Consider the following 67,390-nt stretch of genomic DNA (forward strand, 5'->3'; position numbering starts at 1 on the left):
TTATCCTATCCTACCCTACCCTATTTTACCCTATCCAACCTACCCTACCCTATCCTACCCACCCTACCCTACCTTATCCTATCCTATCCTATCCTATCCTATCCTATCCTATCCTATCCTATCCTATCCCATCCCATCCCATCCCATCCCATCCCATCCCATCCCATCCCTTTTAAAGGCCAAGCCCACCATGAAGTCTTCCAGAAATGCTAACCCCCAGTTACCTAGCTCGCCTCTGAGCAAACCACAAAGCATATGGTCCGTTCCATGTGTAATCCGCATTTGTTGATTGATAAATGGCACACTGCTCGCCACGTACAGCTGCACGTAGTGGGTGACCGTGATGTCAAAAGACCTGCACCAAGTTCCTGGTCTGCCGCTCTCGAACTCTGAGCGAGATCTACAACATTATTGCATCTATTCACATAATTAGCATTTCCAGGGCTCCTCATCCCTTTGTATAGATCCAGAGAGTATCGTGCTCCTTCTGCCTGAAGGACTTCCTTCCATATTTCTTACAGTGAAAGTGTGCTGATGATTAATTCTTTCAGCTCTTATATATCAAAAAACTTATCTTCGTTCTTGAAAAATGTGTTTGCTGGCTATAGAATTTGTGTTTCCTCTCAGGATTTAAGGACATCGTTACGTTTTCTTACGGCTTGCATCTATGGGAAATTTGCCACCATCCTCACCTTTGTTCCTCTGAACATAACGTCTGTCTTTTCCTTCTGGCTGCTTTTAGGATTTGCCCTTCGTCACTTTTTTTGACATACCTACATGATCATTGGTGTAATTTTTTTCATGCGTCTGGTGCTTGAGGTTCCTTGAGCCTCTGGATTTGTTGATTCAACAAATCAAACTTGGAAACATTTTTGGTAACTGTTCCTTCAAATATTTTTTCTCTCCCCGTGTCCCCTTCCCTTCCCCTTAAGGATTCCAGTTACATTTATATCAGGTCATTTGAAATTTTCTAACAACTCACTGATTCCCTGCTAATTTCTTTTCCCAGTCATACTGCATTTCATTTTTGGATAGTTTATACCGATGTCTTCAAATTCACGAGTCTTGGGGGGGCCTGAGTGACTCGGGTGGTTAAGCGTCTGTCTCTTGATTTCGGCTCAGGTCATGATCTCAGGGCCGTGAGCCTGAGCCCCGCCTGGGGCTCCCCGCTCAGCCAGGAATCTGCTTCTTCCTTCTCCCTCTCTCTCTGCTCCTCCCCCTGCTTGCACACACCCGCATGCTCTCTCTCTCTCTGTCTCTCAAATAAATAAATTTTCAAATTCACCAATCTTTTCTTCTATAATGTGTAATCTGTTAAGCCCACTCTGTGGCTTTCCATCTCACACATTGTAGTTATACCATCTCTAGAAATTTGATTCGGGTCTTTTACATCTTCCACGTCTGTATTTGATGTGCTCACTCTTTTCATTAGTCTTTTGAATATATGAAATACAGTTCTCATACCTGTTTTTATGTCCTTGACTATTAATTTTAGCATCTGTGTCAAGTTCTGGGTTGATTTCCATTGATTGGTTTTTCTTCTCATTATGGGTCATTTGTTTGTTTCTTTGCATGCCTGGTAATTTTTTATTGAAATCTATACATTGCAAATTTTACCTTGTTGAATGTTGGCAATTACTGTATTTCTACATATAGTCTCAAGTTGATCAGGGATGTGGTTAAATTACTTAGGAACAGTTCAATCTTTTTGGGTATGTCTTTTAAGCTTTGGTAGGCCAGACCAGAGAAGTGCTTAGTCTAAAGCTCATTTTTATCTACTACTGAAGCAAGAGCCAGTATCTTGTGAATTGTGAGGGTTTCTGGTCTGGCTGGTGAGAATAACAGCTGTTTCTGGACCATGTGAGCTCTAGAGATTATTCCTTTAAGAGATTATTTCCCTGCCTTCCAGTAGTTTCTTTACATGCATACAGTGGGCATCTTCAGCTGCAAACTCAAAGAACCTCCTCTACCAGATCTCCAGAACTATCACTGTTTTCAGCTCTCTCCTCTCCACTATTCTCTGTGACACAGCTCCATCTTCTTGTTTCAGGGAGACCAACGTTTCCCCAGAAATCGTTTACCCATTTCTGCCCTGGCCTGGAAACTCTCTCCAGACAGTAAGCTGAGGCAATCATAGGACTTACCTTCTTTGCTTCCTATCTCTCAGCTATCACTGCCTTTTGTTCTAATGTCAGTGTCTTGAAAACCATTGTTTCATGTATTTGTCTTTTGTTTTAGTTGTTTCAGGTAAGGGGTAAACCTGGTCCCCATTACTCTATGGTGGCCACAAGCCGAAGTCCCATGCATCTTCTTTGAGCCTCAATTGCTCATCTTTGAAATGGGTGTTGATAATATCAGTGTGTTCTACCTTACTGAGTCATCACTATTTTATGAACTACACAATTCCTACATAAATATAAGATCTCATTTGGAGACATGAAATGTGCATAAAGATAACTGTGAGAGAAGTAATATTAATATTGTATCAGTCATTTTCACATTAGTGAGAATGATTAATCAGAGATTCCACTCAGATTCAGAGTTGACAGTAGCATTAAAGATAGCAACCCATTTTTGTTCCAGGCCTTCCCAGTCTCTATAACACAAGACAGAAATCAGGGGTTCTATATAGGAGAATAAGTGTAGAGGAGAGTAAATTAGTCAATGAATTATTCCAGATTACCCTAAAATACAAAGTTAAATGTTTCTATCGGAAGTTAAAGAGCTGGACCTGGAGCCTGAGTAGAAAAGAATACTGCCTCTTTGAAGACTTGAGGGCTTGGAGAGAGAGCAATTCTGGCCTGAAAATGTCAGAAGGTGACCTAAGAAGAGAGAAGAGTAATTCCAAGGTTAAGGTTATGAATGGGGAGTTTGCTGTCTGGAAGAGCAATGAAATGGAAGAACAGGAAAAAATAAAGATTAATTCCTACAGTACAGCCAATGCAAACTGAATAAATGGAGACTTTGAATTTGTACCTCATCTCTCCCATATATATTTGTATTCTGAAATCGCCTGGGCACTGTGCTGTAGAAGTAGGGACCCTTGGGCTTGATAGATGTTGAGGAAGCCTGACCTTGGAGCCCATGTTTTCAGGCAGGGGGGTATTACTAAGGTTTTGGGGCATGCTACAGACTGAATGTCTAAAAAATCCATATATTGAAGCCTAACCCCAGAGTGATTGTCTTTGGAGATGGGGGCTTTGAAGGGGGTAATTAGAATTTAATGAGGTCATGGGGACAGAGCCCCCATGTTGGGACTGATATTCTTACCAGGGGATAAAGGGATCAGAGCACGCTCTCTGCCATGTGAGGACCAACAAGAAGTAGCCATTTGTAAACTAGGAAGAGGGCTTTCACCAAGAACTCAGCCATATTGGCACCCCGATCTTGGACTTCTACCTTGCAGAACTGTGAAAAATAAATGTTGTTTCAGCCATGCAGTCTGTAGCATTTTATTATAGTAGCCTGAGTTGACTGAGGCATTTACAGGAAAGTAGCTCTGTCCTCTGATTCATTTTGGTAATGACAGGACATGAAATGGGATGAAACTTTCTGTCTGGTGTCTACTTAGAGATGCCCATTTTGTCTTCAATGCCACTTCCTGCATACATGGCAATCATTAAGGAAGTGACAGTGCCCTCCCCCCCATCCAATCCAGTACCCCACAGGGCTGACTGGCTCAGTTGGTAGAGCATGTGACTCTTGATCTTGAGGTTGTGAGTTCAAGCCCCACACTGCGGTAGAGTTTACTTTAAAAAAAATAGCTATAACATGAAAATCTGTTGTATTGTGTTTTTTTTTTAAGATTTATTTATTTATTTATTTATTTGAGAGAGAGAGAGAGAGTGCAAGCATGGGGGTGGGGAGGAGCAGAGGGAGAGAGAATCTTAAGTAGATGCCATGCTGAGCATAGGGTCCCACGCAGGGCTGGTATCATGACACTGACATCACAACCTGAGCTGAAACCAAGAACCAGACACTTAACCATCTTCACCACCCAGGCACACCTGTATTGTTGTTTCTAAGTTGAGTATACTATTTTAGAGAAAGGACGACTTTTGATTTTATTTTGAAAAGATGTGAGGACAGTGCAATTAGAAGTCTGACTAGAGATTTAAGGAAATGCTATAATAATAACTTTACAACCTATTGTCATGTAACTTTTGGTAAATCATTTTACTGCTCTAAATTGTAAAGCTGGGCTGAATATGTGTCTAAGATTTGTCACTTGTAAAACACAAATAATAGTGGCACCTACACCATAGAGTTGTAAGGGTTTCCTGAGTTACGCTTAGCTAGCACTTTAAAATGATCAATAAATATGTGTATTATCATTATGACTATTTTGCACTTTGTTACCATGCCTAATCCATGTAAATATGAGCTTCTAACAAGAGGTTCATTGGATCCTAGGAGGCCCATGAGTAGGTTGTAAAAGGTGCATGAATTCCCAAAACTGTATGCACTATTTAGAAGGTGAGCGGGTTTGTAGATTTCCTGAGATTCTTATAGAGTTCAGGGACCTAAAGAGTTTTTTTTTTTTTAAGATTTATTTATTTATTTATTTATTTATTTATTTATTAGACAGAGAGAGACAGCCAGCGAGAGAGGGAACACAAGCAGGGGGAGTGGGAGAGGAAGAAGCAGGCTCCTAGTGGAGGAGCCTGATGTGGGGCTCGATCCCGGAACGCTGGGATCACGCCCTGAGCCGAAGGCAGACGCCCAATGACTGCGCCACCCAGGCGCCCCAATGGGACCTAAAGAGGTTTTGAGACATTGTAGTTAAAAGTAAGGAGAGAAGAGCCTAAAATCTCAGAGGGAAGCCGGTGTCAATCAGAAATTCAGAGACTACCACTAGCCTAACTCACAAGAGACAAGAATACAAACCTGAATTCTACAGGGGAGGAAAATTTTTCCTCTACACCTCTAGATTCTTTTGGCTGACTTTATTAGTTAAATTCACATAAAACAGATTAACAGGAGAATAACAAATGTAATTATGTACGTACCAAAGCCCCATTAGAATATGAGACCCAGGGACAAGCCAGGCGATAGATTATATACCCTCCTGACGTAAGGATTAGGATAGAGGCCTGGACTTCAAAGGGGAAGAGGGTAATTCACAGGACTGTAGGAAGAGCAAATGTTCAGTAATTCAATGTTTGTCTTGCCATGTGGATAGGTCTTTCAGATAAAAAGTTGTCTCTGGTAATAGCTTTTTCTTGAGTCTGCTGGGTCTTGATTGCCTTTAGCTCCAAATAATCCACATGTCATAGTGCATATTTTGGGGTCATGTACTTTGCTCCCCCTTACTCGTGTGTTCATGAACAGGGAGATTGTCTATCTAGTGACTGTGCTCAATTCCCTCAACCTTTGTTGCTTGACAACATTCTCCTGTTGCAGGAGCCCTTCAAAACACAGCCTTTTAGCGTCTGTGTGTTTCTCCTTTTGCCACAGGACCTGGCAATGAGATCTGCTGAGAAACAGATCCACTCAGCAACCCTTTACTGAAATCAGGGTTTCTGGAATATACAATAGGCACTCAGAAGAACCGCAAAGGAAAGGAGTTGCAGAATCAGAAGGGATATTTTTATACAGACTAAGATAAAATCTGGTGAATTCTCCCTGTACCACATCGAAGTACACCTTGCTACTAACCACTCCTGTCACATGAAGTCCTCCTCTCTTTCTTCTAGAACAGTGCTGGGTAAAAGCCAAGACTCACCTTGGGTTGTCTTTCTGAACATGCAGACCAGCCTTTCCATTAATATATTCTTCTTGCAGAAAAAATTATAATGCAATTGATTATATTAAGAGGTTTTTTTTCTTTTTAACATTTAGTAGTATTTGGATGAAACAGTATTCTTTTCATTTGATCTGGTCATTCCCAAAACTCCTTTTTCAGACATTTACCTTCTCTCAGGGTGGGTTACTTTCTCAGGTGGTTAACTCCATCCATTATTCATTGATTCTTATTAGTTTCACTGTCAGAGAGTTGCCTTTTCAAGTTCTGACTGTGCCTTCCTGAGTCGTTCCAGGTGCCAAACCAGGGACCCACTTCTCTGCTAATCGTTAACATCATGGTACTCATTGTCATCATCATAATGATAATCAAAACAACACTGCAAAAAGGAGTGTTTTTGGTGTAAAATATAGAATGATCATCTTAAAACTTAGATAATACTTTCCCTCCTTATAACTAAACTGCAATGGTTTCCCATCCTACTTAGAATAAAATCTAAACACCTTAGCATGGTGGAGTGGTCAACTGTTGGTATTGCCAGGCTGTCTTCCAATCCCCACTCCCTTTCCTTTGGCTTAGCACCCTGAAGTTTCCTTTGGGAACCCACTTTCCTCATACTCTTAGCATATATTCCAGATGGAACATTCCTCAGATCTGAAGTGGGTGTTTTCCTCAGGACTGACCAGTCAGTGTATCCATTACCCCTGGCCAGAGGGATAGGTTCAAGGACAGATCCATGACCCCAGTTTACCCATTGAGGATCAGGTATTAAAATACTGTGGAAATTCTTGGAAAATGAGTGCAATCTTCGAGGATTGCAAAAGTGCTTAGAATATACAACTGAATCTTATAGTCTTCACTAACTGGTAACATTCTTGCCACATCTTGCGTTTCTGGAAATGAAGCAAAGCCAGAGAAAACAGAGATGGGGAGAGAGATAGATTGCCAATGACACCAGTCTGAGCTCATTTCTGTCCTCATTTGATCTTCTCAGACACCTCGAGCCAGTTTAAACTGAGTTTTTAATTTGCATCCACTGAAGTCCGGACTATTCACATGGCCTGAGTTGTCTGTCCCCTATTGACCTCTCCACCTCATCTCACACCTCATTTCCCCTTTGGTCTCTATATGACAGGTGCTCTTTCCTACTCAAGTGACTTTATTCTTACTGGCTTCTTTCCCCTGAATATTCTTCCAAATGTTCTCCTTTGGCTCTTCTTCCACCTTCAGATCTCAGCTTAAACGTTGCCCTTCTCAGAGGTTATACTGACTGTCCCATGCAGGCTGCACACCGCACACAGGCTCACATGCTAGACCCCAAGTCCCCGGAGGGCAGGCACTGTGTGTGACTTGTTCAGCATTGTTATCCCAGGGCATGGTGGTGTGTCTGGCACACAGTAAGTGCTACAGGAATATCTGGGACCAAGTTCTTTGAATGTGCCAGACTTGTTCTGCTTTGCCCTCTGCCTAGAATTTTCTTTCCTCTGCTCTTTGCAAATTGACTTCCTATTTTGGTGTCAACCCAAGTATCCTTTTCTTGGAATGCCCCTTCCTGGTTATAAAGTCTAACATAAATACCCCTGCATCCCATCCTCTCTATCACGTCACTCAGTTTTGCGTTCTTCATCATACTTTCACATCCTGAGGTTATCGTTTATTTTCTGGTCCCAAAACAGAACATAAGCTCCATGAGAGAAGGGACTGTGTTTGTCCCCTTCAACGCTTTATTCCCAGCACCCTCAGCAGTGCCTGGCACATGATAAGCTCTCAATAAATATGCGTTGGCTGTCTGAGTGAATGAATGAATGAATGAATGAATGAAAGCTAAGCACTACAGATTGCACTCATTCGAGTGCTTTACGTATTGTCATAGCAATCTTATGGAGTATGCACTATCCTATTAGCCCCATATTACAGAGAAGAAAACGAAGTCTAAGAGAAGCAATGTAATTTCCCCAAGGTCACATTATCAGTAATTGCAGAAGCTGGAATTCAGATTCAGATGTGCCTGTTTTGCAGATGATAATTCATCATCTACTTATCAAAATATGTTTTATTACTCCTAATGTGACTTTGGAGATCACGGCCGGGCTCCAAGTAAAAAAAAACAAGATTCTTACCTCTCCCCCTTCCCTCTCTCCCATGAACCTTATCCTCTATAGGGAGAGCAGCCGGACAGCTGTGGCTCCTGCCCCCTCAGGTACATGGGGTGAGGCCTGCCCTGGCGGGCTCACTATACACAAGAAAGCAGGGGAGGGCACATTATTTGTGGGCTTCAGCTCCAAAAGAGAGAGCTAAGCAGGGGCTGGCCTGGGCTGGCACTAGGACCTTTCCCCTCAACTCACTAACCAGACTCTCTCTTCCCAAGGGGCTGGGGCTCAGGGAGGGGAGGGAGTGAGGGGTCTCTAGAGAATGGCAGAATTATTTTCCTAATACTTCCAAGAAGGCCAAAGTTCCTGTTTTATGGATGGAAGCCATAACATGGGGTGGGGGAAGAATATTTCCTCTGCTTCTAGGCTGACTGTAAAAGAAAAATGCTCAACTTGCAGTTGATGTTGGAGGAAGGGTGGGAATGGGGGTGGGGATAGGGGGGTGGTGCAGAGCGGTATTATCTCCATGAGGAGTGTCAGGGCTCAGTTCAGCTAATGTAAGAGGATCCCATCTAAAAAATCACTCAGCATCTCTGTACTACTTTGGAGCGCAGTTCAAACTCCCCCCCCCCCCAGGCCAAGGCCCCTGCTGGGCAGCCTGGCCCCTCTGCACCTGTCTTTTGCACCCCTAGGCATCTCCTTCAGCTATTCCTCACACCCTGGGCCTTTGTCAATGTCACTTCTTCTCTCCCTGGGTTCTTTCTATTCAGCTCTCAAGATGAGACAATTGACAAGAGCAGCCTGAAGGCAGATAAGGTCTTGCTTATCACCATACCCTCAGGTGTCTCAGGGTGCTTGCCTTCAAGGAGCATTAGAGCATCTTCTGAAAGGCAGCGTTGCTGGAAGCCTTCCTGGCACCCCTAGGTGATGCTGGGTGCTTCTCAAGACCAGATGGCTCACCGCTGGATAAACTGAATTCTCATTCACCTAGGAGCACGACTGACTCTGCTCTGATCCTAGAGGGCCTTAAATAATCCCAAACGGATTTTTCCCCGAATATTTCTGGAAAGCGGGCCATGGGATAGGCACGTTTGTTGTGGGGTTTAAACATAAAAGAGTTAAGAGTTGGGAAGTGCCTCCTTGGTCAACATATAAATTAGACTGACCTCTCACATTCCTTTTGTCTTTTTCATAATCAGAGAGGAAGTGGAGGAAGAAGAGAATGGGGAACTTGAACAAAAATTCTGGCTGCTCTACATGCACCCGGTTCCTGTTCTCCTTCAAATTCCTAATTCTCAGTGCATCATTCTGTTGTAATTAAGCACTGTTTTGTGAGGTCTCAGAAAGTTTCCTATTGCTTTTCACTATGTAACTTCCCGTGTCTGCCTCTGGTACCCTCGGTGTTAGCCCACCAGAGGATGCCCTAGCCCCTTCAGCATCCAGCACGGTGCCCTGCACATATTACCTGCATTCAGTAAATTCTTGTTAAGGAATTATTGAATACGTTCTTTGGAAGAAAGAAGTGAACGTGAAACATTTTTCTAGGGTGAGAACAAATATTTCTATTTGAGATATGAATCAGCCAGTCAGCGCAAATTGTGTTTCTATGCGCTCACCAGGTGTAGGCAAGGGCTTTCGCTGAGATTGAGAAATTCATCGCTGGAGAATAATAAAGTGGGCGGGGAATTGAAGGCTCGAGTTGCGAGGAGGAGGCGGAGTCACCGAGAGTTTGAGTGTTTTTGTCCAATCAGAAGGAGGCGGTAGGAGCAGAAGGGGAAGATAAAAGGGGAGCGGGAGATCAAGAATCCTGCCTAGTTACACCAGCCCGCTCGCCGGAACTACAGCTTCTCGGCTTAGGCGCTTCTGCCCGGCGGGAGCGGCAGATTCCGAGGCTGACTCCAGCAATGGCCTTTGCAAATCTGCGGAAAGTGCTCATCAGTGATAGCCTGGACCCTTGCTGCCGGAAGATCCTGCAAGATGGAGGGCTGCAGGTGGTGGAGAAGCAGAACCTGAGTAAAGAGGAGCTGATAGCCGAGCTGCAGGTAAGGCGAGCGGAAGAGAGACGAGGGTTCCTTGGCATCCCCTGCCGAAACCGGCCGCGCCAGGGCCAGCGCGCCCCACCCCCACTCCCCGTCCCCGGTACCAGTCAATCCTGGGGCCTCCCGAGATTGGGGGCTGGGGGAGGGGAGAACAAACAGCGGCGAGCTGCAGGATGCACACTTTGCGTTCAGTTTGCAACCGCGTGTTTCACGTTGGCTCGCCTCCTGCGAGCATTGCAAAGCGCAGGTTGCTCCAACTGGTCCTGCGGGCTGCGCGCGGGATGCCAGCGCGGTTCCCCAGCGCCTTCGCGCGCAGTGGCCCAGGGGGGAAGGGGCGCCCAAGTGGCTTCCGCGTGGGGAGCCCAGGGACCCGCGATCCTTCCCGGACTAAGTCCTGGCTAGCCCGGCCGAGTCCAGCTTTCCCTGGGGGGGCGCTGGCAGAGCTCCAGCCTGTCTCGTGGCAGCTGGAGAGGCTGCAGGCAAGGCGGCCGGGCTAGGACAGCAAACGCTGTACCCGCCTTTCGTCTGATGCAAGACCGCCGCGAGTTTCCCCGCCCCTCGGCCTCCAGGGAGCCTTCGGAGGAAAGGGGGGCGGGCGGGGGGCGCCCTAGGTCCCTGGGCGGCCCACGCGGCCGTCCGCGCCACCCCACCGGGATCCAGGCTTAGTTCCTGCCCGCCTGCCTCACCGTTGGCCTCAATCGCTGGTCAGGAATGACCAGCCTGGATTAGAATCGGATCCCAAAAGCCCCCAGGAAATTTCTGTTTCTTAGCAAATCTTTCTCAGGCATGTATCAACGCAATCTACTAAAGATCTTTCTCTGCCTTGTTTGTAAGGGCCCTGGGAGGTTTGGTGGCTTCGTGCAGGATATTTACTTTGTGAGCTCTTGACTCTAGTTCCTGCACCCAGCACCCCGGGGTCCATGCCCCACTGCCCCATGTATTCTCTCCAACTCCCACAGCCCCGCTGTGCCGCCTACTACCAACCTCGCTCGACCCCAGTGCGCTTCCACCCCCTCCATTTTCTCCCCAGAGGGCCCCTTGAGTCAAACCACAGAGGCGGCTGCAGTTGCTTTAGCTGTGCCGAAACCACATGGTCCTCGAAACTGTCGGTGCTCCCTTGTCTGCCCTTGTATCTGCTGCTGTGTTTGTTTCTCCACGACGGGTCCCCCGCACCCCCTCCACCGTCCTGGTGCTGTATCTGAGTACCTAAGAATAAGTAAGTCCTGTACTTAGAGAAGTGTCTGAGTCCCTGACTTCAAGAAGCTTGTGGACTAGTTCGGGAGCCTGGCCAGCACTCCAGGACACCCAGGATTGACCAGATGGCAGTACCTGAGTGCCACGTGAGACCACCCAGCAGCCTAGCCTCTGCCTGCCTGCTCGGCTGTTGCCAAGGTGGAGGAAAATGGGGTGATTAGCCTGAATGGCGTGGGGGACAGGGGCTCACGACCTGATCCTTGGAGCATGGTAGGACTGGATGGGAGGCAGGCCCCTCTCGCTTGTCCCCTCCTCTTTTGTATGGGTGCTGTCAGTGGCCTTGGCCCAGGGCAATGGCCAGAAGGCAGTGCAGTGGCCTCTAGACCCGCTTCTGACCCTCACCTCCGCCAGAGCACCAGGTTGGGGTGAGTGGCCTCACTTGGGGGTTTGCAGCTTTCTTGTGGAAATTAGAAATCCTAATTTGTAGGACTTCGAGGGAGGGGGACAGGTAGGGTAAAGGCAGAATTGAGAAGACCTGGAGGCCTCTCCAGTAGTGGAGGGGTTCCATGAAGTTGGGAAGTTGGCTGGGTGCGTTGCTGGAGTCTGGAGCTGCAACTTGAAGGACATTTTAAAGGCCCTGAAAGCTCCAGGTAGGAGAGGAGGGATGGGTGTTTGTAGGCTACTGGCTGGTGGTGTGGCTGGGTTGTTCGGGGAGCCCCCAGGCTTCGGGTCTGTCTTTGTAAAACATTGGCTTCAGAATGCCAGTTAGCCCACCTGGGCAGCCCGCTGGAGGGGCTGCATGTCCACACTGTGTCCTTTCATTCTGGGTGGAGGGGTGTCCGAGTTAGTGCCCCTGCCCTCTCCCACTGAAATCTTTAATACTGCAGGAAGCTCGAGCACATTGCCTGCCCAGGCCTGGCCTCTGTTCCCACGCTTTGGTATTCTGGGCAGGCACAGTTTGCTCTCACTCACTCCGTGGTCAGGAAGTAAAATTACCCCTGAGAATGGTGCTTTTCAGACTCCAAGCGAGTCACCGCACATTAGTGGGTAGTGAAGTTGGTTTAATGGGTTGTGATTAGCATTTTAAAAAACAAAATAAGAAATATCTGGGAGCAAGGCAGAGAGTCAGGCTGAGTAGTGTGTCATGAAATTTGTTCAATTATGTAGGCAGTGATGGTGCCTGTGTGGTTTGTGAGTATAAAATCACAGCTTAAACATATGTTTCTTACTCTAAGTCTTAGTCAAAAAAGTTCAGAAAACACTGGCTTTGAATAGTGAAGCATCGTGTTCAGAACTCACAAAACTCTTAGACTGGGGACCCCTCGTCTATCAGCAGATGTGACATCTTAAATAAACCTAATATGCAGGGACCTTTAAATCTTACCACGTATCCGTGGCTTTTAAACTTTGACCATGACCCACAAGAAGAAATTCATTTTACGTCATAACTCAGTATACACATACATATGTGTACACACACAGTAAAGTTTCATGAAATAATATCCTTACTATTTGTGATACATATATTTTTCTTTGTTCTATTGAGTAGCAGTGCTGGTCAGAAACCAGTAAGCCATATGCTCGTAATGCATTTAACTGACCGAACACGTTTATATCTCTATCTCAGAATTTTAAGAAAGATAAAGAGGGGGGAAAGTTTCCATGCAAGAGTCCAGCTTTTGAAAGGCTCCTTTAAAATAGCGAGTAACAGGGTGCCTGGGTGGCTGAGGCAGTTAAACGTCTGACTCTTGATTTTGGCTCGCGTCACGATCTCAGCGTCCTGGGACTAAGTGCCCAGCTGGGCTCCGCACTCAGCAGGGAGTCAGCTTGAGGATTCTTTCTCCCTCTGCCCCTGCTCCTGCTCGGGTGTGTGCTCTCCCTCTCTAAACTAAAAATAAATAAATCTTTGAAAAACGTTAGCAAATTCTCAGCCTTTGCACTAGGATTTAATTTGTTAGAGTTAAATAGACATCTACTAAATCAGAATCACGCATACTGTGCCAAACAGCACCTTCCTGCATTCTCTAGCTGGGGAACAAGGACCTGGAGAGTTTGGCTTTCCGTGTGATGTAAGTCAGCGGCACCAGCCATGCTAGAATCACTCTCAAGGCCAAGCCTGTCCTCCTTGGGAAAGGAAGCATGTTTGAACTTGAGAAACGTGAATGGCTTTCAACTGCTGAGTTAGCATAGTTTTTCTGGAACAACTGTAAATTCAGCAGAAGAGTGGCCATTTTCCAACTCCAAGGCAGCTGCGGAGAGCAGTACACAGCAGAATGGGTGCAGTTTCAGGAGGTGCCAGAATGGCCCGCAGGACACTGGAGAAAAGAAAGCCGTGGTCACGGCGGACTGCACTGAGGACGTGGGAGGATTTGCAAAGGCCTGCAGTTTGCATACGTAGAGTAGAGGAGCAGGCAGCTGGGAGCCAAGGCTTGGAGGGATGATCTGTGACCTGAGGAGGGGCTGGTATCCAGGAGGATAGGTGTTCTGAGGGGCTGGCAGGAGATAGGTTACCAGTAGGCTCTCAATCAATATGTGCTGATGGAATGTATCAGTTGGTGATGCAGTTGATTGAAGAACTGAGTGAAGCTGGGGGTGGTGGAGGGTGTTAGACCTTGAAAGCTAGTGGACCCTGGTTGCGCTCAGTGTGGGTCCAAGGTCGGCTGATGGGGGGGTCTCCAAAGGCAGATTCTCTGCTTGGGACGGCTGTGCTCTGAATGAACATCCGTGCTGGTCTGACTGGAGACTCCTCAGACTTCCTAGTGAGGGATAGCACCCTTGAGGAAAAAGTGTGGAGAGACTACGGGTAACAATCTGTAAGGGAGATCCCAACATAGAGAAGGCTGGGCCTGTTCAAGGCTAATCATGCTCCTTCTGTGCTTGTCCTGGGGCCCGCCAGCATGGGGTGGGCTCCTGGAGAGCCTGCAGCATCCCCGCGGGAAGCAGATTCCTAAGGTTTGGGGAGGGTGGTGGAGGCTTTGGAGAAAGCACTCGAAGAGGCCAGATTCTTGGGGCCCAAGGGGGTGATTGGGTAAAGTATCTGGAGCAGGACTGGACCTCAGATTTGCGCCCAGGAACTTGATACTAGAGCGGCAAGGTGAGAAGATTGTGACTCTTTGGGTGGTCCTGCTCCAGGCCTGCTTCTTGTCAGTTGACTCTTGGCCCTGGAGTGACCACTTCAAAGGACATTTGACTTCCTCAGTGTGTTACCAGTGAGCCGAGGTGCCAGAGCTGGCGGCGAAGGAATGCACGGTGCAGATGTGCTCGCACGCTGTCAATTGCTCTCTCCTGGTTGTGCAATTTATACTCCTCTTTCCCTGCACTCTCACCAACATTGACTGTTACCACTTTTCGTTTTGCCAATACGATGCCTGAAAATACCACATTTTAAAATTTACATTTTTTTTAAAGAATTTATTTATTTGAGAGAGAGACACAGAGCGACAGAGACAGTGAGAGACAGCACCATGCGCAGGAAGGAGGGGGAGAAGCAGACTCCCTGCTGAGCAGGGAGCCTGACGCCAGGCTGATCCCAAGACCCTGGGATCATGACTTGAGCCCAAGGCAGATGCTTAACTGACTGAGCCACCCAGGCATCCCCAAAATTTACATTTTCTTGATATCTAGCAGTTTAAAAGTCTATAAATTACTGGCCGCTTTGTATTTCTCCTGCAAATTGCCTACTTGGACCTTCGCCTGTTTTTCTACTGGGTTCTTTATCACTGAAAACAATGATTTGTAGGAAGGCTTGATTATTTTTGGTGATGAGTCTTTGTTCTGTTATATATGGTCCAAGGATTTTCTCCCATATTAAGCCTATCACTTGTCTTTAATTTTGTTTATGGCATCTTTTCTATAAGAAATTTTCATTTGAAAATTGGTAGAGCATACGACTCTTGACTTGAGTGGTCACGGGTCTAGAGCTTACTTTACATTTGAAAAGTTATCTTCTTTAATGGTTTCTGGGATTTGTGCCTTGCTTATGAAGCTTCCCCATCCTGAGATCATAAAAAATATCCCCTTACATTTTCTTCTAATGCTTCTCTTTTAAAATTCTTTAATTCTTCTGGATTTTTAAAAATCTGTAGTGAGATAGGAGTTAAATTTGTTTTTTTTCCTAAATTTTCCTTATACCTTTTATCACATAGCTGTCTTTCCCCATCAGTTTGACATACATGGGTCTGTGTGTCAGGTGTCTGTTCGGTTCTTTTGATCAATTTGTTGGTTTTGGAACATTTTTCTCCTGTCTCTCCTTATTCTTATGCTCACCAAACTCTTGAGTGCTGTCATGTACATCTGATGCGTCCTTATCACAGTCAAGAGAAGGGATTTCCCATGGTGGATTTTTGATCATGTGACATGTTTGAATTATTTAGGGAAGGAAGGTGGTGGTGGGGAGAAGGGTGTGGGTAGGTTTCCACTGGCCTCTCAAATCACTGAATTCATGCATTCAACGCAGTGTTTTAGCATCAGCTATGAAGATGATCCTGCTTTAGAGAGGTAAGATGTAGATGAGGAGACCAAATTGCAGGTCAGACAGAGGACACCTGAACGTAAAATAGAAGATAGAAAAATAGGGGGAGGGAGTGACATTGAGTCCCGCGTCGTTGGCCAAGGTTTCATGGAAGAGAAGTTGACTGTGCCTTGAAAAGTTGGTAGTGGGTGGCCAGGCAGGGAGCCATTTCTTTGGAGCCAAGTGCAGTGGACTTGAATGTGGGACAGTCAGCAGTGTCCCCGTCTGCCCAGGCATTGGCTGATGTTCAACTAGGCTGCTTTATAGGGAGGAATTCCAAGCACCCTCAAGATTCGCCTGGCGTTGGCTGGTGTTGGCAGTCAGCCGAGATGGGGTGGCTCCTGTTTGGTTCCTCTAACCTTTCCATGTCCGTGTGCTTTGGACACTCTGAAGTCACAGCATACACGTGTACTGGTGAGTTGTGGCGTGTCTGGCACTGTGAGCTCCTTGAGGGTGGGCTGTGACTTCTTATTTTGCCTTGGCAGAGTCTAGCATGATGCCAATACATACCTATCAGGCACCTGGTAGATGGAAGGAGGGCATGAAAAGGGCAGGAGGAGGGGACATGGTCATCCTCAATCTTGTTGGGCTTCAGGGTCTCATCAGTGAAATGGAGTTGGATCAGAGGCTTATCGGTGTTGCTTGGAGTGTCACATTTGAGGTTCTGTTTCAGAACTGTAGACATAAAGGGCTTGGGGAGCTTGGGAGGGGCCCTGTATCTGGCTCTCTGTGGAAATTGCAGAGCGGTTTACATCATTGGTGTCAGACCAGACGTGGGATGGACCCGAGGGGCCAACTGTTCCAACCCTCTTATTTTGCAGATGAAGACCAGGCCTGGGGGTGGGGTTACTTAGCACCGTGACTGGAACCCTGGCCTTCTGATCCCCAGCTTGCTGCTTTTGCAACGACACTTGCTTCCTTACCAACCCGGGACAGCCAGTTTGAGACAGAGCGTGCCCTTGTTCCCTCTCCATTTCTTGGGGACTCTCATTGGGTGTTTGGGCAACAATATCCTTATTCTGAGAAGATATCACAGGATTCTGGATGAGCCTAAGGAAGACTGTCTTGGGGTCTAGCCTAGCCCAAGGAAAGCAGTTACGATGAATCCAGAAAGTATTTATTTTTTGCATATGTGTATTTTTAGCCCCAAATTGCCCACGTTTCTGAGCAGCTATAGACCAGTTTAATTGTTCTCCCCTCCTCCCCTTACTTTGGTCTCTATTTTTGGAGGTATCTTTCTTTCAACAGTTTGTCTTTTGTTCACGTCTTAGTCATTCAGCCAGCCAGTACTTACTGAGTACCTTCCATGTGCCGGTCAGTGCCCCAGCCCCTTCAGCAGCACCGTGTCTGATGGTGGGGGTGTTGTCCACTGAGTGGAGCCAGAGAGCACGTCAGGGGCTGTATCTGTCCTTTCTCACTTCCTCCTCATGCACTTGAGGAGGCCAAGTCTCAGGATCACAGCTCATAGCGGATGGAGCTTGGATCTAACCCCAGGCCTGCCGTCTGGCAGCCGCTTCCGGATGTGGATGCTTTCAGCTTCCTTTCTCTGAAGCTATCCAAACTCAGCCAGCGTGCAGGAACTCCCACTTCAGGCAAGGAGGTCCTAGGAGGTCTTGAGGACCAACTGTGGACCCAGATGTTTCTTTTGCCTCAGGACTGTGAAGGCCTCATTGTCCGCTCGGCCACCAAGGTCACTGCTGATGTCATCAACGCTGCAGAGAAGCTCCAGGTGGTGGGCAGGGCCGGCACGGGCGTGGACAACGTGGACCTGGAGGCTGCCACCAGGAAGGGCGTTCTGGTCATGAAGTAAGTCGTGGAGCCCCGGGGGTGGGGGTGGAGGCTCACCACGCGGGGGAAGGGGAAGACTTAGCTTAGAGAGAAGGTCAGAGTAGGAAGGGCTTCCAGAAGGATGCCTGGGCCAGGCTGAGTCCAGACAGGTGGTCGGCGCCCACGGCGTCGTGGTTCCCCAGGTTCTTGACAAGTTGGCTCTCTTTGTAATCTCAGATCACTTCGCAAACCCTCTCCACAGATGTTTGAACTGCAGCCTGGTTGGGAATCAGAAGAATGTCAGTGAATTTATCCTCATTTCCTGCTCCAGCGCCGCCCCTTTCCCTCCCTCCGTGGTTCTGGCTAGAGCTGAGTGTCCCTTAGCTCTGCTTTGCTCTGTCCCCCTTGTGCAGGTGCACAGCCTTGGCTAGTTGAGTAGCTCTACATTCTTTCCCTTCCTCACGGCCCGGCACCCTTCTGCAGCCAGGACCCCAGTTTCTCTTTCACACTCCCGTGCCGAGAGGGAAAGGGTCCCCATTAGAGCTGTTTTTTCAGAAACGGCAGTGCAGAGGTCGTGACTCTGAGCCAGAGCTCGGCCACACTCGCTTTGGGCTCCCGTCTGGCACTTAGATGGTGTGGCAAGGTGATGGTAGCCCGCGTCTTCATCCTCAAGCCTTTTCCCTTCCCTTGGGAAGCTCAGTGCCCTCAAAACCTTCCCCTTCCTTCCCTCCGCTTCTCCTATAGTGTAGGGGTTAATTGACTGGTCATCTGACTGAGGTCAATATCCAACAGAAGAAGTGTTAAATGGTAACCCATCGTACATTCTTGCCCTGGACACGGAGGCAGCGCCGCCAGCCCTGCACCCCTTCCTGCATCCCAGTACAGCCTGTTCGCAGGGTTAGACAGGAAGCTAGGTGGAAAGACGGACTCTGAGAATCCTTTTCTCCTTTTTTTTTCCTTTTTGGATAAGATCTCTTGACTTTTCCCTCCTTGTAACCTTCATTTCCAGAGATGAAAAGATCCAATAGAGGCAAAAGGAGGGTGAACTTGTGTGTTAATAAATTATTTCAAAACCAAAAAAAAAAAAAAAAAAAAAGAGAGAGCCTTTGAGAAAAGACAAATCGTTTCTTGGGTTTCAGCTCTATTCTCCTTTCTGTGAAATGGGCTGAGTCACCATGTCAGCATGGCCCTGTGCATTAAGGTGTGAGGAAGCTTTCTCACTCCAGAACTTGAGAGATAGGAGAAGTCAAACAGGTGGAAATAAAAATCCTAGCTTTGTTAACGACAGAAGCTGGCCTGGACATCTTGATGAATTTGACAGGCTTGCACACCCATCTTGGGCACAGCCTCAGAAAGAGTGATGGCACCGAGCAACGGGGATCCATGCTTGCCATAGGCAGGATCCTGAAACGAGAGGAAAGAGAAATGCTGAGCCACACGTGTATCTCCCAATCGAGTGAGACACTTCTCTGCCGTGGGAGAAGTGAGCTTGGGTAGAGAGGCCAGGTGTGTTTCTCTAACTGAAGTCCCTCCGCACAAAAACATAAAGCCAGAGCGGGGGGTTTTCCCTCCAGCCCTGGGACTGGGCAGGAGTCCATAGGAGAGCCCAGGATGGAGGCATGGGGTGGGGGTTGGTCCTAAGAGCGGGTGAGCTGAGGGGGCGGGAGAGTGAGCACACTGCACTCACGGCTTTCTGTTGAGACAGGAGTGGGAATATGGGGTCTGGACCTACTGACGTCCCCGCCCTTCTTCCATCTTTAGCACCCCCAATGGGAACAGCCTCAGTGCTGCAGAGCTCACCTGCGGGATGATTATGTGCCTGGCCAGGTAAGTCCCTGTCTTCTCAGCAGAGCCAGCCTCTGCTGTGTCCCTGTGTCCCCAAACAGAGTGACACGGAGCGGGGTAGAAACACTTCAGCTGGGCACCGTGCACACTGCCGAGAACCTTCAAGGCCACCCATCCTTTATGAAACATTTGACACACTGGTTCTGGCACACAAAGGTCGGGTGGCTTCTCACCAAGGGGTTGGGTGGGGGAGGGGCATTCGGCATGGCTGCTCCTTACCTGGGAGCAGGCTCATGGAGAAAATAACTGTGTGCCATCTTGCTCTCCTCCTTAGTCATTTCCCGCGGGCCACGCCATCCTCTGGCTTCTTGAACCTCTAAGCCTTGAAAATGCGGTTTCTGCTCCCTAGAATATCCTTCCCCATCATCTTTTTTTCTTTTTTTCTGAGTCTTTCCAGTACTTTATTTTTATCATACTCATTAAAAATCCAACCTCACATAGGTATAAAATAGAAGAAGCGCTCAACATTTTTATTTAGTTCAGAACATTTTTGAGAGAATTAATGGCAAAATGTACCAGCCTCCATACCTCAGAGACCTCTCATACCCCAGAGGTTCACAGACTCTGTTGCACGTTGGTATCATCTGGGATCTAAAAAAAATACTAATGCCTGGCCTGCACCCCAGAAATTCTTATTTAGTTGGTATGGAGTGAAACTTGGCATAGGGATTTTTTTTAATAAACTTTTTATTTTAGGAGTTTTAGATATAAAGAAAAGTTGTAAAGATAGTAGGAGGTCCCATATACCTCACACCCAGTCTTCCCTGTTATTAACATCGGACATTAGTATGGTGCTTTGGTCACAATCAATGAACTAATATTGAGATATTGATCCATAACGTTTAACTGAAGTCTTCCCCATCATCTTTATCCAGGTAACTGTTATTCCTCAAGATTAAGCTCAAGTGTTCATTCATCCGAGAAGCTCTCTCTGGATTCCCTGACTGGGCTGTGTTCCTGGCCCCCAGGGCTTACCTCTGTCACTAGCCTTACAAACCTTATTGTGATAAAATGGAGTAAAAGCTGCACTTACCTGTGGATTCTTAACACACGGGAATTCAAATGGTCAAATGTTTTGCTCTTCCAGCTGGAAATCTGGGGGGTGTGGTCCTCCTGAGTAGAGGGGACAGCCTAGGAACTCCTGGGTACGGCAGTGAAAGGGCATGAGTCTTTCTGTGTAGGGTCGTAGAATGATTGCATTGAGCACTGCAATAGGCACTTCTGTGGTCAGTGGGGAAGGGCAAGGAGCCAACGACTGTGCAGGGAGTTCGCTAGGTCCCTTCACACACCCTCGGATCTTTAAACCAGCGGACCTAAGCAGCCAGGACTCTACCTCTCTACTCAGGCCTGAAGCTTCTGGGGCCGAGAAATTACTCTTTTCCCCTCTCAACACCTGTTCTCCCTCCTGCTGGGATAGGGTCTGGAAGAGTTGACCTTTGTTCTAACTTCCCCAAGAGCTCTACCTGAGCTCACTGGCCAGTGAAGAGCAGAGGACACTGGAGAAGGGGAGGAACAGGGACAGCATGCACAGCAGAAGGGACCCAGCTTGGAGGGGGTCCGTGAGCTGGCGGTCCGATTCTTCCAAAATATCTGGGCGGGGCGGATTTCCCCTGGAGAAGCCTGATGCCCTGGTTTCACCTGTGCTGTTAAATTCAGTGGTGTTTTTGTTTTTGAGTGAGGGACTGATCTGTAGCTTTCTATCTAATTAATTCTCTTAACTCTTTTTCTGGAGGTGGAAGGAAAGACTTGGGAGCCAGGAATAATTTCTCTCCTATTCTAGGACCAGCTTTATTTAAGAGAATAAATAGGTAAAGGGGACGCCTGGGTGGCTCAGTCGATTAAGCATCTGCCTTCCGCTCAGGTCATGATCCCAGGGTCCTGGAATCGAGGCCCCCATCGGGCTCCTTGCTCAGCGGGGAGCCTGCTTCTGCCTGCTGCTCCCCCTGCTTGTGCACTCCCTCTCTCTCTGACAAATAAATAAATAAAATCTTAACAAAAACAAAAGAATAGGTAAAGTGGAATGATTTCAAGGAAGCACCCCATTTCCAGCTTCTTATCCAACAGCCTCACTCATCAAAGATGCACCAAAATTAAGAACTAAGCACCCTATTAAGGAGGAATGGCCAGTCTCATACTTTCCTGTGTGTCTGCTCAAATTGCTTTTCCAGCAGGGCCGTGACAGCAGAGTGGGCGCTGTGAACGGAAGGTTGAGAGCATTGAGCAACGTGGGTGGAGAGAGCGCCTGGATGGGCCTCACACTGGGGGACTTTGAACAGACGGCAGGAGCTCCTGAGGTGCAGGGGAAGAACAGTGACACAGAAAGAGAGGAGAATGCAACTTACATAGATTTCATCTCGCCCACTTTACCTTTTCTTTTTTAAGTCAGGATGGCTACCGTTTTGTTGTTGGGGGGCCCGTTGCCCACATCATGGTCCTCCCCAGACTGGTCCAATGAGAACCCCAAAGTGCTAAAGGCTGGAGAGGACCCACGAGCAGCTGGGTATAGCAGCTGGAGGGGGCTGGGGATGTCAAGTGCCACATGCGCTCTCTCGGATGGCGAAGAGCAGGACATGAGCCAGACCTGGGAGGAGGCGAGTGGGCTCTGTCTCACTTGGTCAGAGGCATAGGAGCAGGTAGCTTTGCTGAGAAGGGAGCACTTCCTCAAGGCAAGTCCCTGTCCTTGGGACATTCCTGACACAAGGACCCTCTCCTGAGGCCTGATGGGCCCGAGCAGGGTGATGGAGCTTCTTCCCCATGAGGCTCGTTACTGAAGGTTTGGGAGTTTGCCCGTGAGATCGCAGGAGCACAGGTCACCCCTCAACCTGACCCTCAAATGGAAGGGTGTCCTGTCAATGGGTAGACATGAGAGAATGTTGTTTTTATAAGAACTCTGAGGTGGAACTACAGGAGCAGTATACTGGAGTCTCTCCCTCCTTACCCACACGCACACACAAACACACACCACTCTGAGTTTGGTGCCCCGAAGGAAGCAATGCATTTAAATGCTTAGGAGGCTGACTGTGCTGGGGATGTGCTCGGCTTTGAGTCCATTCAGCTACTTCCAGTGGGATGATGTCTCTCTCCATGCAGTTGGGGTGAGGATGCCATGTGCTAAAGCGTGTCTAACCATTTCTCATGGAGTGTGTAAAATGGAGCAGGGACCCCTTAAACATTCTAAACATTGTTTCCTATCTCCCTTTTTCCCTTCCCAAGAAGCCTGGATGACCAGGTCTCACATGACATAATCTTATACTCTCACCTCTGACTCTGCCCTGACTTCCTCTGTCCCTTCCAGAAAACACGTGGAGACTCAGACCCCCATGTAAACCAATAGGAGGAGCTAGGCTGGGGGCGTGGTTTGGGACAGGAGGTGGTATGGATTACGGCATCCACCCACCCAGCCCAGTCTAGCCTGAGACCTCTGGGGCTTTAAGAAACTCTCGAGGAAGAGTAAGTACCCAGCTGCCCGCTGATACAGTGGAAGGTGTAGGTTGTGGCCTTGGATGGAAGAGGAAACGAAAATCCTTGAACTTCTGGAGCACTTGATGTTGTCAGAGTCCCTCAATACCCCATTTCGTTACCCCTGTGAACCCCGGAGGACGGGCGCTTGCTTTTTAGCAGCCTGGAGTCACTCGGTAGTCGAAGTAGACTCAGACTCCTAGCTGGAGACAGAAATCCCGGGGTTCCCACATGAGGTCTCGCTGACGGGTTTCCCCGTGCTAAACTTCCTTGACTCTCCTTGGTGTCTCTGCACCTGAGCTCCAGACCCAGCCTGAGCTTGGTTCCCCAGGAGAATGACAGTCAGAGGGGGTAGCTGTGCAGACCTCATGTCACACACCTTCTGTGTGGGTCCACTGAGCCTGTGTCTGTCCTTGCAGGCAGATTCCCCAGGCAACGGCTTCCATGAAGGATGGCAAATGGGAACGGAAGAAGGTGAGTGGCCAGCCCTGCCTCGACCCGCCTGGCTCGGTGCCCAAGGTCCCACTCCTGATGCTTACTGTGGCCGCTTTGCCTTTTGCTTGTTTGGTTGCAGTTCATGGGAACAGAGCTAAATGGAAAGATCCTGGGAATTCTTGGCCTGGGCAGAATTGGGAGAGAGGTGGCCACCCGAATGCAGTCCTTTGGGATGAAGGTAAGAGGTTGGTGAACCCCTTTGACGTGGGGCTTCCTACAGCAGGTTTGGGAGAGAGAAGGTAAAGGCCTTTTCCTCGGAGGGTCTGACCCTCCTTTAGAGCCCCTGACTAAGTTGGCGGTGTAGTCAGGGAAGGGAGGAATGAACTCAAAGTCTGGGCGTGCTTGGTAGAGGTCCGTCAGCTCCAAGTCCCTGTGAAGCAGGGGGTCATGCATCCTGCCCATCTTTTCCTCCCCTGCCACAAGGGCTCTTTGTTTGGCTCTGTCTGTTGCCTGTAATAATTCAGAGACATGGGAGCAAATTTGCAGCCTTCTAGCAGAGCAATTCTCCGTCTACCTTCTAGCTCTGCTCCGTAGTGCAGAAGAGACGGCGTGGTGATTGTGTAAATGCTGTGAGATGATGTTAAGGTGTGGTGGCTGGAGCACCTCGAATATTGCTCAGAAATCCTCCCTCGCCTGTTTCCCTCCGGCCCCCAGTTCCATCCTATTCTGGTTCTTCTGGTCGAGGGAGGCTTGTCATCCTCCAAGGCCGATCCAGGAGACCTTGCAAAGGGGGAGGCCGCCCAGCCACAGGACGGGACCTGCAGGGGCGGGTGACAGGGAGGCCAGGAGTGCTCGTGGACGTCTCCTTGTTCACCGTTCGCTGTTGGGGGGATGATGTGTTCAAACTGCTGCCAGGAAGGCTTTCGTTAAACAGAAAGGAGAACAGTTTTGACAATCAGATCATTTCTAGAAAAATTGACATAGAGCTGCGGTGGCCTTTTCCCTTTCTCTCCTTCTTCCTCCCTTTCTCTGTGTCCCCCCAGCTTCATAGAGTTAAAAGAAACCTAAGAGATTAACCCTTAATTTTATGTTGATGTCTGGAGTTTGTCTGTTTTTGCTCAGGCCTCCAGCAAAAGGAAGGTAGATAAGAACCCAGGGGGGCATCCCGTGATGCCGCATTGAACATCTTCCTCTCCCTCCTGTCCCTGTTCTCCTTCCACATTTATTTATGCCAGCCAGACGTCTTTCCTAAGCCTCAGCACATTTTTCTAGATCCCTGGGAGAGGGGGAGGCGGCCCGGCAGGATCCACTGATCATGAGAGCAAAGCAAAGCCATTCCCTCCTGTATAGGGCTGGCCAGGTGCCATATGCAGCACGGAGAGCTTTCTCTTCCTCTTTGAGGGATTAAGGTAAAGGCTTAGCTCACAGAGAATTCTGATCCTCTAAAAGCAGGGGCCTGGGGTTAAGCACGACTCAGAGGGCAATAGCCAAACAGGTGAGCACCTGTTTGAGCAGAGACTTTGGGAAGGCTGTTTGCTCCGCTTCCCCACGGCGCCACAGCACACCGGCGCATGCTAGCTCAGGAGCCTTCGCGATCAAGGACTTGAAACTTTGGGGCAGTGACTTACTGAGACAGAAAGCCCCGCCTCATTTCCTGAGTCATGGAGGTGATGGGTAAGCTTCTCTCCTCCTCTGGCCCCATTCAGCTAAGCAGCTGCTGCCGAGCTGCTTCTGAGAGGCACGGAGGGAGGTGGACCCACCGAGTGGCTGACAGCCCTCGGGCATGTGTGTGACTCAGAGATGTCCGGAGCCTGCTCGTGAATGTGAACCCGCGTGTCCGGGCAGACCACGCACGACACGCCCACATTCCCAGTGTAGCTTAGACGGTGTGGGTGGTTTTGTCTGTCGCACGTTGCTGCTCCCCTTGGGGGTTCTTCTATCTGATGTCCCCAGAGGGTCACTGTAGGCTGTCTTGCTTCTGGGACATGATCTTAGTAAACCACTGAAACATGCCTTGGGATGGTCACCCCCCACCCACCCCCTGCCCCTGCCAGCAGCCCTGGTCATTTTGGAGTAGCCCAGGTGGCCCTCGTTTATACTCTTGGCTCGCCTTGACTGTGCTTCCTAACCTATTTCTGGGTCCAGGTGAATTTTGCCTCGGGGGCAGACAGACGACTGACTGCGTCGTCCAAAGCTCCTCGGCTGGTGTTGGAGCAGTTGGGGAAAAGCGAGATTTTCTAAAGGGCAAGGAGGGAAGATTCTTGAACAAATTGTGAAAGAGACGGTTTATCAGCATCCAGGCAGGAAACAATGATCAGTGTTTACTAAGCACAAGTTGTTTTAAATTGGCCATGTTCTCTCTTTGGAAACCAGTATTGAACTGATCGATCAGGCCGTCCTTAGGTGTCTCATACCTGGATGATTTAAAATTGTATTTTAATCATGTAGGAGGTGAAGGAATCCTTACAAAAATTGAAATATAAATCCTTATCTCCTTGATTCCCACCCCAGTCCTGGTCTTACAGGTAACCTCAGTTTGGTGTGTATCATCTCAGACTTTTTTCTGTGCGTTTGCAGGGAATGCGTAAGGTTCTATGCCTATAGAAAATAGAATATTGTACATGATGCTAAGATAAAAATGTATGTCTTGGAGTAAATAAATTTACCATATTTGTAAACTATTGCATGGAATTCTGTTGTGTGGACAAACTGCTTTTTATTTGGCCATTTCCTCAAGGATGGACATTGGAAATGTGGACTTTAGTAAGACATTGGTGAGATCGTTCGTGATACCCTTGGGGTTAAGAGGGAGACTGGGAGCTTGGTGCTAAACGTTTAGTAACTGGTTGAAGGATAGCTCTGTCTCAGTGTGGAGAGAGATGGTACAGGATGGTGCAGGGCTCTGCCTTCTCCACCATTCTCATCAATGGCCTGGGTGACAGGAAGCAGAGAGAAGTGGCTCATTTTTGAGAGTGTGGAACCAGGTCCTAAAACACATTAAGAAGGCTAGAATGGTTGGGCATCCTAATAGGAAGTTTAGCTAGAATCCCTATCAGTGCCCTAAAATGAGCCCCAAAAGCAACTAAACACCTGGATGTACAGGTGTTGTTAAAAGGCTTTTCTAGTGCAGGAGACCTTTGGTTGAGAAAAATGCAGCGTGGTTAACAGTGGCATGGCTGATAGAAAAGGTAATGTGACTTTTGGCAGCATTAAAAGAATTATGACTTCCAGAACAAGGAACGTGACATTCCTCATGCCCTGTACCAGTCAGACTCTCACATGCTCTGTGAGACTGAAAGCTCTGGAGATAGAAGGTGATGGTGAGAGGCTCATGTCTGTTGGGTTGAAGGCACTGGGGTCACTGAGCCCCATCATGACTTGGGCGGCATACTGGGAGGCCGTCAGATAGCTAACGGGCAGTCTATAGAAGAGTCATGCTGTCTAAGGAGTGGATCCGAGGAGGAGCAACGGGCACAAGCCAGAGGGGACAGAGACAGAGCCAGAGCTGGCACCAAATGCAATGGAGAGAGTGAGTATCCCACTTCTGCAGATACACAGGCGGGACTGGTTAAGCACTCGGCCAGTGCGTGAGGATGCGGTGTGAGCACTGGCAGAGAGGGAGAAGCAGATGGCCTTTAAAGCTCTGATATCTCCAAGCACCCATTACCCATGGGCTACGAGTTTCTTTATTGGTCTTTAGCAGTGAGTTCACTGTACGGTCATAGGAAATAGAGCAAAATTACTAAGGACTGTGGTTTGTTGCAGTAACTGGGGAGAACCCTATAATTAAAGACAGAGTGTGGACCAGGAGGCACAGGGGGCCCTGAGTAGTTCCCGTTGGGCCGCTCAGGCAACGCTGCAAAGCACATGAAGATCATCCTTATCACCCCCTTCCCTCCCTGGCCCTGGGGTCTTCCCTGTGCTTTACTCTGTCCCCCAGGCTGTTAGTCACTAATGAGGCTATAAATGGATGACTAACATCCGACCCCTTCCAGAGTATCGTGATTTAAGAGTTGACCCCTTTGTGTCACAGGAGCAATCAGCAGAGACACTTTTGTGCTCAGATGTTGGGGATGGACTGCCCCCTTTCCTTTCCTTTCCTTTCCTTTCCTTTCCTTTCCTTTCCTTTCCTTTCCTTTCCTTTCCTTTCCTTTCCTTTCCTTCCCTTCCCTTCCCTTCCCTTCCCTTCCCTTCCCTTCCCTTCCCTTCCCTTTCCTTTCCTGTCCTTTCTTTGTCACTATGTGGTCACCCAGGGAAGTGGGGATCCTTAGCCAGCAGGCTTTCCAATGGCGTCTGGGGTGTGCGTGTTGGGGTTGCTTGGGGGAGAGCCCTCCGAGGCTGCCACTCCCCACCAGCACAGGCCTGGAAAGGAATCTTCACGTGCCACCTGTGAGCACCTGCTGACTTGCTCTGAGCCCCATGACCCAGATGTGGGTTTCAGGAGAATTCTGGCAGTCTGTAGCCTGCTGGTGGTCTGAGTTACCCGAGTCTTAAGCTCTATGGTGTTCTTCCCGCCTGAAGCTTTTTCTCAACCCTGTTGCTGGAGAACAGGTGGTACACTTTGCAGACACAGCTCACTGCCGCTGGCGTGTCCCCTAGAATGTGCTAGCCCAAGCCAACAGGCCCAGTCCAGCCAGGGGCTGGGCCTTGTGCTCTCTTACCAAGGGTTCCTGTGCGGAGCAGGCCAGCATCTCTTAAGCTTCTTTGAGGCCAGTGTTGTGAAGAATCCGAAGTCAGCCCGGAGGGATTGGACATTGGACCCGCGGCGCCAGTTGTCGCTGATTCCTTCAGACCCAGCTCATGTTAACTGAGGTCTGCTGTGTCAGGCACTGTGCTCACAATGACCCTTGCGGGATCAATATCCTTACCCCAGGTTTACAGATAAGGAAACTGTGGCCCAGGGTGCTTATATGATAGGTTCAAGATAATAGGACGGGTAAATGATGGAGCCCGGCTTAGCGTCCGGGTCTCCTGACCTTCAGTCTGGTACCCTTTGTCCTGCATCACCACCATTGTCTTCGTTCCTGATCCATGTTGGTTAAACGGTCACTGTGCTCGACCTTTCTCGGGACAAAAGCTCCTCAGGACAGGCAACTCCTATCTCAGTTTGGTAACTGGAATTCCTACTGCCCTGGGGTACTAATTTTTTAAGTTCTTCCCAGAGCCTCAAGTTCTAGAAAGTAACTTAGGGTCACAGGGAGGGAACCCCAGAGAGAGAGTAAGTGGTGGGGCTCTGGGCCTTCACCTCTGCACCCTTGATCAGTTTTTATATTGGGTTTCTGTTTAAGATTCCGTTGTGTGAAGGGAAGAGAGTTCTAATCCTAAGCCAAATGATGGTTAAGCTCCTTTGTTGGAGCCCCTTTACCGTGAAGGCCCCCTGCTCTCCGGCATCTACTGCTAAGCCAGAGGGCCTAGGGTAGCCGTAGTCGGCCTCTCAAGGCTGCCTTCTATGACACCAGCTAGGAGGTGGCCCTGGAGCACTGCTAGAAAAGCTAGGGTTCCCCTGCCGCCCAGCGTCAGGAGTCTGTCCTGAGACTGGGATTCGGGGGGGAACCCCTTCGTGGGTCTCCCTAAGGCTCCTCTGTCGGAATAGTCTTCGGACGGTGCATACCTGGAATTGCTCCAACTTCTGTGTATCAGGACTTCTGACCCTTTCCAGAACATGTCAGGTCTCCTGGGCCCAATGTTACTCTTTCTACTCCCTGTGACGTGGTCTCCTGGTGTAAGAATCCCAGCTCCCAGCTGAGTTCAGCTCCCATCTGCCCTGGGTATCTCCACTGAAAAATGAAAATGGTTTTCTCAGCCAAATTCTTCCCTGCAGTTCTCTGCAGGTGAACAAGAGAAGGCAAGCTGAGTCGGAGCCTGTTGACCGCTGTGGGGGTTGGGTGTCTCCTGCAGCCGCATCTGCTCCCCATTAGCTGCAGGCACCCACCTTGGGGCCCCTGGGCCTGCCCGGCTTGGCCCTCGGGGCCCTGCCTCCGCGCAGCTCCACACTGTTTCTTGGCTCCTGCGAGCCCAGAAGCCCCAGAGTGGCGTGTGCTCACCTCCATCGGGCTCGGCTTTGTGACCGCTGCTGGTGTTCCCCCTGCTCTCCCCGCTCACGTGAACAAAGTACATCTGGATTAGAGATGAACTGGGCCGTTGTTCCGGGCAGCCTCTGAGCCGGCGGACAAAGACGACGTGGAAGAGTACAGGCAGGGATCCTGGGATCCTCTCTTCCCCCCTGGACACTTCATTGTCCCCGCGGAAACGCGTAGGTTACAGCTGAGGGGATGGCCGTGAGCTTGTGGTCCTACAGCCTCTCCGCCTGAAGCGCCTTCACTTGGCTCTTCCCCTGATGATGGAAAACGTGATCCGAAAGCTATACCTCATTCGTAACCATGTCCGTTTCTTCTCTGGAAGGGCTGAATTTTACATAGAAATCCTGTTTGCCATTATTTTCTAAGATGACTTTTCTATTTCCCTGCAAGGAAATTCAGGATGAGCAGGGGAAACGTTGCAAAACACAGGAAAGCCTGGGGTGCCTGGGTGGCGCAGTCATTAAGTGTCTGCCTTCGGCTCAGGGCGTGATCCCGGCGTTATGGGATCGAGCCCCACATCAGGCTCCTCCGCTATGAGCCTGCTTCTTCCTCTCCCACTCCCCCTGCTTGTGTTCCCTCTCTCGCTGGCTGTATCTGTCAAATAAATAAATAAAATCTTTAAAAAAAAAAAAACACAGGAAAGCCTAAAGGAGGAAAAAATGAATTCCACTACACAGAGTTGGCCGCGGTTAGAGTATCATGCTTTCTGTTGTGTTTGTTTGTTGTTCAATCCCCGGCCACCTCTGAACATTCGAGGGGTCACCTCTCTGCCTCAGTTTCCTCATCTGTAAAATGGGGACATCCTAGTGCCTAATCCATCAGGTCTGAGTTGAAAGCCCCTGGCACAGTAAACGCTAAAGGAATGTTCGCCATTATTAGCTATGACTACGCGTCCTTTCTTCTTCTGAGCCTTATCTTCTCCGACTTTCCTTCTTGCCCTCACCAGTATCTGATGACCTTTGGCAAGTTTCATGAAGCCGATGAAGTTTGTACCCCGAGTTCCCTGCCTGCCTCCCTATCTCCCTCCCTTCTCGGCAGCCTCGGAGAGGTCCCTCTGCTTTGGGGACCCCCTCCTCCTCCACCAGCCCGAAAGAAGGTTCTTTCTGGGTCCTTCCGCATCCACGGTGCCTTTATGTCTCCCTTTTCCGGCCTCTTGATGTGCTCGCTCCCCCTCCCTGTCAAACCTGCCTTACTGAAAGGATCCATCCTTAGTCGTTCAGACCTCTGTGTGGTAAGTCACCAAGTTATGCCTTCCAAGACTAGATGCATTTGAAGCCTTATTAAAAGGAACTTCAAGAGGGGACCAGACTCTGCCTGCTGGTGCTTCAGCAAATCCACCCCACCCCCCCCAAACAGTGACTGGTCTTGGTCTCCTTGCTAACCCTGCTCGGCGCCACTGCCCCCACCTGCTTCTTTCTCACTCTGCACAAGTAGTCAGGGCCCCTGCCTGTTTTCTGGCCCTGAGGGTCCTCGGCTGCAGCCAGCCTGTCCTCCCTTGCCTGGTTGTACCCTAAGAGCGCATCACTGCTCCCCACGTGGCTGTCCTCCCTCTCCGGACTCCCTGCTTGCTAGGGGTTTTTGAGCTCCACCTTATCCGACCATACACACACGTGTGTGCACGTACACACACGCACACACACGCCGCTCTTGTGTCTGTTCGTGGTTAAGAGCTTAGAGGTAAACAAACCTCCCTTTGTACTCTGGGCCTGCCCCTCCTGATGTGTGAGCCCCACTTTCTTCATCTGTAAAGTAGAATAGTAGCAACCCTTACTGTGAGAAGTAAGCCGGCATTTGGAACGGCTTAGCAGTAGTGCTTGGTAAGTGTTCAATAAATGGCCACCATTATTAATAATACCAATACTAATAAGGAACAGTGACGTTTGCTCTTGTCTTTGTCTCTTTCTTACTTCTGACCAGACTATAGGGTATGACCCCATCATTGCCCCAGAGGTCTCGGCCTCCTTTGGTGTCCAGCAGCTGCCCCTGGAGGAGATCTGGCCTCTCTGTGACTTTATCACTGTGCACACACCTCTCCTGCCCTCCACCACAGGTAGGTGTGTCCCTGCTTGTGGGTCAGCCACAGAAGCCACGGACCAGATAAGGGTGGGCTCTCAGTCTGGGCCTTCTGCACACACCGGGGACTAGGTCCCTCGAGCACGGAGTGATGCTTTGCTGGCTGGCCCTGCCTCACACAGAGGAGGGATGAGCTAGCTGGAAACGTGTGGGGTGAGCTGGCTCCATGGGTACGACCAGTGACCCCATGGGTTTTTCCTGGGGCTGCAGCTTCCCTTTCTGGTTCCAGGACCTACTCAAAACACTAGTATCTCAGGGACTTCTAGGATGTTTCTAAACTGAGTTTGGTCTAAATCCAGAACAGGGACTGTTGCCCCAGAGCCGGTGAGAAGGGAGCGTTGAGACCAGAGAGGCTGTGGGCCTGCGAGCAAGGAGCAAGGGCGAGGCGGGGAGGGCCTCTGGCACCGGTGCTGCAGGAGAGCTCTTTCCTCTTTCCAGGCCTGCTGAATGACAGCACCTTTGCCCAGTGCAAGAAGGGGGTGCGCGTGGTGAACTGCGCTCGGGGAGGGATTGTGGATGAGGGGGCCCTTCTCCGGGCCCTGCAGTCTGGTCAGTGTGCTGGTGCCGCTCTGGACGTGTTTACAGAGGTGAGTAGCTGGGGGAGGTGGGGGGCACTGAGCAGAGGGGCCCAGGACTGAGAAAGCCCAGTATGCACAAAGGCCTTTGGCTTCAGGGCTCTGGCATCCATGGCAAACAGGAGAAATTCTGATGGTAAAAATAACGCCGTTGTGGTTTTGGGAGCCCTTGTGGGACGTAGTGTGGAGGCAGCCATGTTGTCTTTCGCAAAACCCAGATTTTAGCTAGGACCCAATTCCTGGTCTCAGGCTCCCTGGACTGCTGCCATGTGGGTAACTCCAGGGAGGACAGTGCAGCAAATCTGTTCTGAGGTTGAGGATTTGGGGCAGGATTTAATGTATTAGTAGAGGTCTTTGTTGCCAAGAAGACATTCCACCCAGAGTCTGTTGGCTTTCCTTGCCTTCCTCTCTTCTGGGGAGGAAAGGCAGCCTGAGGACAATGGCTAGAAGCGCTTCCCTGGGCCCTGTGGGGGCTGCTCTCCCTGTCTCTCTGTCAGAGACAGAGACTCCATCTTTGCTCACCCATCCCCCCACCTGCTCTTACCCCAGATGGAATGATGGACGGTGCATTTCCACCCGAATCCTCTAGGCCTCTCTTAAAAGTCCTGCCACCAGCATCACAGATCCAGGGGAAAGAGCACAGATTTTGGCTCAGGCAGTGGAGGGTTGCTGGTGACCTGCGGTGGGGCCTTGGCAAGTCCCCGGCGCTCTCTGAGCCCTGTTGCCCTCACTGTGTTTTCCCTGCCCAGAGCACACAGTGCATGGGGTTGGTACCCCTGGTCATCTTTCTCACATAGATGCTACGCTTCTTGAAGGTGAATCGGCGGCTGGCCCTCACTGTACTGCCATTCCCTGGCTCAGCGCCTTCCCCTGGCTCTCTCTGGCCTTCTTGTGGCACTTACTACTATGTGGGCAGCACTCACAGGCCCAGGTGGCCAGAGAAGGGGCCTGAGTGACATTCCCAAGGGCAGTACATTGTGGTCAGTAAGCAGAAGGGGTGGAAGGGACGCTGGAGGGTGGGCAGAGGAGCCCAGGTGGCCCACCTGTCGTGGTGAGAGCCAGGGTGGGGCAGCTGTGCAGAGGGCCTATGAAGAGCCTGTTGCCGTGAGGAGCCGACTGTAAGCGCTATAAGGCTTCAGGGGCGAGGGGGAGCTCAAGGGAAAAACCCGTAACAGAGCAGCAGCTTCCACTGGCTGAGAACCTCCTGTGTTACTGGTTCGCAACCTGCACGAGGTGTTGTGAGGTACGTAGTATTAGCCCATTCTATAGATGTGGAAGTTGAGGCTCAGAGGTACAGATTTACTCAAAGGGACATAGGTGTAAGCAGAGCCGAGAGGTGAATCCCGTCCATGGCTCTGTCCACTCTGCTGTGGAGGGACACTGACGAGGAAGGCGGTTGTCAAAACCCATGATGTCCCCGGCAAAACTGAAGTAGAAGGCATCCTCACCCCGGCCCTCCTCTCCTCCAACTTCCCTGGGCGGCCAACCGAGAGGTGTCCCTTTCTGGGCAGGAGCCACCACGGGACCGGGCCTTGGTGGACCATGAGAGCGTCATCAGCTGCCCCCACCTGGGCGCCAGCACCAAGGAGGCCCAGAGCCGCTGTGGGGAGGAGATCGCCATCCAGTTTGTGGACATGGTGAAGGGGAAATCTCTAGCGGGCGTGGTGAGTATGGCCAAGTGGGGCTGGGGCCCAGAGGTCAGAGGAAGGAGCAGGGTGGGGAGGGCGTTTGGTTTTGGGGAATGGCAACAGCTCTGGTGAGCAGTGGTGTTGACCAGATTCAGCCCTGGGAGCAGAAGATAAGGACTCCTCTGGAGGCAGCCCTCTGGGTGGGGCAGCAGGAGCCCCAGTCCCTAGCCTTGCTGGCTGCAGCCTGCAGCAGGGAGGCTGCCCAGCCCTGCTAGATTGTAGCCTTGCTGCAGAGCCTGTGGCGCTTCCCAGGGTCCAGGCTCCAGAGAAAGGCTCCTTTGTTCTCCACATGCCTTGGGAGTGAAGGAGTGTGGCTTGGGTGATGCTGGATGCTGTGGGGAGCGGCGGGTGGGGGACTGGCCTGTGGAGAAGCGTGTCAGGGCCCTCTCTCACCTCCTAGGCCTGAGCGTTCCTTTTTACTGTGTCCATCTTAGAACCCCAGGCAGGGTGTGCCCACCCCCAGAATGAACCCTCCAAGTCCCCTTTCTGTCCTCAAATCATGGCCTAATGTCCCCACTTTTTGTTTTAGCTCACCCTGGCATGTTTCTCCTCCAAGCTTCACCTGACTTATACTTCCAGTCCCATCTCATTCAGTCAGTCTTCGGATGTTCCTTAAGCTCCAGAGGGTACCAGATGCTGTCATAGTCCTTTGGGGGACACAGAGATGAATAAGGAAAGCATAGCTCTCCTTGCCACCCCTTCACTTGCTTGGCCTTTCCAGCCCAGTTTCAACCCTTTTGCAATGAACCACGTTCTCTCTTGTTGTTAAGATTTCCTGAGTTTGTATCTTTAAATTCCGAATTCTCTGAGGACACAAAAGCCAGGGTGTAAGCTTCTCTATAGCTCACGTGGCTCTGCTCTAGGAGAAACAGCCCGGAACAAGGCGGGGGCAGGGCTGAGGCTGGTCCCTGACCTTCCTGGCTGACCCTCAGCTGGGGATTTTCATTGCTGAGGACAGAACCGTAGCAGGAGAGACACAGGGTGCTTTGTTCAGGCTGCCAGCCCTGGTTTGATAGCCCAGCTCTCCAGGCCACCCAGCCTTCTACACCCTGAGAGAGTAAGGGAGCCGGCTACTTCCCTGAAGGACCCCTCAGGGCCAGCCATAGGACGGCGGTCGATGACGATGCTTGGCCTGTCCATGCGTGTGCCTCTCCCCTCTCTACTCTGCATCTCTTGGCTCCTCAGAGTGGGGGACACTTTCTCACTCCCTTTGCACCTCTGGCTTCTGAGCAGCTCTCCCCAGGTGACGCGCTGGGACAGAAGCTGAGGCTTGGGCTGGGGCCAGTGTCAGCCAGTCAGGGCTGCGCCTTTCCCTTCACAGCCCTTTGCCAGGCAGGTCTCTGCCCTCACTGTTGCAGCCCTGGGAGTTACCATGGTGTCATTAGGTAGTGGTGGCATTCCCAGCCTTTTCGTGAAGGGGACACCTTACCACCAGCTCCGTCAAATGGAATCGCACACTGTTCCCATCTTCTATCGGAGCTAACATCTCCTGGTCGAGTCGTTACACTTGGGCAAATTTCAGTTTCCACCCAAAGTGACTGGCTGTCCTACAGTAGGCTGCTGTTAGAAAGACATTTGTGTCACATGGGAAATCTCTAATTCTTCTCTGTGTCCTCTCCAGTTCAGTTTTGTCGTAACCTCAGACACAGACGAGCATTAGGGTCAGGTTGGTGCTCAAAGGCTCCTGACTCTTGAAGCCCTTCCGTTGGTTCTCTAGACCTGCCGTGAGCACCCTCGGGGCGGGTTCCACAGGTGCTGCCTGGAGGACATTGCCTCCACCTGCTGCAGCCTCAGCCCAGCCCACTGGCACGCGGCACTTCATCTCTGCTCCCAGCAGCTGGCCTGCCTTCGTCCCACCTCCTGGTTCACTGCTGGTCTTTCCTGTGTCCTCTTGGAGAGGAGCTGGGGGAGCCCTGACATGGGAGCCCTCGAGCCAGGCTGCCGGCCACGCAGAAGTGCCGGCAGGGACGCCCTGCCTCCTTGACCGTTTCCAACATTGGCAGCCTGTTTGATTCGTATCAAACCCCGCGTTTCGAATTAAATCCCTCTTAGATTCTTTGGTTCTGTTTACAAGTTGACTCACGAAAGTGGCCAATGTTTAATTCAAAGCCAGACCATCATGAACCACAGAGTGGAATCCAGATTTTGACCCAGGACAAGCTGGCTTTGTTATCAAGCTGTCCAGACCCTAGACTTACAACTTTAGAAGGACAGGGGCATTTGTCCCCTTCAGCTGCCCAGCATGCCTCGTGGTGGACTCCCCACGGGCCGACGTTTGAAGAGTGATAGGATCATTAAGAGTATGTGAATCCAGCTTTATAAATCGTGCTATTTGGTCAGAGTGATTAATGACACCCCATTTTTTTCGTTGAGGTATAGAGTAAAAAGGCAGGCATCTTGGAGCGACCTACCTTAAGTGATCCGTGACTGAACACCCATCTTACGTCAGAGACCCACCTTCCTATTGTGCTGTCCAGACCTTTCCCCAGCACAGGAAAACCAGTGTCCCGTGGAGGGGGTGCACAGTTCAGTGGGTGGGAGAAATGCCTTCTTCCCCCTTCTGGCAATTTGGGATGGTCTTAGCCTTTTGTGCTCTTTTCTGGCTCTATAGCTCTCCCAAGCTAAAGGCACAGGTCATTGTCTTGTTGGTGGCTGATGGAAGTTGTCTCCACGCTCCCCACCCCCAGGCACCCGAAACAAGGATGGCCCTGTGCCTTCTGCTCTCCAGGTGGAGCTGTGTTTAGGAGCCCCGCCTCTTCCTGACCTCAGCTCTGCTTCCCCTTCTGTGCAGGTGAATGCCCAGGCCCTTACAAGCGCCTTCTCTCCACATACCAAACCTTGGATTGGTCTGGCAGAAGCTCTGGGGACCCTGATGAGAGCCTGGGCGGGATCCCCCAAAGGGACCATCCAGGTGGTAACACAGGGTGAGCTGGGGACACTGCAGAGGGAGGGGAAGAGGGTTGTGTCTGCAGCAGGTCACAGACAGTGAAGGGCTGGGAAGTGGCTTGACCCTGGTCCTTGGGACTCCATGTCTCACTTGCTACCCAGTGGGGACTGAGGGGAGGGGTACAGAAAATCACTGGGAAATGTATGTGATTTTCACAGATCACGTTTATATAATGCTTTTAAGATGTCCATGTTCTGGGTTCAAGAGCAACCTCCACGAGAGACAGAGTTTCATGGGAGAGACCACAGGATGGGTGGAGGGAGGCCCAGGTGAAGCGATGGGTCTGATTGATTCTGGGTCTGACCCAGCGGGTGGTTCTCAGGAGCCTCTGCTCGGCTGAGGAGCGGGAGCGAGGACAGCGCCCTAGGTGTCTGTCCTCAGGTCCTGGGCAGGCTCTGGCCACTTTTGCAGCGGCTCCAGCCTGTGCAGATGTTGTTGAGAGACTGGGGAAGGCTCTAGTTCCCTAAACCCTGCCAAGGCTTGTCCTCCCTATGGCCCGTTGAGCATCTGCTCACTTAGGGGGAGCTCGGGGGTGGTGAGACCCTGGGTGTTGCCGGTAATAGGCCAGGTCAGAGCTGGGGGGTCCCCAGAGGAAACCAGGCAGGGAACTGGGTGCAGTCCCTGGCTCTGGGCCTTCCAGAGGGAAGCAGATGGACCTGGCTGGTTGGGGTTGGCGCCCCCAGGGCAGTGAGGAGTCGGTGACCCGAAGCTAGGTGTCGCTCCTGTGTTGCTCAATAAACAGCGACCTCAAGGTAGTTTCTCTGTCCCCAGGAACATCCCTGAAGAATGCTGGCAACTGCCTAAGCCCCGCAGTCATTGTCGGCCTCCTGAAAGACACTTCCAGTCAGGCGGATGTGAACTTGGTGAACGCCAAGCTGCTGGTGAAAGAGGCTGGCCTTAATGTACGTGTCCCCCCGGCCCCTTGCCTTTCCTGTTGGCGCTGTCTTTCTCTCCTGCTTTTTCAGAGCAGGCTCCCAGCCCTGCTCGGGCAGTGGGAGCCCTGGGGGCAGGTCCTGCTGTTGACACCGTCCACCTGTGACAGGCAGCCTGACTTTCTCCATCTGCCAAGCGGAAATACCGCCTTCCTCTGAGTGTCTCTACGAGTGAACCAAACGCTCGTGGAAGTGCATTGTGTATCTGTGCCCTGTGCACGGGAGGGGGCGGCGGCGCCCGCATTTACCGCTGGGGAGCGCGAGGAGCCGGGCTATCTCCGGCCGGAAGCTGGGAGGTGGCCCAGCACATGCAGCTTCTGACTCCATCCAGGGCTCTGCTTAGCACAGCACCCAGGCTCTTGATCAGCTTGCCACCTCTGGAGGTTAGCAGCGTGTCCTCTTAGTCTCTGCTGCCTTCACGCCGACCCTTTGGTGTCTTCCACTCTGGCTCCCTTTTTAGGTCACAGGCTGTGTCTCTCAGCCAGTGGGAGCTGGCAGGATCGATGGGCAGTGGAGCTCCTGTGTCTCCCCCCCTCTGCTCCCCCTTCCACTAGGCCACTGACTCTGTTCCAGTAGCGGTGAGCAGGAGGGGCCAGGCTGGGTCGGCCTCTGGGGCAGGTCTGCCTCTCTTCCTGCTTCTTCCCAGCTCCCAGCCTTCACCTGGACCTGGCAGACCTCTCCTAGCCCTCTCTTGAGGGAGGCCATGGACTGTCCCAGGAAGCTAATGCTCAGGGGTGCCAGGCTGGACCCATTTGCCCTCTTCTCCAGCCCTGAATTGCTGAGCGTGTTCACCAGGCTGCAGCCCTACAAATTGGCTGTTAGGTGGACGCAGATGGTGGGTGCGATGCAGCTGGGAGGCATAACTGTGCCTCCTTACCTTCTCCCTGCAGGTAACCACCTCCCACAACCCTGCTGTGCCTGGGGAGCAGGGCTGTGGGGAAGGCCTCTTGACCGTGGCCCTGGCAGGTACCCCCTACCAGGCTGTGGGCTTGGTCCAGGGCACCACACCTGTGCTACAGGCGCTCAACGGAGCCGTCTTCAGACCAGAGGTGCCTCTCCGCAGGGGCCTGCCCCTGCTCCTGTTCCGGGCTCAGCCGTCTAATCCTGTGATGCTACCCACCATGATTGGTGAGGAGGGTGCGGGGCTTGCCTGTGTCCTTGGAGCAGGTGTGTGTGTGTGTGTGTGTGTGTGTGTGTGTGTGTGTGTGTGTGGCAGGGGAGGGGGGTCTCTCCCGGGATTCCATGGTTCCATGGACCTTTGCCTCCTTTAGCCCCACTCCGTCCCTCAGGGCATTTCTGGATCTGCTGCATACAGAGGGTCTGTGAAGCCAGTTTCCAGAACATTTGGGAAGGGGATACAGAGTTCAGAGGTGGCAGAACCACGTGGCAGGGGTAGAACCCCAAAGCCCATATTAACTGGCCCGCTCACCATCGTGAAGCACGCAGTGCGGACCTGCCTGCAGGGCTGTGTCCCAGGAACTCCGAGCCTGTGAGTGCAGGTTTCCTTCTTCTGGCCTCAGGCCCTGGGGGCTAGCCTGACTGCCGCAAAACACGTCAGGGCGTTCGCTCTAGCAGTCATGGACATCTTGGACCTGCCCCAGGACCCTGGCTCTGGGCCACAGGGAGTTTTGGAGCACTTTCAGGTTTGGCAGAATGCGTCCGCAGACCTCAGAAGGCCTAATTTCACCATCCTTGCCAGCTGACTAGAGGAACTTTCCCCTGCTTTTCTCCTTCGCTCTTGGTCTGGATGAAACTGAAGACCAGCAAGTCAGGAGATTGCTCTAAGCAATTCGTGGCCGATCATTCCTCCCCTGCCTGGCCTGGTGGTCACGGTGTCCGTGCAGAGTCTCTGAATAGTGAGGGGAGCTGGGCAGGTGCCCTGTTCCATCTCTTCGCTCTTTGATTCTGAGACCATCACCCCCCATTGCAACTTTGATCACAGGGGTCCAAGGCTTCTGACCCCGCTCCCAGCCTCTTGCTTCTCCTTCCCCCGTGCCCTGTGCCAACCAGCGGTTTTCCTATCTACTTCCAGGCCTCCTGGCAGAGGCAGGCGTGCAGCTGCTGTCCTACCAGACCTCAGTGGTGTCAGATGGGGAGACCTGGCACGTCATGGGCATCTCTTCCCTGCTGCCCAGCCTCGAAACATGGAAGCAGCATGTGACTGAGGCTTTCCAGTTCCACTTCTAAGCTTGGGGGGTTTTTCTGAAGAAACCTGCCCACTGTGATCAACAGAGAGAGGAGATCCACATTCCTTAGGCTGACGCTGCTTACTCTGCAGAGCTTGGCTGACCCCTGTAGTGCAGTGATAACCACCCAATAAAGAGCCCACCCCAAATCTCCGTGAGTTTCTGTTATTACCCTGGAGAGCCACCAGAGGGCAGCCGTGGGCCGTGTTTGCGCTGCAGGAGGGTAGGGGGTGTGGAGAGAGATGGGGGTGGGCAAAGTTCATGCCTCCGTGTGTGCTCAGAAGAGGGATCCCTCTCTTGTCTGTCTCTGAGGTGGTTCAGAGGCATTTTTACAGGCACACAGCTCAGTATTTCAGATTCCTGTGGTATTTCAGACCCCTTCCTTCTGGGAATAGACATGCACATTAATAAACATATCAGCAAAGATGCACGGCGCTTCATGCCAGGCACCAGGCTGGGTGATGCCCGAGAGGAGGGTTAAAACCCAGGCCGTTCCCAACGAAGTCCCCATTCGGTGGGAGGGACAGCACATAGGCCCCCAGGTGTGTATGAATTCTGTGGAGTCCAGAGGAGAGTGATTTGAGCTTGGGATGGTGTCTGATATGTTTGGAAGGTTTCACAAGGGAGAGAAGGTGCGTAAGGCGTGAGGCATGAGAATATTCGCCTATTCCACAAAGCCAGCTCGGTATGGGTTGGACAGTATATTACTTGACTTTTTTTTAAAAAAGATGATTTTCCTGAACCATGACAGAATGGTACTCCCTGACCCTAAGGGTTTCACCTGTTGAGGGTTTCCCCCACTAGTAGGGGATGATCCATCCCTACCTTGGGCTGTATAGCATCAGCTTTTGAGACTCCCGACCAAGAAGATGGGACCAGGGTAGCTGTTGGGCACTGGCGGGCGTGAACCCACCACTTTGGCCTCTTTGTGCCGTGATTGAGCAAAATGTCTACGAGAACCACCAGGAATCAGTGGCTGCCCTGTGATTGCAGTGCCCTTGGAGAGCAGATGTGTCTGGCCTGGCTGTAGCAGACCTGGAAGTGGATGGGCCATCAAGAAATGTTTAATTCTCCTAAACCTTTGTTTTCTCATCAGTAAGAGGGATGGAATGCCTCAGAGCCCCAGCGAGAATTAAAGGGATTAAAACATGGTTTACGGGAAGTGCCCAAGGCACTTGGTGAACACGGGTGTCTTCCTCCCTTTGAGAGAGGACAGCAGTCTCCCTCAGTCTCTCATTGATCTCCTTGCACAAAGGAGTCCTTCCCTTGAGGCCACTGATCCTAGAAAAACAGGCTGAGATTGATGGAGTTAACTCAAAATTTGAGCTCAATATTCAGTCTCTCAGCCTCTCTCCAAAATTCCCTGGACACACCATACTTGGTGCTCAAAGGTGGTCAGTACAAGTTCTGGGAGCTCAAATTACTTGAGCATCTCCGAATAGCCTCCTAGCCTTGGGTGGCATGAGAGGGCCTGGGACAATCTCCTTGCACCCCCCTGTCCTGCGACTATCCACATAACTCCCAGATCAGAAAGGGCAAGATTCTTACAAGCCAGCTGGTGCCCTGCAGAGGGTGCTGTTTCCTCAGCGTTGCTCTGTGGTTGGTGGCATCTTTGCACCTCAATTTAGAGTGTAATGTCCTCCCATGTGCCTGTGCACCTTGGCTGGGAAGCAGAGCTGTGCCGGCAGCTCGGCGATGGACACAGTGGGCTGGCCGTTCTTCACGTCCAGTTTAATACGACATGTGCTGCACTCTCACTCGAGACGAGTGTCCTTATCTAACGATCCCTTCATCCTCTTTCCTGCTCCAAGTCAGCCAGGGCAATTTCTTGCCTCCGCAGGGAAATTCCTTTTTTTTTTTTTTTAAGATTTTATTTATTTATTTGAGAGAGAAAAAGCACGAGTGGGCAGAGGGAGAAGCAGACTCTCCTCTGAGCAGGGAGCCCAATTCGGGGCTCGATCCCGGGACCCCGGGATCACGACCTGAGCCAAAGGCAGACGCCCAACCAACTGAGCCGCCCAGGTGCCCCCGCAAGGAAATTCTTTACCTGCCACTGTTATCTGGACAAAGAAACAAATGATAAGGAGCAGACCCGAGGGTGACCATGGGACAGGGCAACTGGAAATCCTTCCTGCCTATGCTGACCTTACAGAGGGGGGAGGGCTTTGTTCAACAGGCAGCAGGAATCCATTTCAATGACGTGCTCCCAGAGCTGCGAGAGCAAGGCCCAGGGCTCAGTACCAAAGCTGGTGAAGAAGGGGACTTGAGAGGGGCCAGGAACCTCTGTCTGTGTGGTGGAGGGAATGACCAATGGCATACTTGAACCAGGGCTGATAATCAGCTGGTGTGCCTGGGGCACGGGCAGCATCCATTCAATCTGTCAGCACCCTGACATTCTCATTGTCAAATCTTACTCTCACTCCCACATCGTGTCCAAATGAGCCCTGAGTGGATGCGGGCCTGGCACTGGCCCTGGGTGATATGGAAGGTCCTGGTTGCTAAGGCTGATGGAGGCAGTTTCAGCACCAAGACCCCACAGTGAACTCCGTATGGAGAGAAGGCAAGGCCCAGAGACTTATCTCGAGGACTCTAGTGATTAGGAGCTTTTTGCCCATGACTACAGACGCCACTCCGGAGATCTTACGAAAGCCATCGTTGTCCTAGCAGGAATGCCATCTAGAGTAAGGGCCTCCAGACAGCTTGCGGAGGAGTGGGCAGCTAGGGCTGGCAGAGAGGGTGTAACAGCGAAGCTGGTGTAACAGAAGCAGCTCGGCATGCACCTGGAGAGAGGGCTGGGGAGGTCAGCCGATGCTGCATTAGCTGCTCAATTCGGGGTTTATCTCGGATCTTCTGGTGCGTGTGGGGACATGAACAGCCTTGGGCAAGCAGTGAAGTGGGCTGGCTTGCATCTCATTCCCATGGGCCCCGTGCCCTGTTATCCCTAGCACCCACGTCCCGGCCAGCCCTGTTCCCCACGAAAGGAAGCTAGCTTCTCTCCTGCAAAGCAGGGCAGCCGAGGAAGCTTTTTGAAAGACCTGGTATCCTCTGTCCTCCTCCCGGACCCCTCCCCAGCTCAATTCCCACCCCCCTGAACCCTTGCTACTTTATAAGACGGTCCTGGAAAAGGCAGTGCCCTAACCCAAGGGAGAAAAATCAGTCTCTAGCAGAAGCATTCCCTGCAAGGTATCAAACTCTCTTCTTTGGCTGGAGGAGCCAAAAGTATGCTGCATTCACCTCTGTGCTGTGTGTATTTGCCCAGATAACACTGGCACGGCCTGAGCAAGGAGCGGAGGCCACCCTTGAGGGCATCTCTCCCCGGTCTATAGGCGGCGTCTTTAGATAAGGGAAGGAAGCTGGGCGCAGAGGCTGTGTCCCCACCTTTGTTCCCCTTGCATTTTGGAGAATGGAATGAGATGGGGGAGGGTGTGTGAGGTGAGAGCTCAGAGGTTTTCCAGTGGTGGGGGCAGGTAGGGGGGCAGGGAGAGTGGGGCCCTCAGAGCCGGAGAGGGGGCGACCGGCAGGCTCCTCAGCATGTCAGCTGGTTCGTGTTTTGTGCCTCCTTCTCTAACGTTTGCATTGTGTTTTATGGGTCTAGTACCAGCTACAACATCTAGAAATTGACCAAAGAGCTTAAGAAAGGAATAAAGATATAACAGCACAGAAATCTAATAAGGATATTAATGACCACAAGGGAACATGATAAGCAAAGTTATCCAGATTTTCTTCCCAGTTCCGGAGGGCAGTGACTGTGCACTAGGCCTTCTTCGCATCCCTTCTTCCACAGAGGACCCCTGCCCCACCATTAGCCCATGACAGTGACTGCAGCAGTGAAAGGACCGCTAAGGACGGCCCCCCACTCTCTAGGGCCGCTGCTTCCGGGGACTACGGTGTCCAATCCAGTCCATTTCCATCGAAGAGTGGGCTTTTTAAAATACGATGCGTGGGCAGAAACTGCTAGCATAGAAGCACGGTCTGTAGAATTCAAAGAGATAAAAGAAGGACATGGAGTGTGAGTCTCCTCCGGGGCATCCCTCCGCCCTTGTTCCCAGTTCCTGTGTCTTGTCTGAGGTAAGGCTATGCAGAGGGGCTCTCCTGCCTGCATCGGGAGGTCTGGGGGGCTCCGCTGCCTGCCCGGCTCCACGCCTGGATGCCTGGGCCATCTGTCCCAATGCCACAGGAGCCAAGGGAGGTGGGCAGGGGCCCTGTGTCACATTCTACTTGACAGAAGAGCAGTCTGGACAGGCTGGACAGTGAAGAGACAGCTCCACAGAGTGCCATGCTGACAGAAAATCTTTCATTCACTTAAAATTTCATCGTTGTGAGTTCCTTGCTCATGTGAGCTATCAGCATGAGACGAGGAGAAGAGCCCCAGCTTTCCTCCTCAGAGGTACAATGCTTGTGGACCATGAGAGGGAGGGAGCCTGATTTAGAAACTCGCCCTTGAAAATGCCCAATTTCTCTCTCTCTCTGTCACTCTTTCCTTCTGATGACTGAACTAGCTCGACACATCTAATTGCCCCGTCTTTGCCATTGACTGGCCCTTAAGAATTCTATTACAAGCAAACAAGCACACAAACGACTCCAGGGCAGCGTCCAAGTCTGTGGCCCTGGGTGCTGAGCTTGCAATGCCAACCACACCTGCAGCCCTGGCCAGTCAGGCCCCTTGTCCACCTTGCTGAGCACCTAACATCCCAGTGGAGGAGGCCAAGTGCTGTGAACAGAGAGCATCTTGCATATCCTGTGGTTTTCCTGCTTTATCTCCTTTACCTGTGGACTTCCTCCTCTTCCCTGGCTCTACATCCTGCCCTTGGCAAACCTTTTACCCTTCATCTACCAAAGGAGGAAAACAATAAACACACACACACACACACACACACAGGAAGTATTTGGGGACTGTATTTGTTGAGATTTATAGGTTGTTGAAGAAATGGCTTCTCACTCTTCTATTCTGCTTATATTAGCAGCTTAGAAGATAAACTGAAGGCAGATGTCTGGGTCCATGAACTTTCTTAAAGATTTTATTTATTTATTTGAAGAGAGAGAGAAAGCACAAGCAGGGGGAGCAGCAGAGGGAGAGGGAGAAGCAGACTCCCTGCCGAGCAAGGAGCCCGACACAGGGCTCAATCCCAGACCCTTAGGATCATGACCTGAGCTGAAGGCTTATAAACCGACTGAGCCACCCAGGCGCCCCGAAGGTTCTCATTCTGAATACTCGATTCTCCTTTAAAAAGTACCCCAGGCAGTCCTCTTGCGAGAAACCCTTCTGCACTTCCCCCTCCACTGACTTTTCAAACCTCACATCTTTCCCCCAGGAGGAACAGCCTGGCGAGGTTCCCACCTGCCGAGGCTTCTGGCACCAACAGAATGCCCAACACCCTGTTTCTCCATGAATCTGTCCCCAACACACTAGTAGGTACCTTTTCGGAAGCCACTCATCTTTATTACTACCTCACCCCTTTGGAGGAATGAGTTCTGTAGGTTCCGGTTCACAGCCTGCTTCCCCTCACACATGCCAATTTGGTTTCTATCACATTTCTAGGGGAGCTTCCTATCCTGAGCAGATCAGGTAAACAGTTGACTTTTTTTTTTTTTCACATTCCAGAGTTAAAAACATGCCCCTCCCCCAGCTTTTGTCTCTCCAGGGCAAAGACCCCCACCAGTTCTGGGTGGTCCTCATGGTACAAACTCCCCACCCCCCATCATTGCAGAGCTATAGACCCTGTCTGGCCTGGTTACACTATCAGAACTGCATCTGTTACCCAGAGGACAAACTTGATGCCACCAACCCTGCAAAATGTCACTCACCACCTTTAGACTGGTCGTCGGGCATACTTCCGGCGATACAGCTCATCCACTTTCTCCAGGTACCACGTGCCGGGGAAAAGACTGCTCGTGTCACCAGGTGGTGAGAAATTCACTGTGGAATGAGAAGAGGCAATATGTACAAAGAGCTACACGGAGCTGGGGAAGAGGAAAGAGTGACAGGGATGGCTTCACCATGAAGCTCTCCTGGCTGTGAGGCCACCTGTCACAGCCCCAGCAGAACCCTGGACCAGCCCAAGAACCAGAAGTGGCCGTCTTGGATCTAGTCCATAAGCCTTGGCTGTGAGAAATTTTAGTATAGGAGTATGACGTTTTCCTACAGTAAACGTGACCTTCCTCTCTTGAAGTCTTCTTCATGTCCTCTTGCCAATGGTACCTGGCTTAAGGATGTATACCTCAGAGCTTCCTGTCTTCTAATAGACACTTCCTTCCTAGCCTTAAGTTCTCTGGCTCTGATTCATTATAGTATTTCTGTTCTTTGTCCATCAGTGTTCATCGCAGAAGACCTATGTTATTTTAGTTGTTTTTCCTCTTTGCCCTAAGGTGTCCCTGTTCCAGAGAAGATGGATGACTATGAGGCCTAGGTTTTCTGGAACATTCCCAGTTCCGTGTATTCTGTCTCCCCTTCCACACCACACTGCAAGTCTTGTGTTCCAAGTCTTGCTTGAGAAAATACGTTTTGTTTTGGTATTGGTTTTAAAACCACCATCAGATCTCTCCAGTATAACTTTAGCTTTTGTTTCCTTTTCCTTTGTTGCTTTTTTAGGCAATGTTTTTTAAAGATTTTATTTATTTATTAGAGAGAGAGAGAGAGGGAGAGAGTGCACAAGCAGGGAGTGCGCAAGAGGGAGAAGCAGGCTTCCCGTTGAGCAGGGATCCCAATATGGGGCTTGATCCCAGGACCCTGGGATCATGACCCGAGTGGAAAGCAGATGCTTAACTGACTGAGCCACCCAGGCACCCCACTGGGCAATATTTTGTTTTTATGTTCAGTAGGGAAAGGGGGCAGGTGGGCGGAGATAGTAATATCTGTCGGTAACTTACTTGTGTACGTGAACTCATTTAATCTGTTTGGCAATCTTGCAAAGTTGGTATGATTTCAGAAATAAGGCAACTGAGAAAACTTCAATAATTTTCCCAAATACAAAGAGCTACAGGTTGGTTTAGATTTAAATATCTAGCTCTAAATTCTGGGCTCTTTCAACTGTTGCATAGAGAGCAGTATTCAAGACCACATGTCTGAAATCCTTGGGACTGCATTGGCCAGTATCCTGTTTCGAGTGGTTAACTACAGTCTATACTGGGAAGCTACATGCTGCTTCCTACCTCCTCTCCACTCTGCCTTCTGCTTCCCCATCTAATTCTTGCCCCTTTGGACCTAACAGATTTTGTCCCAATCATATCTCATGGACGTCTTCGCCCTGGCCCACTGTAGTCTAGACTTCTGATGAATCCTGGCTCTCTGCCACTGGCATGAAATCTGAGAAAATTTTCTTCTCCTCCCTTCTCACCCTTTTCCTTACCCTTATGGTAGAATTGTTCTCTTTGGTCCATTATTTCTGTGAATTCCTGAGGAGACATACGCTTCCGGGAGGCAAGGCGTTTTGGCAGGTCTGACATACTAGACACCAGCTTCTCCAGGGGGGATCCTGGGAAACAAAGGCAAGATTGTTAAATCTGCTCCACTGTCATTATCACTCTTACCAGTCACAAGTCTGATAGAGAGCCAGGTTCTGCGGGAGCTCAAACCCTGGAGGAAAGTGCTGTGTGTGGCTTGGAATGTCAAGAAATGATAAAGGTCAGCAAATGTAATGTTAGTGAAACCTACTGGCAGACACACTCTTAGTCAAGGAATGTCCCACAGAGTGCTTAGGTGCACACCCTCGATCACATCTGACAGAAAATAATCAATAGATAGTTGTTGAAAATTTCAAATCCATCAACTTCCCTTTAACCAGTTGCAACCAAATGGCCATTAACTACCTCCTACCTGGACTGTTTGCTGGAACAACCTGACTGGTTTCTCATTTCCACCTTTGTTTCTCTTCAATCTAGTTCCAAGTAGTAGCCAGGCAAATGATTCAAATTCCATAAATTAGACAAAATTACTCCATTGCTTAAATCCCTTCAGGGAATTCCTCTGTTCTTAATCACAACATAATTCTGTCCAGATGGGAGCCTCAGTAGTGGTGAGGCAGAGAATGATTTCTTTTACCCGATGAATCTTATCAGAAGTGCTTGATAGAAAGACGGGACTCACCTGGAGAAGCATCCTTGGACACTCGAAATGAAAAAAAACTTGCTGCCAAGCCAGAGCCATAAGAGAAGGCTCCAATTCTGGAGCCAGCCAAGTCTTGGGCAGAATACCTGCAGGGAAAAAAATCAAAACTCAAGAAGCACATTAGCATTATATTCTGTCCTTCAAATAAACCACCAGCCTATCGCCCCACTCAAGTCAACCTCTTGCAAGTAGAAATGGGCTCCAGACACTCTGCACGAAGAGGGGCTTTTGGAAGACCCTGGGTATAGACCCAGAAAGAAGAAAACTTGCCAGGAGAAGAGTGACTAAAATCCAAGATACCGAAGGCACACTGAGCATAATCGAATTGGGGGTATAAAAGCAGCTTCTCACCACCTATGAGGACAAGATGAATTCAGTGAACTCTGAAGTTTGGAGGTCAGACCACTCCAAGGCTTCCATGTTTTCTGGTACTGTTTCAGCAGTTGTACCTTTTTTTATCATCCCCTCATCAGTAATCATTTGGTTGAGTTCATATATGTGTATCCCCTATGTTATGTGCAGGTACTATAGTGCAAGTATTTCCTTATAAAACCCAGAAAATAGAATATCAATAAAAATAACAACTGGTATCTGAGCAGTTGCTGAGCACTAGTGTTTTAATTCCTTCACACATTTAACACTCATCAAAACTCTAGAAGGTGGGTATTGTTAGTGCATATGTTTTATAGATGGGGAAAGTGAAGCACATAGAGGTTAAACATTTTTCTGAGATCAAAGCTAATAAGTGGTATTTAAACCTTGGTTGTGGGTTCTAAAACTAGACTCTCTTAACCACCATGCTTTACTACGGGCAGAGATTTTAAATGGATGAGATAAAAATATGCATCTAAGTCCTATTATGTGCTTGCTGATCCAAGCAGACCTTACACATTCCTTGACATCGTACATCGTCACTTTGGAGACCATTGTTTAATACCGATAGTAAATCTGCCTATACATGTACCTTTGAAACAAGTTTCTTTCATTATCTTTCCTTCCTTTAAATTTCTGCACCAGAAGAGGAACCAAATTTGGTTGACCCCTCCGACCATGACCATGGGGTGGGGGTTAGAATGTGGGGCTAGGCGCAGTACTCACCGGGAGAGAAGGGAGGCCAGACACCCATATAAGGATGAGGTGTATGTATTCCCGTTGTGAGTGGAGAGGTAAAGGGAGGCCTTGGTTTTCTTGTTGAACGTGTCCAGGGAGGCCTTTTGAAGTGCTTTATCCATGTCCTTGTTGGTGTAGGTTTCTTCCAGTGTTAACCTCCTGGGAGGCAGCCAGAGACACGGGCCAGGTGAGAGACCACAGAAGGGCAGGGAGGCAGCAAGGGGGAAAAGTAATAGCTTCTGGAGAGACTTTTAGGCACATGTTTTTATTACAAACTATTTGGAAATACAGGCCAGCACAAAGAAAAACAATGTCACTAATAGTCCTACCATTCAGAGAGAGCCCTTAGGTCAATTTTTCTTATGGAATCCATCCCTGCTTTCATATGGTTAACTAGAAAATAAAATCATGCTATATATTCTATTCAACATGCTTCCCTAACTAATTTTCTCTCTGACATTAAATCATCTTCTCTAGCAATATTTTTAAAGGCTGAAAAATGGGCCATGATACGACGTGCCCTACTTGAACCAATCTCCTCATTCCTGTCCTCACCAGTTAAAACTCTGCATGTTCCCTCACACACATGGATTTGCTGAACCGAAAAGTGTGCACATATAGACTGTAAGATCCTTGAGGCAGGGATCATGGAGTCACATTTATTTTGGTGTCCCTAGAGTTTAGTATAATGTTCATATAGTTGATGTTCATAAAATGTTTACTGACTGAATGATTTAGCCACACTCCCTTTCCCCTTTCTCTTATTCTCTGAAGCTTCTGATAGACAGCTACTTCATCTAGAGGTGCTGTCAAACTCCCTGTGGTCCCTGAGATAAAAGGTGGGGGGCTCTATGTAGACCATAACCCAATAAGTCATGTATAGACTTGGTGTCATTTCTATTGTGTTGGAGGATTGTCCTTTTCTCACCCCCAGTGTTGGCTGGTGGTACAGACTCAAGGAGTGAGGAAACCTCCTCCTTCCTCAGCCCTCATGAGCCTCTAGGTTTCCCCGAAGAAGACCCACCTGAAGGCCTCCAGCTCCTTATAGAGGCTGGTCTGTGTGTCACTGCTGGCTGACAGGAAGTCATTGAACATCAGGCGAGCCAGGGATTTCTGGACCATTTTGCAGAAGGGTGTGTGAAAGATCATAAACTGTAAGTCATCAAGAGTGAAAGGCCGATCGATGCCAGCTGGAAGAGGAAGTGTGAAAGCAAGGATGTGCCATGGTGGATGAGCCATTTAGACCTACACCCCAAGACCTAAGTGTTCTGAGGGACTTGAGGCATCCCAGAGAACCAGCTCCTACCTCCAGCAAACACATCTAAGTTTTGTTCATTCACTACAAGCATTTTACTAAACACTCTACTTATAAAGAAAGAAGGGAAAGAAACAAACATTTTCTTCCTGTCAACTATTGCCAACTTTTATGACAGATAATTCCTCCAAATCAAACTAGTGTTATGTTACTTTTCTCTATTTTTCGGAGGAGGAAACAGAGTCTCTAAAATATGAAGCTAGGTCGTGTGTCCAAGGTTACCCAGCTTGAAAAATATCTGGCTTTGGATTTAGGTTCTGATGTCTCTGACTCTATAGACAACCCAGACTGTCTCTTAGTGCTGAGAGCCAAAGCAGCATCAATCAAATTCCACAGGAGGCTGCAGAGCAAAATTAGAATGCAGATAGAATATAGAGCTTGTGAGAGCAATTAGCCAATAGCAAATTTACAGTGAATGGAAGGTAGAGAAGTCCAAGTCTACTGCGTATCCGTAGGGGCGAGCAGTGGTGACTGGCATCACTTTCAGCACAGTGGAAAGGGGCAAGAAGTGGCTCCTAAGGCACCCCTAAAGCATCCATGCTCTGACCTTCCACACGTGCCTTTTCCCACACTGAAAACTGCCTATCACAGATGCCCTTCTGGCCATGGTTGAGCAGGTAAGAACCCTTTTATTTTCTTAAAGTAGATTGCTCTGAACTTTTAAAATAATGTTTGTTTCCTTTCTGATTATGAAAGCAGTACATATTTTCTTAGTTGGAGAACTCAGAAACTAAAGGTAAAAATAAAATTAACTTGTAACGTTACCATCCACAGAAAAATCACTAACATTTTAGTATACTGAAAATAGAGATAAGATTTTTCAACATCAACCAGACTTTAAAAGGCATCAAACTACAAAAGGTGAGTCAAATCACTCCTGACTTCAACAGAAACAAATCCTAGCCCCAGTAGGATGTGGTTACTCTGACTCACCACAGTACCTCCCCAGGTGGCTGACACCCACTGGTTTCCTACTGGTGACTTTGGTTCTAGATTGTTTACTTTCTTTCATTTAGCTCAAGTTAGAGGCAGCTTCATACTTGAATTGGAAGCTTCCAGATGGACTGTAGCATAGACTCATGGAAGGATATAAGAGGAAGGGGACATGAAACAATTCTCTTGAAATCGTTTTTGAAGGAGAGAAGAAACCTTGTCTTAAGCTTTTCGGACCAACTCTTGTTTCCCCTTGAAATAGAGTCCCCACTTCCTGCCCTCTGAGTCCCGTACCTTGTTTCCACTGGTTCTGGATTTTTTGACGGTATAATGTGTAACATCTGTCCAAGGCCCGTAGGTAGCACTGGATGGAGAGCTTCCCATCCACTATTGGGTACTCTGTAGCCACATCTGGTTTGTAGAAGTCATATACGTTCTCCATGTGGGTTCCTCTAAGCCCTGGCAAGGCACAAGGAGAGATTCAGGGACTGTATGATGCAGCCCCCATGGAGCAGAGAGGATGGGGAGCCATGTACTAACAGTTTCCTGGTTTTTCTCTGTCTGAGCCCACTCAACATCCCTCCCATGTTCAAAAGGACTTGAATAGACATTGCTTTTATATAAATGAGATTTATATTTCCCTTTCCATACCTATGTGGCCTTAACAAAAGCTAGAATAGATGCCAAAAGTCTCAAAGGAGAACCTTTCCCCTTATACCCAATTATCTTCTTTCCTCTTCAATTGCCAGTCTAGCTCCTTAAAGGTCCTCATCTGCAGCATCAATGTCACTCATTCCATGCATCATTACCCCAATGCATGATGGTGCAGAAGAGGAAACCTCAATGATCCCTCTATTCCCTTCCTCTTTGCCCTTTGCTCCCCAGTCCAGCCTTTTGAAGGCAAGCGACCTCATCCTCAAATCCATACTTCAGCCCTGTTTAGTGGGGATGCCAACTTGGGATGGGGAGCTATGTATTAGCTGTGCAGTCTCTTGGTACCACATTTCCACAGTTTACCACAGACCTCTCTCGAGGGCCAGAGGGGCCTTGGGCCCAACCAGCATGGCCACAGCTCCGGCCCCACCTGTGGGGCGAGCGTTACCCCTGGGATAGACTGCAATGTCTCCGCAGACCACCATTGCATAGCGACCTATAATGAGAGACAAGAAGTAATTATCTTAACTTGAGATCACTACCCAAATCTCAAGTAGACTGAGTGCTTCCTGTGAGCCAGGCACAATTTTAGGTACTGAAGATAGACCAGTGAACAAAACAAAAATCCCTTCTCTCATGATTAGCCTATATATCAGGTATAGTTATTCCTTCTTTATCAACAAAGAAATGGAGGCTTAAAGAACTTAAGTCACTTGGCCCAAGCCACACAGCTAATAGATGGTATCATAAGGATTCAAAGTCAGGATTCCAACACAAATTCACTGAAGCCCAAGAACCTTCCTTTAAGAATTATAACAAGTCCAACTCCAACCCCAACAAAAAAAGTATTGTTTTATATATATAGTTTGAAAACTATATAAAAGTATTTAGAAGCTGTTAAAGATTAGTAAATTTGACTATCTAAAAATTCAACCTTTTTATCAGAAACAAAATCAGACAAACTGGGGAAGTATTTACAATACTTAAAACCAACAAAAAGCTATTTCCCTTCATTTATAAGTCTCATTAAAAACCTCATAAGGTATATAATGGGAAAATGGCCAATGAATATCCTAAAAAATGTTGGAGATTTTTTAAAATGAAAAAAAAAAGGCAAATCCTTATTTTTCCTTATTAAATTGACAAAGATTAGAAAGCTTGATAATATGTATTGTAGGAACATACGTTAGTACAACCTCTTGAAGAACAATTTGGCACATTCTTTTTTTTTAAAAGATTTTTGTTTATTTATTTCAGAGAGAGAGAGTGAGCATGAGCAATGGGGAGGGATAGAAGGAGAAGTAGACTCCCCGCTGAGCAGGGATTCCCAACGTGGGGCTCGATCCCAGGACCCTGGGATAGTGACCTGAACCAAAGGCAGACACTTAACTGACTGAGCTAATGAGGTGCTCCAATTTGGCACATTCTCTCAAACTTTTGTATCAATATATCTGGCAATTCCATTTCTAGGAATCTATTCTTACAAACACATTATCACAAGCATGCAAAGCTATTATGCAATGTTCATTAAAAAATTTTTATAATTCCATAAAATATACAACAATCTCAATATCCATCATTATGGGATTAATTAAAGTTGGGCATATTCACAAAAATATATTGTAAGGTTTTTAAAAGATGAAGTATACCTTATATATGTTGATATGAAATGACCTCTAAGACATAATAGGGGTGAGGAATAATATGTACAATGTTAAAAACTAAAACTGAATAGTTATGTATGTGTGTAATTGCAAGTACAAAGAAAAATTCTGGAAGAATACATAGAAACCATTAGTGTGAAATTCTGGAAAGTGGTAATGGGTTGTCAAAAGGGAACTTTTTCTTCACTTTACACTCATTTGTGTATGTGTATATATTTTTAACTATACATTTCAGTTACTTTCACTAAAAAAAAAAAAGACAAGAAAAAATGAAGTCTTCTGGACAATCTGAGGTTGTACCACTTTTTCCTTCCCTCAAAAACTGTTATCTTTCTGGATGTGATTTGAAACTTCCTGGTGAGTCCCAAAACCACCTTCGCTCATCCGAGAAACCCCAGCTGGATGGTTGGCCAGGTCAAAGCAGACATCCTATCTACACTGGCTTTGCTTGGTCTTGGTGGTTGCCATTTGGCTCAAGCTTAAATATGCTTTTTGTTTTGATACAAACTAACGATTCACATCTCAATAGTTTATTTTTTTCTCCCTCGGACCAAGACATCATGTTAAAGAAGGAATACCCTGCCACTCCTGTGGCATTCCCTCCTCGTATGGAATACCCTGCCAACTCAGCAGAATCTACTCATTTGAAATGACATAGCTGAAGCTGATCATGTTCCTAAATAAGGTTCTGTTTCTTGGTTAAAGGCTGTGAGTATCCCTTGCCCTTCATTTCTACTCCCTAATTAAATGCTTGGTTGGAAATATTGGTGGTGATAGTAGTAGGGGTTGTTGGAGAGGCAATAATATAAGTGTCAAGTAGGAGAAGCACCTTAAGAACAGATTTGATGATGTAGAGACCCGAACATCCCAGATCAGTGGAACTGTTGATTGTGAGGCTATTCAGGGCATTCAAAAACAATACTGAATGAATTGGGGCACCCAGGTGGCTCAGTCGGTTGAGCATCAGGTCAGTTCAGGTCTCTATTTCAGGGTCCTGAGTTCTAGCCCTGAGTTGGGCTCCACACTGGGTGTGGAGTCTACTTAAAAAAAAATACTGAATGTGTCTGTGGAATTTCACTGCACAGCAAACCATCCAACTCTTCTTGGCCACTCTTTGAAGTAAAAAATATTGGATTAGATAATCTCTAAGATCCCTGCCAACATTAAGATTTTATAATTAATGTTAATTTGGCTTCCACAATTTTAAATTCCAGTTTCCACTTAGTAAACATACTAAGTGCCTTGACTGCCGAGATAATATTTGCTCACATCTCCATGGATCTCTTGTACTGTTCTTTTACCAGCCCTAAATAAGAATTCTGAGACTCAAAGTGGTTAAGGGACTTGTCAGCAGTTATCAACAGAGCTAGGTTTTGAACTCTCAACTTGTACTGTTTCCCTTGGATCTTTTCTTGCTATCACAACAGGGGTTCCTCCTTCAAGATAGCATCCAGGGAAGATATAAGTGAGAAATAAGGTAATGTTAATATTATAAGCAAAAAACATGGTGTGCCTGATTGGCTCAGTGGGTTAAGTGTCTGACTCTTGGTTTCAGCTCAGGTCATGATATCAGGATTGTGGGATCGAGCCCAGCATCAGGCTCCACACTCAGCAGAGTCTGCTTATCCCTTGCCCTCTGCTACTCACCCCTTAAAAAAAAAAAATATATATATATATATATATATATACATTTTTCTTGTCTTCATATATATATATATATATATATATAAACAAATAAATAAGTAAATAAAATCTTTTAAAATATATGTTAAGCAAAAAACAATTTCCTAGTAACCAGGCAAGGGAATAAGAGAATAAATACTCTGTGTAATAGTCTATCCTGTGATTTTTTTGTTTTGTTTTGTTTTCTTATCCTGTGATTCTTTGGGTCTATTTCTACTAGGATGTTTCCCCCTTAATACCTAAACTTGTTTAACTCTGTCTCTCAGAGTCTTAGGAGAAACTTATGAGAAATAGGAATATATTGGATTCGGTTTGGTGTCGCTCCCTTGCCACACACTATGTGTAAGATATCAGAGTCTTCATTTTCTCACTTATAAATCAGACATAACACCCACTTCCTAGGCTGTTGGAAGGACTAAATGAATGGCTATGTAAACATGCTACCTAATTAACAGTATAAAGTTATGCAAGTCTAAGTGGTTATCATCTTTGTGGTTGTTGATGATAGCAGCAGCTATGTGAATAACTTGTCCTTCCCTCCCTGATGAAATCACTGGGGAAATGGAGAAACAAAACTGAGGATTCAGCCTCTAACCCAGTTCCTTTCTTACACAAGGTCTCGGGAAGCACATACCATCCCAGGAGCTGGACTCAACCCAGTTGGCAGCATTGAAGAGGGAGGCAGTGCCACCGTAGCAGGCATTGGTGGTATCTATGCCCTCGATGTCAGTGTTGCCTGAATCCTGGAAAAGCTCCATGAGCACTGTTTTGACAGCCTTGGACTTGTCAATGATGGTTTCAGTGCCCACTTCCAGCCGTCCCACAGAGTCCCATGGGAGCTGCGTGCGCTCCATCAGCTGCTGCACCACGGTCAGGCACAGGGAGTTGATGTCCTCCTGGACTGAGCAGAAGCCCATATGGGTTTGGCCCAAACCCACCGTGTACCTCCCTGCTTCCACATTGTTATACTTCTCCAGGTCTGTTTGGTCCACATACTGGGCTGGGAAATAGACCTCCAGGGCAAGGATGCCCACGTCCTTTGGCCAAGTATCTGTTTTGGCCAAGGGGACAGCAGGGATGGTAGAAAACCTGTAGTGGAGATGACAGTCAAAATCCTATTAATGGTCTCCAGCCAGTCTCCTCAAAATACAATACAGCAATCATCTCATTCATTTTTCGTGTATTTTGAAGCTATGTTATCAGATGAATGCAAATGTAAGGTGGTTATCTTTCTGTTGAATTAACCCTTTTATCCTTATTAAATGGTCCTCTTTAATTCATCTTTGTGATATTCCCGCCACAAAATCTACTTTCCCTGATGTTAAGAAAGCTGCCTAATTTTTTTGATTACTGTTTGCATGGCATATCTTTTGCTGTCCTTTTATACTTTTAATCTCTCAGGGTCTTTATATGTAACACACATCTCTTCTAAACAGCACATAGTTGGGTCTTTTTTGTTTGTTTTTAACAAGTCTTACAATATTGGTGCTTTAATTGGAGTAGCTAGTCCAATTATATTTACTCTAATGACTAGTATAGACGGGATTAAATCTACTATCTCACTCTTCATTTCCTTTTGTCTCATATGTCCTTTGTTTCTTTATTTCTTCTTTCCTGCATTCTTTTGGATTAAGCAAGGATTTATTATTCCATTTTATCTCCTCTTTTTCTTTTAGTAATAATCTCAGAGATTACAATATGCATGCTTGGTTTATTGTAATCTAACTTACATTAATACTTCTATTTTCTGAACAGCGAAAAGTCATGCTTCAGCTCCGTTTATCCTCTCCATCCCTTCGAGCTATTACTGTCATGTGGTTTACTTCTACATGTTATAAACCTCATGAGACGTAACTTTAGAAATCTCATTCAGTTTTAAAGTGCCTGTCTCATTATTCACTTTCTCCTTGTTTCCTTTTACTACACAAGAACACACCTATTGTTTTTCTACTTTTTAAGGAAGCTTCCTGCTTGATTCCATCCTCTCTGCTTTTTCTGATTGGGCCTCCAAATATTTATGGGGCACGTCCAACACAGTGCTGGATTCCAGATGCACAGTAGTGAAGAAGGCATTATTTGTGACCACCAAGAGAGCATGGTCTAATGGAAGAGGCAGACATTTCATAGTTAAATACATAGTATAACAAGCAAAGGCTGTGAGAATACAGAGGACAGAGAGAACAATTCTAAATGGAAGCAGAGAGAAAATGGGGTCAGTGGAAGAGGGAAAAGATAATCTGTTTCTTTCCTGGACCTACCCACCTCCCTTCAATCCTGACTCCTAATATCCCTGGTGAAATTCTAGAGTTTCTCCTTCCAGCTACAAGTACAGAAATCACCAAGTCCACCTCCATCTGTTCCCACATGAAAGTACCTGAAATCTGGTTACTTTAGTGATATTCTTCATTTTGCAGATGGTGAAATCAAGGCATGCATTGGTGAAGTGTTGTGCTCAGAGTACCTTCATGGTTACTCATGTGTTAGAAATATCCTGTCCTTTCACCAGCTTGGGTGCCACCAAGGCACTCATGAGTGCCACCAGAGTCCTTTGACTCATATCTGACTATAGAATTCTTGACTGTGATGAGTGACAGGATGGCTCCACAGGCTTATGCATTTAGCTCCACATCACAGGAACTGTAGCTCAGTTTCAGTGTGTCTGTCAATCATCCTGAGGATTCTGGGCTTCTGGTAAACCCTAGTTCTCCCATCAGAAAGGTCACTTTGACGTACTATGAAGCAAAGTGGATCACAGGATCATAAGACAGTGATGGAAAGTATAAATATTCACCCATATCTGATAAGAGAGTTTTGGAATTTAGTTATCTGCCTTATTTATTTGGTGTTCCCCAAATAATTGGAATTTGTACTCTCAAATATTTGTGGAGAATCTTTCCCAGTACATAGGAGCTAATGGTTAGCCAGCAGTGGTCCTGCACTGGGCTGGTTTTCTCCTCAGCCTCCTTCTCATTCTGCCTTCTCTGAGCTCCCTCCCTTCCTCTCTCTCCAGTTAGAAATCTAAGCTTTCACGGAGAGGTTCCAAGAATCAGCCACTTGGTAACTTTATCTTAGTAGGGGGCTAGTTCTGGAAATGGATTCCAGAACCTTGAAGAAAAGTTAGTAAGTAGAGGCTTCCAGAAAGATCACACCACTGGAGTTAAGAGTGCCCTTCTTATCTTGTATATTTTCTCTAGAGAATAATCACTTTATTTAATTTAAAATTGATTTTGTTCTGAGGTTGCTTGGTTTAAGAATATGCATCAAGCTTTTCTTTCTTTATTCCATCTCTCCTTCTCTTGTGTTTCAAAATTCACTATTATATGCCAGGCACTGTGCTAGTGAGAGGTTACCAAGGTGGAGAGGGCAGACGAGGAAAAGAGGAGGTCAAGTTTCTTGAGGACTTCCTTGACCAGTGGGAGGAATAAACGAGCACATACATGTATACCCCAACTGCGAGTCAGAATGTGATAAGGGCCTAAAGAGGAATATAGGCAAAATCCCACCAGAGTTTGGAGGAAGCAGAGATTTCCTATGGGTGGTAGGCTCAGAAAAGCCTTCATGGAAGAGGCTACATTTGAGATCAACTTTGATGGGTGAGTGGAATTTCTGTTGATACAGAACTGGAGGGGGGCAGATGGGGTGGCAGTCACAGTGGGAGATAACTGAGCAAGTAAGGGCACCTGGTAAAGTGGAGAGTGAAGGCGATTAAGGAAGCAGCACATGAGAGAAGCAAGTGGGGACCGCCAAGTAGAGGTCATTAACCAGTGGTAAAGCATAAGCTGAGATGGGAGCAGTTCTTGGGTTGGATTTAGAGCTGGTGCAGGTTGCAGTAGAGGGGACAGGCATACAGAGAAAGAGAGACTCATAAGGAAGATCCTTAATACTCTTTCAAGCCACAGAAAACAGGATGAGCTGTGAGTACACTGGAAAAGGGAAATGTGTGGACCAAGGATGCCAGAAGGAGGGGCAGGTTTGTCTCTTGCTGGGCAGCCTGCTGTTGCTTATTGAAACAAGCAAATCCATGTCAATCCCTTCCTCACAGATACAAGAACAGGTTAAATGCTGAGCTGGGACATTTGGCCTGTCTAAAGAGGCTGAAGGAGAGCATGGACAATGGCAGAGAGTCAAGAAGAAAACAAGACGACTAAGGAACATCATCCCTTACTCCACACATATCATGCAGCCAGGTCCCTGGATCCCAGGCAAGGGAAGACACTGGGTCAAAGTTGTTTTTCTAAGTATTCATGGAATGCAGTGTGGAAGTGGGAGGAATGGGCTAGTCCCACAGTGCAGTGGATGGTTTGGAGATTCCAAGGCCCTAGCTATAGCTATTACCGTCAGTGTTGGCAGGCTCCAAGCATGTGGGCCAAACTGGGGAGTGTTTACAAATAAAAGGCATGCGTATGTGCTTCGTGCACAGCACATTGCACACAGACATACACTCTTATCTTAACATCCCATTTCCCTCTTTCATGAAATCAGAGGGCAGAGAAACATGCTTCTGATTCCCCAGTCCATTTGGAATCTTGCTGCAATGACTTGAAGCAGCTGGTGTGACTAACATTGCAGTTGGCACAGAATGCTGCAGGTCTTGGCAGGAGCTGGGGGTATAGGGGGGAATGGTGGTGGAGAGGAGAAGGCCGGGGGTCCTGATACTGATATTTCCACTGCTTCACGCAGCTGGGGCAGTGAAAAATGTCATCATCTATGAACAGCAGGTATCAGAGGCTTGGGATCTTGGAAGTCTGTAGCTGAGAGGGACCATCCATTTAGAGAGGAGATAACTGAGACCCTAACAAGTTAACTTGCTTATCTAAGGCTGTGTACAAGCCTTGCCAACTTTTCACTGGGATTCTAGTGAGCTTTTCCTTATGACAGGCCCTCTATCTGTCTTTTACTGGTTCTATGACACTCCTCAAAGAGTGGCCTGCACAGTCCCTGGGAACAACGTGACTCACCTTTGGTGGGCTGCTGGAAGAAGGCTAGCAGGTGAGATGAAGGCTTCTTGCATTGCTGTCTTCACTTGCAAGACCCGCTTCACTGAAGTCAACAGCCGTTGCATTTCCAGAGGAACAAGCACAAAACCGACAGTTCACAGTCCTTGGGAGAGTTGCCCAGCTGTGCCCTGTTGGGCTTTATAGAGCTCTGAGACTCCTGCCTCTGGAAGCCCCACCCCCGCTTATCGAGGCTCAGATGGCTTCTAAATCTGGGCCAAAGGTCTCACTGAGAACATGGGTGAGTCAAGGAAAACGTCATCTCTCCAACTTGTACACAGCTGCCCTGATCCTGGGCAGGTGTGGGAATGGATGGCTCTGATTCCTCCTTTCTCAGGCTCTTGTGGCAGCCTTCCTTATGGCCAGCCAGCTCAGGGGGCTGTGGTGTTCCTTGTTGTCACACATCCTGGGGTAACCCCATTTGGCCTGTCTTGGACCCTGGCTCCTCATCTGGGTTACTCTTGCTTGCTGTTCTAGAATGCTCTCTGTGGAGTTAGCTGTTATTATTTTAATGTATTATGCATAATAAGGAACATCTTTCAAAACTGAAAGGATGAATCTTTTAATAGTAGTCTTTTAAGTAGTTAGGAGTGGATATTGACACCTAGACAAAGGGCTGGGGTAGAGCAGATGTGGAGCACACCATACCTCTGCTCTCTTTATTGTCACTCTTACATGTGCATAGCTGTACACAACCTCCCAGTGAACTGCAAGAGGCTACTAGAAAAGGACAGGAGCCCCAAAGAGGTGACCGGGGCCCTCCTGAGGAGGAAAGGTCCACTTTACAGATGAGGCCACTGATATGTAGTCAGATGACATAACTTTCCCAAAGACCTAAGTGACAGGTTGGGGACTCAACTGTGTCTTTTGATTCCAGATTCTATTCTTTCCACTCTGCTCATCTACTTCTCTATAAAAAGTTTCCTGCCATCTGATCCTCTAGTGAATTTCTCCCTCTACCCCTCTCTCACAGCACTAGTCTTCCTCTGCCTTTTATGAGGGTCATGCATTTATTCATTGGTTCACTCAGTAAAACTCCCCTGTCTAATGTGACTCTTTGGTAGGCATGGAGAAGAGCCAGAGTGTTTCTTGTTTTAGGGGAATCAGAGGTGACTTCATTTTCCTGCAGACAGAGACTTCTAGTTTCCCCCAGAAGTCCAAGTCTCCTGGGTCTTCCATCATGTTTAGGTTCTTGCCCCCACACACCTTGGTGCATTACTGCTCTAACCCAGTCTTCCACCTCACTCTGTCACCTGTGCCCTACCACTGAGCCTTTTGCAAAGTGCTATCATCAGTTTAAAATTCTTTATTTCCAACTTCTTTTCTGAAAATGACCTTTGTTTCTTGCTCTGTCTCAACCTACAGCTTTCAAATGGTTGTTGGGTTCTTTGCCTGCCCCACGAAATCCACCCTCGGCCACCAGTCCCTAAGATATACTTATAAGAACTCAGTGTAAGGCACTTGTCCTCTTTGTTCTGCAGTGATACTGCCAGAGTATTTTTCCTCTCTTTCCTCTCAAAAGCCCCACTCTCTTCAAGCCCATGCCATCACTCTGAGCCACCCAGTGCCCTTCATTCTTGAGGTCAACTGACAAGTCGCTCCACTCCCCTTGTTCATGAGGATTGAAGCACATGAATCACTGCCTTCCTCTCCACATCAATTCTCTCAACATTCGTGAAAATGTTAATCTCCACACAGATAATTCATCTACTCTAGCCTTTCACTTATTTCCATAATCTTGTCCTCCACATGACTTTAGCCTCTCACTCTACACTCATACTCTTGACCTTATCAGTACGGTGTCTATACCACCTCCTAAATTTTAATTTCATGCAACTTAATTTCTAATAGCTTCTATCTTTCCAGCTCACTTTAAAAGAACCCCCACCTTTTTCTCCCACTGGGACCACCATTGGCTCCTCCACTTTTTTGCCATTTATCATACCTCTAAATGACCTCTTTTCTCTCTTTATGCAGCTTAGATTACCCATAGTGCATCACCCTAAAGAGTCTCTTGCACACACCTTGCCACGTACTCTCTCTGTCAGACTGGCCAAGCAAACCATTGATGAAACCATTTGATGAAAGCCACTCTTGGTCTACTCTGTGCCTCTATTTGAGCAGCTAAGCATGGCTGAAGAAAAACAGTACTGTACTGACTTGTTAGCTTTTAATTTACTACCACACTTTTCAGATGGACTCCTAGCATAGCCTGACAATTCTACTACATATTCCTAGTCCATTGGCTCGTTCAGTCCCAGTAGAGCCAATCATAGTTTCTCTTCTCATACTTGCTCATTCTTAGCTGATTGACTCCCGTTTCACTAAGAATATAGAAACAATCAGAGGAGAACTACTCGTCTTTCATTAGCAAATTCAGCAAATTGCCTGCCTTTATACCCTACACTCTGCCCTTCCACTTCTTATCTAGAGGAACAGTCCTTGTTAGGTTTAAGGCCAAGGTCACCACTTGCGCACTGATTGTATCACCTCTGGTCTAGTAAGGACTGTGGTTCTGCCCTTATCCCCTCTCTTCCTTCTGATCAATTTCCCTTTTACTAGGTTGTTCTTCTAAGCATATAATCCCATTTTTAAAAACTCCTTCTTGACCCTATATGTCTTACTGGGTGTTCCACCAAATCTATCCTCTACTCTATAGCAAAAGCCATTAAAAATATTCTCTGTTTTCAATGTGTTACATCCTTACCTCTCATTCTTCTTTTTTTTCTTCTTTTTGCTAGCACCGACTTTATTGATGCCTGAGACTCAGCTGCTACTGGAAATTGGGGGGCTAGAATCTCCCACAGGGAGTACGACCTGGTGCCCTCTGTTGGAGTGCCTCAGTGAGCCTTGGGGATGGGACTGACGCTTATAGGACCAGCAGTTGGCCAGAGGCGATGGCTCAGCTCCTAGCTCCCTTGATATGTGATATAGGACCACAGGCTCAGCAGCAGGGACGCACAGAACCTATGGGTCTCATTGGTGATGGTGAAAGCGACTTCCACATATGAATAGAAACTCTCTGTCCCCCTCTTCTTCCAGTAGCCCTTGGTGTCAAAGGATAGCTTATAAGTGCCTGCCTTCAAAGGGCCTGGTGCCAGGACACTTGGGCAGCAGCCACCCAAGTCGGTGTAGCTTTTCCTCAGCTCTGTCCACTACTGGCCATGGTTCTCAAACCTGAAGAGATGGAGGTAGGGGCCCTGGGCTGGGAACCCTGAGGGAGTGTCCAGAACGTGCGTGGTCAGTGGGCTGCTTACTAGCTCCATAACTTTGCCTTGATAGAGAGACAAGAATGAGTAGATAGGCCCCAGCCTTTTGTCCACATTGGCTTGGAGACAGCAGCCTTAGAGTAAACAGCTCTGGAGTACAGAGTCCCGACCTGCCCTGGGACCCTGGAGGTGGTGGTAGTGGGAGAGTCTCATTCTATCTTTAATCAATCCCTTTAGGCTTTTGTCCCCAGCATCCCCTTGAAGTTCCTTTTGTAGAGGTCATTAATAACTTCGTCATGGCCAAATCCAATGGTTGGTCCTGAACCTTCAGCTTACTAGACCTCTCAGGAGTGTATGGCAAGGCTTCTCACTCCCTCTTTCCTGAAATACCCTTTTCATTTGCCTTATAGGACCTGACATTCCCATGTTTTTCTCCATATCACCTACCACTCCTCCCTGCTGATCTTTCTCTAAATGTTGGAATGCTCCAGATGATTCCCCCACACTCCTCATCTCACTGAGAAAATAGATGGAACTAATAGGAACATTAGATTCAGAGACCAAAGTATACACATATTCACACAAGATTATGGACACATAATAGGCCATTTTGATAACATGGAAGACCAAAATCAGTCAATCTAGTATAAACTTTATTGGGTATATACAACAAACCAGGCACTGTGCTAAGCACTGGGAATACAAGTGGAAAGATCAACCTTACTCCTTTCTGTTGTTGAGGTCAGCATGTACTAAGAAATCACCATGTGCCAGGTATTATGCTAAGTACTTTTGTGCATTGTCTCATTTAATTTTCACAACTGAGACTGATAATATTACAGCATCCATTATACAGATGAGGAAACTGAGGTCTAGAAAAAATACATAACCACCTGTGGTTTTAGACCTAGGAAGTGGCTGAAATGGGCTTTGAATCTAGGCTCTCTGAACTACACATAATCTGAGCCAGTGTTCAACCAGTTTTGACCTGAAAAAGTGGCAATTTCATGTGGTTCAAACTAATATTAAGTTGTTCCTTTGGAATTAGGGAAACTTATAAGTTGAAGAAGTACTGGTAATACATTATGTGAAGTATAAATTGGGGGCCTTGGGAGCAAAACACCACCATGTGATAGCTTTCCATCGTGAAGGGAATTTAGTGGACTTAAGTACTTGTACTCAAGCACAATCAAGTAACTGGTTTTTTTTTTCTATTAATAGCCCCAAATTTTGAAGGAAATAGATGACAAAATCTGGCTGTTTGTTTAAAGAAGATACCTCTCGAACACTTAAATGGAGTATCACATTCTGATACATACTTCCTAAATGAAAACAGACATTTTTATTATTACTTTGAGATTTTCAGCTCCTGGGCTACAGCTTTTCAGCTGAGTGTTGATTAATCAAAAATGAGTGTCATGAGCTAGGTAAGCATTAAGAATCAGAGAAATTGATTATCATAGATGAAAAAGTTTAGATATCCAGGGGAAAGTCTTGCAAAAACAATGTTTGTTTTTTATGTAATTCTACCAAGAACACTGGTTTAGGAGAGCAAATTATAAACAACATTCCCAGGTAGATTTACCCTTATAGCCACATCCATCTGTCTTCTACCTCAGAAACTCACGGTCCTCATTTCAACAAATGCATGGAAAATGCATTTACCCTAGGTTCTGATGACTGATAAATTGAAGTGGACCCCCTCTATGTAGATTTGCACTTTATATCTCAACCTAAAGGAAAGACGCTTTCAGGATTTTAGACAGTTATTTCTATGGACAGCCTAGGCCTAGAGAAATGTTTTTATGTTTTGGGAAATTAACCATGTTTATTTCATGCTAATAGTAATACAATGTGAACATACCTGGTGCTTTATCAGTTTTGAAGTGCTTTTACATGCACTCTCTACTCCCAGCAGTTTCACAAAGTTGATTGGGACATGGGGGCTTGGAGTGACAAGTGCTCTGGCTTGTGGGTATATGACTAGTTTGTGGTAAGGGCTAGGAGTAGAAATCATTGCTGTAGCTCCACTTCCAGGGCTCTCTCACTGCATCTACATGTGGATTCTGCTGTCCAAGGGGAGGAGCCAAAGCTGCTTTGTGATTGGTTAGCCAATCTCTTATTTGCCAGGTCTTGCCTTTTGTGATTGCTGGGTGTAACATCCGGACCTTTGATTCCAAAGCGTCTGAGTTTTGAGTTTCATGAAGGAGGAGCACTGAACCTTGAAGTTAGTCTGTATAGATTCCTATCTAATTAGGTGAGAGGTCTTGAGAAAAGTAGGGGAAAGGGCATGGAGGCTGATGAGTTTTCCCAGACAAACACTGAGCGCTGGTGTTGTGTTGTTTCTCAAGTTTTACCATTCCAAGTGTTACCTTGCATCTGTTGTATCACCAAGGGAACAAACCAAGCAAGATGATATGTAGTCTCAAGTGGGGAAGATCCAACATCTGTGTGAGTGAAACACAGTGTAGCGATGGTACAGTTGCCCATGATTCTTGATAAGCAGACCCCAGTGTCAGTTGTCATCACTTCTCTGGGTTTATTGTCAAACCTCTATCTTCACAGACATTTAAGCAGTTAAAAAAAATATGTCAATGATAAATAATATGTCACAAAATAACCGATCAGTATAAAAAATTTTTTTCCGAGCTCTCAGAATTTTGATAATTATCAAGTATTTGTCTTAATTAGCCTCTTTTATATTTGCATAGTGTTTTTTGTTGTTGTTGTTGAAACTTTCTATTCAGCAACATGGCAAACTATCATAGGCTGTTGAATGCCTCTTCCCAAATCAACCTGGAATGCACTAGCAAAATGAGTAAAAGCATGAATCTGAAGAACACTTTTTTAAAAAGCTGTGAGCAATCCCTGAGGAGTCTGAGGGATGCCTGGATGGGTGTGCGGGATGCAGGGTAGCAGTGGAGGCAGGGATGAGATTGGAAGCGGGCTGAAGCCTGAGGTGGAGGATGGCTGGAGGCAGCAGTAGGAGGAAGAACATCATAAAAGCCCTATCCTGGTGCCCAGTTCTTGAAAAGAGTTGCAGATTGACCAATCGTGCTCTGACAATCGCTCTGACAAACCTCCATTCTCGAACCCCCAAGCTGGTAGCCCAGCAATATTTTCTCCTGGGGCCATTGTTTCCTAACAGTTTAAATGAGAAACTTAAGGGAGTCTCCTGGTGAAGTGGCAGCAAACAGGGATGGTCACCAGTGGTTCTGTGATGTCTGGGGCTCTCCACTGTGAGTTTATTCCCACCCCTCACCTGAAATACGCTTTGAGGAGCACAGACTGGGGCCAGGCTTTCCATGCTTCCCCAATACACAGAACCAGAGAGCAGTCATTACCTCCAGGGCACATGAACTCAAAATAGTGGAGATGTTGAGGACTATAAAAAAGACAGCACACTGAATGATACATACCACCTGAAAGAGAATTTTTGAAACAGGCAGGCCAAGAATTTAAAATAATCATACTGTGTACTTAAGAAGGGAGAGGAAGATTTTGTATTACAAGGTATTAATAAGAAGCTGCGGGGAGGAAAAATGATTTTCCCTTTACCTGTCTAGGTTCTTGGCTAAGACTTCCCTTATAATAAAAGACATAAACAAGAGAAAAACAAACAAGCTTAGTAGCAGGTATACCACCTGTATACATAGGAGATACCCAGAAAAACTGAGTAAAACTTCCTAAAATGCTAAATTCCAAAAACCTGCACATAAAGGAGAAACATTCATTTAGGATCGGATATAAGACAAGGATGGGGCTCCTGGGTAGCGCAGTCGTTAAGCGTCTGCCTTCAGCTCAGGGCCTGATCCTGGCGTTCCGGGATCAAGTCCCACATCGGGCTCCTTGGCTGGGAGCCTGCTTCTTCCTCTCCCTCTCCCCTGCTGTGTTCCCTCTCTCTCTGGCTGTCTCTCTGTCACATAAATAAATAAAATCTTAAAAAAAAAAAAAAGACAAGGATGACCATTACCTTTTACCTTGTCATACTAGAGATTCTGGCTAATGCTATTAAGAAAGAGAAAGAAAGAATAGTTGAAAGGATTAAAGAGAAGATGTAAATAATTACTTGTAGATTAGTTAGAAAACTCAACTAACGTCAATGAAATATTTGAACTAAAGAAAGGATTCAGGGGCGCCTGGGTGGCACAGCGGTTAAGC

The 67,390-nt window shown here is 48.2% G+C and overlaps 2 protein-coding genes across 2 annotated transcripts; one reads left to right on the top strand and one right to left on the bottom strand.

The window, feature by feature from the left end:
- Positions 1-9,631: 9,631 nt before the first annotated feature.
- PHGDH (phosphoglycerate dehydrogenase) lies at positions 9,632-39,712 on the top strand. The gene is made up of 12 exons (XM_045801385.2): positions 9,632-9,875; positions 17,231-17,382; positions 19,105-19,170; positions 23,067-23,121; positions 23,222-23,320; positions 31,080-31,212; positions 31,674-31,822; positions 33,322-33,474; positions 36,290-36,422; positions 37,217-37,347; positions 38,268-38,505; positions 39,410-39,712. The coding sequence occupies exons 1-12, from the start codon at positions 9,738-9,740 to the stop codon at positions 39,562-39,564; spliced, it is 1,602 nt and encodes a 533-aa protein (XP_045657341.1). The 5' UTR covers positions 9,632-9,737; the 3' UTR covers positions 39,565-39,712.
- Positions 39,713-43,223: 3,511 nt separating this feature from the next.
- HMGCS2 (3-hydroxy-3-methylglutaryl-CoA synthase 2) lies at positions 43,224-60,144 on the bottom strand. Its single transcript, XM_045801384.2, has 10 exons — positions 59,985-60,144; positions 55,661-56,115; positions 52,050-52,175; positions 51,320-51,484; positions 49,802-49,967; positions 48,766-48,936; positions 47,647-47,753; positions 46,910-47,035; positions 45,369-45,480; positions 43,224-43,535 (listed from the first exon to the last, which is right to left on the bottom strand). Exons 1-9 carry the CDS (start codon positions 60,086-60,088, stop codon positions 45,374-45,376), a joined length of 1,527 nt encoding a protein of 508 aa, XP_045657340.1. The 5' UTR covers positions 60,089-60,144; the 3' UTR covers positions 43,224-43,535; positions 45,369-45,373.
- Between the last annotated feature and the right edge of the window lie 7,246 nt (positions 60,145-67,390).

The sequence above is a fragment of the Ursus americanus genome, chromosome 12 (assembly GCF_024610735.1).
Source record: "Ursus americanus isolate L20-20 chromosome 12, mUrsAme1.1.p, whole genome shotgun sequence".
Taxonomy (NCBI): domain Eukaryota; kingdom Metazoa; phylum Chordata; class Mammalia; order Carnivora; family Ursidae; genus Ursus; species Ursus americanus.

Excerpts from the sequence above, each read along its gene's own strand:
- HMGCS2 (XM_045801384.2), bottom strand. The coding sequence starts at position 60,088 with ATGCAACGGCTGTTGACTTCAGTGAAGCGGGTCTTGCAAGTGAAGACA. Across the intron at positions 51,485-52,049 it reads CCCTCTGGCCCTCGAGAGAG|GGCTTAGAGGAACCCACATG; the intron begins GTCTGTGGTAAA and ends GTGCCTTGCCAG. Across the intron at positions 45,481-46,909 it reads AGAACAATTCTACCATAAGG|TGAATTTCTCACCACCTGGT; the intron begins GTAAGGAAAAGG and ends CTCATTCCACAG.
- PHGDH (XM_045801385.2), top strand. The coding sequence starts at position 9,738 with ATGGCCTTTGCAAATCTGCGGAAAGTGCTCATCAGTGATAGCCTGGAC. Across the intron at positions 9,876-17,230 it reads AGCTGATAGCCGAGCTGCAG|GACTGTGAAGGCCTCATTGT; the intron begins GTAAGGCGAGCG and ends CTTTTGCCTCAG. Across the intron at positions 37,348-38,267 it reads TGAAAGAGGCTGGCCTTAAT|GTAACCACCTCCCACAACCC; the intron begins GTACGTGTCCCC and ends TTCTCCCTGCAG.